A 72,089-nucleotide genomic window follows, 5' to 3' on the forward strand; every position below is an offset into this window, starting at 1 on the left:
ACCTTTTTCAAACAGGTCTGATGACAAGCTGGGCTCCACTTGGTGAGCTGAAGAGTTCCCCAGTCAAACTGAGGGGGCGTGACGCTGGAGCCAAGGTAATCCTAGAATCACTGGATGAATTCATTTTTCTAAGATGAGGAGTTCCATCTCCTCTTCGTGGAGAGCACCGGTGAGAAGACGAACTGGCTCTGTCATCAAGGAGATTCAGCTGGGAAATGGCTCACCATAGATGGTGGCAATGCATAGAGAAGTTTCCAAGGGGCGGGTAGAGATACCCAGGAGTTGCACTAAGTCCTTGAGAATAAAGTTCCCTCCTGCTCCGGAATCTATCAGAGCAAGGACAGGGAAGGAATGAGATTCCCAGGTTAATGTAACTGGTAAAGACAGTTGAGGGGTGTTTCCAAGATGGCCGCATGCTAGTACCAGGAGCTCCGGACATTCTTGGAGTCCCAATATAAAAATTACTTTGCTGTAGAAATTTCCTGAAAATATAATGGGAAAAAGAAAGGAGAAGGCTAGAACTTACCCCAGTGCTGGCGAGATGTTACCTGTGACTTGCCCTATGGACCAACATGTCGTCCGGAACCTGGAAAGTAGCTCTGAAGCGAAATCCTTGGAAGGAATAGCGTGTGGTGTCCCAACGCAGTCTGTTCTGGATTTGGAGTCATCGTTATTGCGGGAGCCGAGTCGGGCTCCTCCACAACCTGGCCCCCCTGTGGAGCGAGATGACGTGATCACTCAGCTCCCGTCGCAAGGAGAAGATCGAAGGCAGTCGGCTGCCTCTACCTCAGCGTCGGGTGGAGCCATAATGGAGGAGCAAACACAAGGAGTGGTGAGCCAGACAGTGAACGGAGATAGACCTGGACTTGACCAAGCATTGAATCATGTTACAGTGTCTCAGCAACCAAATACGGAGGTAACAACCTTTACATTATTAAGACCATCTCAAATAACTTTGGAAAATGTATGGGAAGCATTAACCAAGCTTACAAATCAACTCTCATGCTATGTATCCCAGCAACAAGAACTAACTCACCAGGTCAACGCCATAAAAACTCAAATTATTGAGATAAAGGAATAAAATGAGACTTTAGAAACTAAAGAATCAAGTATGCAGAAGTCAGTAGACACTGTAATAAAGGGACATTTATATTTACAAAATAAGATGGAAAACCTTGAGAGCAGCATATGATGCTGCATTCTCAGGATACTGAATTTCCCAAAGAAAAAAATGTCTCTCCTATTGAAATGCTCCGTAAATATTTTCTGGTGATATTATCTATAAAAGAAGAGATGATTCCACCAATTTCTAAAGCTTATTACCTGCCTGTTAAGTCTTCTCTGCAAGTGAACATAAGACCTGAATCATCACCTATAATAGATACCTCACATTTATCCTCTTTCCTGGAAAATTCAATTGAAGAAGAAGTGAAAACCTCGACTTTGATTTTAACACTAGCATTGGACTCAGATAATTTGTCCTTAAAATGTTTTTTAGGAAAAGAGATGCAGTATTTTTTGGGAAAAAAATACACATGTTCCCAGATGTAGCAAAAACCACACAAGCAAAAGAAAGCATTTCTTAATGATGTGCCCAGCTGTAATAGGCATGGGCGCATCTTTTTGGTTGTATTTTCCCTGTAAATGTGTGGTGAAACACACTGGGATAAAATATGTGTTTTTTGATCCCCTACAATTAAATTCTTTTGTGAATAGCAAAGTTAACCTAGATATCTCAGTAGCTAGAACCAGCTCTGAATAAAGTGTCCGACCATAGAAAGGAAATTTCACTAGCTATGTGACGGCCCATCCTATTATTTCTAGATAGATTTGGTTTCCTACAGATTTTCATTGGAACTCCCCCTTATAATGTGATCTGACAGGATAGTACAGGGAATGAATGTAAAAGTTTATTATTCCTGCCAAAAATTGTTTGTGATTTGTGAGACATTTTTGTCTCTGTATATCATTGCTTGTCAAGTTTATTCTTGTAAACTGATTAAAAAAGTAATAAATAAAAGATTTAAAAAAAAAAAAAAAGACATTTGAGGAGCCGGTGAAGGACCCTTACTGAACATAGGCCTGGAAGTTTCCTGGACGGACTGGACAATACTAGAGATGGTGACTGGGAGCTCCACAATAAAGGCATAGGCCCAAATGCCTCTGCTGGAGGTGCTCCTCCGGGGACAAGCACCCGCGACCCAACTGCTCCTTCACTTTCAAGATAGATGGAGCTCCACAGGGGGTGGAGCCAGTGGTAGGTGGTGAGCGGGAATGCTCCATAGGTGGGTCGTCTGGGCATCCGAGCCTCACGGTAGCACTCTTGAAAGCGATGGTCGATGCGGCCTACCAAGTCAATAAGATCCTCAAGCCACTAACTCATCTTTGAACTGGGAGGATAGCTCATCCTGGTATATAGCTCTGAGACAATCTTCTTGCCAGGACAATTCTGTAGCAAGAGTTCAGAATTCAATGGTGTAATCGTACAAGGCCTGTTGACCTTGCCGTAGGTGAAGAAGGTTGGTGCTTGCCACAGCCTGCCATCCTGGATCATCAAAGGTCCAACAGAAGACAGCCACAAAGCGAGAAAGCTCTTGTAAGAGTAAATCCGAGTGCTCCCACAGGGGGCAGGCCCATGCCAACGCCTTACCCTTGAGTAGAGACAAGATGAAGGTAACTTTCGTGAGTTCATCTTGGAAGATGGATGGCTGCAGAGCAAATTGCATGTAGCATTGGTTAATAAACCCTCTGCAGAACTTGGAGTCCCCATTGAAGTGTGCTGGAGCGGGTAGGGCCAATAGAGCCCTCAAAGGCAAGGGTGATGGCTGGTGGCTAGCTGGAGATGGCGACGGAACTGAAAGGCCCATTTGGGTGTTCCCGGGCCATCAGCTGTGTTAATATAAATAATATATTGTATCTATTAGGCTGACAACTCTATCACATTCTTAAGAACATGGACACAATTAATTGGTCAGACTGGATGGACCAATTGCTTTTTATTTCTGCTGTCATCTGCTATGTTACTATGTTACTGGGAGGTATGGTAATGACAGCAGAAAAAAACCCCAAATGGTCCGTCCAGTCTGCCAAGCAAGTTTCTTATGGTAGTGACTGCCGCTCCTGCAGGTTACCCCCAAGCCTTATGTTAAGAGTGGTAATATTTACAATCAAAATCAAGCAATTGTTATTATTTCTGAATATAGAGAAACATCCAGTCTATGTTTATATATATATATGTATATATATATATATATATATATGTATATATATATATATATATATATATATATATATATATATATATACATATATATATATATATATATATATATATACACACACACATAATGAATCACCTCACAAAAAAAGAATCAAACACCAAGAAGGCAAATTCAAAAGGAACAATGTAAAGCATTCAAGGTATCATATAATTTCTTCTACCCACTTATAACAATTTTCAAATGCACTTCACTTTATAATGTGGATAAGGACCATCATACTACCAGCCTCAGGCTAAAGAAATAGCAGCATCAAGCTGTGAGCTTCAAGCCTTATTTGGATAGCAAATGTATAATCTTAGGCCCACAGTACTATATTGAAAACATCAATGTCTAAGCTTTTTTTTTTTTTTTTTTTCATTTTTATCAGTTTCAAATGCTCGTAAGAACAGATGTTACTTTCCTAGATATTTTGTTTTATTACATGGTATTCCAATTGTCACAATGTATCTCTGAACAACTGTAAACTGACTGGGAAAATCAAAATACAGACCCCAATGAGATATCAACTTGCAGATATAAATACAGCTTCCAACTTAACAAATCTAAATTTAGTTCTTGAACGTGAACACTTGTATAATAACATGCAGGAACTATTTACTCATCATTTTAGTTTGAATAAATTAGTTTAATATTCTTCTTTTAGATGAAACAAGTGTGAGTGCTCTAGTCAAACCATTTTCATGGACTAAGGCAGGATAGCTCCTGAATTTATGTGTTTTATTTGTATGATTTGTTAACTCTTGGATGTACTTCCTGCTCAGAAAGGATAGTTTCTGAGACTAACTTTATATGGGCCCAAGATAGGGCTCATATATTTCACTAACAACATTAATGATTAGCATTTTATTACTTAGTATTAAGGTGGAGCCCAGTCCTGAAAAGACGCTCTGTTGCTCAGAATCTAAATCCCTCTTCCCCGCAGCATCCTCTCATCCACACACTGAGATTGTGGAGCTCATCCTGCCTCTGGGGTTCTGCACATGGCATGGGGTGAAAGGATTCCATTGCATGAATTTTGGGAAGGCTACTAGCCACAGTGTACTTGGTCAATACCACATTATTTTCCTTCTCCAGTGAAAATACCATAGCTCAATAAATGACACTCTAATGCCTAGATTCATCATTCTGTTATATTTATATATAGCAGAATGATAAGCCACACAAAAAAGGGGTGGGGTGGGGGTGAAATTGTGCAGTCGGCCACACAGTTTCACACCCATAGCACCACAGGAAAAGGTGTAGTTATTTCCCGCAGTGCTGCCGGCATTCATGTAGAAAACATTATCACCCTCAGTGCAGCTGGGACAAAACTTCACCCAAATCCTGGCTTCCATGGTTGGAACCCTTCTACTCTAACCACTAGGCTATTTTCTTATCAAATGCTTAAATCATCTCCTTTATTCAAGCACATCCATCAACCACCAACTAAGCTAATCCATTTTGACTCTCTGTATAAACAGCCTGTGAATACTTTTGGTTGTAACTGCATTCATGTGGAGTAGGTCATGTCTAAATGGAACAGAAGTGAATGTGATCCCCAGTCACTTTTACCCCATCAGCTCCCCTTTAAATATCACTAGCTTCAGGGCCAAATGGCTCCATATTGGATTACAGCCATAAAGTAATATAACAGTACTATAATAAGTAAAGCAGTATGGCTGTAAAGCAAGTTTTATGGCCATCAATCTTGTATGTCGTGTTGCGGTCCTGCCCGCGAGGAGCGCGGGCAGGCCCTTACCTCCATGCTGCCAGCCGGGCCACTGACACCGCTGCCACTGCGGCGGTCCCTCCGAGGTGTCCTGGCTCCTCCCCGGCCGCCCTCTGCTTCGTGCAGCGGGGCCGACCCTTCGCGAGCTCTCCCTCGCGGTCGGGACCCCCGCTGTCTCTCCTGGCTCTCCCCGGCTTGCTCGGCCGCTCCCGGGGTCCTCAGCCGGCAGGGAGGGCGTCCCTGCCGGTGCCCGTGCTGCAGTCCGGGTCCTCGCTCGGCAGGGAGGCCGTCCCTGCCGGTGCCTGCAGCTCTTCACACTGCTACAGCTTCCTCAGCTCCCTGCAGCCAGCCTCTGACTCCGGCTTGCTTCCGACTCCACTTCAGCCTACAGCCTGCTTCAGACTCCGGTTTGCTTCTGACTCCGCTTCACCCAGTGCCTGCCTCTGTCTCCGGTTGTTATTAACTCCGCAGCCGCCCGCTACCCTGCCTTCCTGCTTCATTGATGTATTAATAAATTAGCAGTAGAGTAATCTGTCAATCATGATAAACAACAGTGATCATCCCAGAAAAACATGTAAATCCAATTTGCTATTAAGACCTAAAGGATAGACAGTATTCAAACGATAGATCCAACGTTGTTCGGACTGTAATAGAAGGCATTCTCAATCTCCTCCACGCCAGTGTAACGGAACATGATCTATCGCACAAAATTGTAAGTCTTCAAACGTATGTCCCTTCTCAGTACAGTGTGAGACTAGTGATTCATTCACTCTACAATTTCTTATGTTAGATTGATGGCTGAACCGAATGACGGTATATAAAAATAAATAAATAAATAAATAGATAGATAAATAAATAAAAGCAAACATAGTCCATATGCCTATATGTAAAAAATCACCAAAGCTAATGATTTCTGAATTATCCCAAACAACTGAAAAGCAGGTTGTTAATACAAATAAAAAACACACTTTGAAATGTCTGTATGTCAATGCCAGAAGTCTAAGAAGTAAGATGGGAGAGTTAGAGTGTATAGCAGCAAATGATGACATTGACATAATTGGCATCACAGAGACTTGGTGGGAGGAGAATAACCAAAGGGACAGTGCTATATCAGGGTACAAATTATATCGCAATGATAGGGAGGATCAAATTGGTGGGGGCATGGCACTTTATGTCCGGGAGAGTATAGAGTCCAACAGGATAAAGATCATACAAGAGACTAAATGCTCAGTAGAATGTATATGGGTAGAAATCCCATGTGTGTTGGGTAAGAGTATAGTGATAGGAGATACTACCATCCACCTGGACAAAATGGTCAGACAGATGATGAAATGCTAAGAGAAATCATGGAAGCTAACCAATTTGGCAGTGCACTAATGATGGGAGATTTCAATTATCGAATAACCAAAAATGTGGAACCCAAATTAATAATTAAATAATAGCCTACGAAGGTGTCAGCAAGCCTTGATGTTATATGTCACTTTAAGTAGACACTAACTGGTCTTTTCAATCATCCACCTTCATCATTTTTTAATGCAACAAAATATTTTTTCTTTTTTCTTTTTTAAAATAGTCCTCCATCCATATTAGCAGAAGTGACTCTTTAACACCCGAATATTAACATTGCCCTACACAGGCCGGTGTTTCGCTGGATGAGCTTCCTCAGGGGCACGTAGAAGTAAATTCAGCAAGAGCCATATATCTAAAAGGATTAAATGGAGTTGCACATTTGTAGAAGCAAGTAGAAAATTGGAAATAAAATCAGTACTTATCTGAAAATATCGTGGCTACCTTCTTAGACGGGACCAGACGTCTCAACCATCTTGTCAGAGGAATGAATGGAGGAACCGAAACCGAGGCTAGCGTCCCTTTAAATTCGCCATTTTGATGTGACGTCAGCCATCATTGATGTATTAATAAATTAGCAGTAGAGTAATCTGTCAATCATGATAAACAACAGTGATCATCCCAGAAAAATATGTAAATCCAATTCGCTATTAAGACCTAAAGGATAGACAGTATTCAAACGATAGATCCAACGTTTTTTTGGACTGTAATAGAAGGTGTTCTCAATCTCCTCCACGCCAGTGTAACGGAACATGATCTATCGCACAAAATTGTAAGTCTTCAAATGTATGTCCCTTCTCAGTACAGTGTGAGACTAGTGATTCATTCACTCTACAATTTCTTATGTTAGATTGATGTTCGATCATTCTCATCTTCAGAAGACGTTTGGTTTTACCAATGTAGAGCAGTGAACATGGACATTCAATCAAAAAAACGACCATAGAAGAATTACAGGTAGTATCGTGTCTCAAAAATATTTTGTAGCCAGATGACACAGTCAAAATTCTCTTTAATAGACATTGAAGAATGACAGATTGAACAAGTATTGCAAGGGTAATGTGAGCCAGTCAAATGATTTGACATAATTGACATCATTGAACTGTCAGATCGTACCAAAAAATTCTTTAAATTCATGGCATGCGAAAAGGTAATCCGTGGAGGTAATTTAAAGATGTCATGTGTCTGTAGAATGTGCCAATACTTAAGAATAGATTGACGAATTTTGAAAGCCACTGAGGAGTATGGCAGAATGCAAGTATATCGCGAGGAATCATCTATAGGCCGTGGAAGAAACAACCATTCGTGATGGGAATACTTGGCTCGCAAATAAGCCTTCTGAATGCTTGAATGAGGGTACCCTCTGGCTGTAAAGCGTTCATGTAGGATTTTTGATTGAATTTCAAAATCCGCTGTGGTAGTACATAGACGTCTCAAATGTATAAATTGGCTCACAGGTAAATTTTGTTTAAAATTTCTCGGGTGTGCACTAGAATAGTGTAAGTAGGTATTAGAACTTACTGGTTTTCGAAAAAGAGACGTCACAAATTTCCCAGCAATAATGGTAATCTGTATGTCAAGAAATGTAATTGAATGAGAATCAATAGAGGCAGTGAATTTCAAATGTAAATTAAGAAAATTCAACCAACGTAAAAAAGATCTGAACATGTCCTCATCTCCTCTCCATAAAACAAAAACATCATCAATATATATTTTCCAAACAATCAGATGTTGCATATAGGGATGATTAGTTAACCATCGATCCTCAAAATAATGCATGTAAAGATTCGCTAGATCTGGGGCCATGGTAGCCCCAATGGCAGTTCCACACACCTGAAGAAAAAAATCTTGATTGAAAGCAAAAACATTTTTCTTTAAAGCAATTTGTAACAATTGTAACAAAAATTCACTAGGAATTCGATGAGGTCTTGGACGCTGATCAAAAAAGGTTTCTGCAATATCAATGGATAGATGTATATAAAGCTTCACCATCTAATGTAGCCATTTTTAAATCAGTGGTGTCAATCTCTAGATGTTCTAAAAGTACAATCATGTCTGACGAGTCTCTGATATATCAGAGTCTGACGAGTCTGACGAGTCTCCTATATCAGAGGTCAAGTTTGGTGAACACCTTGGCCCCTTGTAGCCTGTCCAGGAGTTCCGGTATCAAAGGCAGGAGGTACCGATCCCGCCGGGTAATGCTGTTCAAGCCACGGTAATCTATGCAGGGTCGGAGGGACCCGTCTTTCTTCGCTACGAAGAAAAAGCCTGCTCCAGCCGGAGACTTAGATGGTCAAATGAACCCTCGGTCCAGGTTCTCCCGGATGTATGCAGACATGGCTTGAGTTTCCAGAAGGGACAACAGGTAAACCCATCCTCGTGGCGGCGTGATACCTGGGAGCAGGTTGATCGCGCAGTCAAAGGGGCGGTGCTCCAGGAGGATCTCAGCCTTCTCCTTGGAAAACACGTCGAGATAATCCTGATAGTGGGATGGCAGACCCAGGGTCAAAGTCAGGAGAGGAATTGGTGGCCGAGTGACCGTGGCTAGGCAGGAATCAAAGCACGCTGGTCCCCAGGATGCCACCTGAAGGGAATCCCAAGCGATTACGGGCTAGTGCTTCCGAAGCCAAGGTCATCTCTGTGTACAACAGCAACGAGTACCGGCAGATCAGGAAAAGGCAGGGACAAGAAGGGAAAGGCATCTGCGAAGAGACAAGGCTTGCAGGCATGAGATCCATCAGCACCAGAAGGAAGTGCAGGGATCTTTTACCATCTCTGCATAAAGCAACAATGAGCAATGAGGTTTAGTAGAACCTGCATAAAAAAAAAAAATAGCAGAGCAATTTCTACAGAGTGTGCATACTCTGGGTTCCCAGAAGGGATTAGCTACTTGAGTATTTTAATAGTCCTACTCACGTGTTTAGAAGAGACAAGTGATGAAGGACAGCTGGCCAGGGAAAAAAAGATTTAGGAGAGTGGAGGCATCTGCAAGGAGACGAGGATTGCAGGTGAGAGAAATGTTGGCACCAGAGAGAAGTGCAAGAGCGTAATTGCCATCTCTGCCTACAGCAGTGATGAGGATTGGCAGGCTAGGCAAAGGCAGAGACAGAAAGGGGAAGGCATCTGAGAAGAGACAAGGTTTGCAGGTATGAGTTCCATCAGTGCCGGAAGTAAGAGCAGAGGTTCATTGACAATCTCCACGTTCAGCAGCGACGATGTTGATAGTCTTAATGGAACCATCATTGATTAAGGACTAGTTATCTAATGCTTGTTATCCTGGCCACCCCTCTGTCTCTTTCTCTGCTTGAGTCTCTGTGAAAGGGGTTCCTTTCGGTGGCAAGGCTTTCACCAGAGGAGTTTTGCTGGACCTTTCCCATACCCAGCAAAGTAGCATTCAACTCTCAAATTGCTCTACATAGCTCCTGGAAAGCAGCATTGATGCTATCAGCTAATCCTGTTTCTTGCTGTCTCGTCTGCCTTTGCATCCTTCTCATTTATTTGTGCACCTTCCTAATCTTTGAATGAATAACCTTCCATCCTGTTGTCACAGTGATCTTTAACTGCTCTTGCCTGGCGAAGAGTTCCTCCATCAGGTGTTCTGCAAAGACATCCATGGAGGTGCGTGGAGTTTCATTATTTTGCTCCTCCTCATGGCCAGCACTGGGTTCCTCAACAACAAGTGATACACCACCCCAAGAGTTGGGTGATGTCTCCACCCAAGTGAGATTGAGCTCAACATTCTCATTTTCCACATGTGAGGAATTCATCGGCTCACTGAGCAGCATTAGTGAAGCATCCCACAACCCTTCTGTTGTATTTGTTACATTTTCTGCTTCTGCGCCTGTCTCCTCTACCACATTCACCTCTGTGGCAGGGGCCTCCTGTATGGACCCCTGTGATGAAGTTCCTTTGGATGCTGGTCCTTGCCAGTTCCTCTACCTCTGTTAACTGCACCTCGCATGAGGAACATGTTGGCTCCCCTCCTGTTTGGCGCTTGCACCTTTCTATCTTGGCCACCTAGGCTTTTACAGCCAATCTGGTGATGTGCCACCAATGCTTCAGTTGTTCAACTGAACTGTTTGCCTCCACCAGGCTGCTGACATCCCACATCCTTCGCTTTACCATTGTGGAAGTCTTCTGTCCAAAAACTGCCTTGTACTTCTCACAGACCTTCCTCGCAAGCAGATCCTTCTCTTCCTCTGTAAAGAATGCCCCCCTCTGCCACCTTTTCTCCTTCTGGTTACTGGGACCATCCTGCTGTGGCTCCCTACTAGAGATGAGCTTTGTTTTTTTCTACCAGGTCGTTTTTTGAGTTGGACGCTTTGGGGTAAAGTTCATTTTTCCTCGGTTAGTTTTTTCGAAAAACAAACAAAAACTGAACGGGGAAAAATGAACGGGCCCAAAAAATGACACGGGAAAGCGAAGCTTTACAAAACCCATCTTGTGCTCCTACCATGTGACAGGGGCTGACCAATGGCACCAGTAGCCCCTGTGACACAGTGAGGGCAAAGGCTATTGGTGCCATTTTGATTACTGGCAGCCGACAGCGAGATCGCTCCCGGACCCCCGCTGGTCCCCCAAGACTTGCAAAAAGTCCTTGGTGGTCCAGCGGGGGTCTGGGAGCGATCTCCTGCACTCGGCTATCCGAAAAATACATTTTTCTCGTAGTTTGGGGAAAATCCGTTTCAGGGGGCGCGGCCCCCGAACCATGACAAATTAGGCAATTTCATTGAAATTTCCTAATTCGTCATAAATGAATGCACATCTCTACTCCCAACCTCCCTAGCCACTACACCCTCTCCCATCTCCCTCTCCCCTTCCCTTTGCTCTATCTCCTCCATCTGCCTTCTTTCCCCTGCACTCTCACCCCCATCTGCACATTCATAGTCTTGCACACCCGCTCCTCCTACCCCATCTGCCCTCCCTGACTACACTCAACTGACTCAGATGCCACACTACTCCTTACCATCCTGTCCCCACTGGCCCACCTGTCACATTCACCTTCACCCTCAGACAGCCCCCTCCCCCATCACACTGCATTCTCAGAGCAGTCACAGACTCTCACTCCACTTTATCTAATTAAGAGGATGAAAATATAGACAGGCAAAAAGACGAAAACACAATAATGTACTTCCAAGCTCCACTCACAGACCAGAGATGAAGGAAAGGGTAAACAGCAATGAGTAAACAATTAGCATAAAAAACTGCACTCAGCAATCACCTCCTCCTGCTCTAACTAACTCCTAACACCCACACAGGGCTACTGTAAGGATCTGCTTTTTAGCCGGAAAGGGGAGTATTCTGTAATTATTGACATATATGTACAGCAATCACAACTCTCTATAGATCATGTCACTGTACACAACCAATGGAACATGTGCAACAGGTTCGTGCTCTCAACTATGCACTTACTGATACAGTCAATACAAAAACTGCTGCTTTTCCCACACTTACCTTACCTGACATTATTGCTGCCACACAGTTTTAGTTATCACCCCCTAATTAAAAACATAGGTCTGCGGACTTTCCATCATATTTCTGGTCACTAAAATCATCCCAACAGTTGACCTTAGATGCGCTCACTATTTTCAACGTTTGCGCAGATTTTCTACGCAGATTCAAGCACAGCTTATTACATGGCACTGCTACCACGTTTGTGCATGGTTATTTCATTTCTGTGTGGATTTCTGCATGCAAATAATTTACATACATTTTTCTTTTTACATCTTGTGGGGGCACTAGCTTTCACCACACGCATGCTACAAAAACCCGCACAGACAATTGTTTCACTGCAGGTCTTATTAATTGGCCCCTATAATTGTCCAGAAATTCTGACTAAATTCACAAGTCCTCTTTTACTTCTGTGGATTTCTAATGAAGTGATGCTTTTGTTTATGCCTAGATACTGCTAACTTCCTGAGGAAAGCTCAACCCATTGGCATGACACAACACACAAAGTTTAGCTGTCCTATCAGGGACTGCAATTATCTGACATTTTGCACTTTCACCTGTCATGCTTTCGAAAGGGTACCTGCTAACTTGATTACCATAATCATCCAGATGCATGACAAGATTTGGGTTCAGTCCAGCTTGATCCTGAAGAAGGTATTAATCTTTGAGATTTCTTTTATGACAGACAGATTCCAAAACTGGGAAACCACTGTTTTGAAGGATCTGACTAGGGATGAAGATGCACTTGACATGATGGGACTTGCAACAAGAAAACATCCAAGTATTGTGCTAGTTTGTCATTTGTTCCCAATTGTACTGTAAGCCAGAAGATGTTTTCAAGATATTTGCAGGAAATTGCACAGCTTTTGGCATACATTTGTCAAAGCAGTAAGTGCCTAGGATTTTAAAATGTGAAAAATGGAAATAGTACGGTTGAGTGGGTAGCAGGTGGAATGCTTATTTAAGAACCTGATGTCCACAGACCATCACCAAAGTGATTGCTTGATCAAAGGATGTATAATGCATAGAGCACAGTAGTGAACTGAGAAAGTCATTCACTCTCACACTCATAGAATATGAATAGATTATGGAATAGATTGAATTTTCCTTTTTCATTTTTGGGTCCCATGCCTAACAAAGAGATCATAAAGCTAAGATTCAGTGGACTCCACTTTCTTAAAAAGCATTCTGCCCACTAGTGGATAGGATATTATCTGTGATCTGATATGGCAATGATGCTATCACCACAGTGCTACATAGTGGCCAAAATGAACATGCATGCTTGAATCTGTAAGAGCCTTGACAGGAAAATTGATTGGCGGAAGATGTCCTCTGAAAGTTCTGGCTCCTTTAGTTTGCAGTAAAATCACCAGTCCTAGGATGGATATGAGTGACGTTAAAGCTGCTGATGAAAGCAGAAAATGACAACAGCCTGAGATGTGTCATTTCATATAGCCATATGCCTATAGCCTTATGTAAAGCCCTTTAGCATAGCTATGGATACACAGAAAGCAGGCTAAACCAGCAGGTGCATATCTGGACCCCCTAGAAAGTTATTTTCAAGGAGAGGAGGAATGGAGTCCTTTCCGCTTGGAGGGGTACCTGAACTATAGAAATGTTGAGTAGAGAGCAGATCAATGCCACAGCATCTCCTGTAGCTGCAGTTAGTAGGGATGTGAATCGTTTTTTGACGATTTAAAATATCGTCCGATATATTTTAAATTGTCAAAATTGGTTAGAGGCAATATTTAATAGGAATTCCCCCGATTTATCGTCAAAAATCGTAAATCGGGGGAAGGGGGAAGGGGGAGGGGAAGGGGGAGGGCGGGAAAACCGGCACACTAAAACAACCCTAAAATCCACCCCGACCCTTTAAAATAAATCCCCCACCCTCCCGAACCCCCCCAAAATGCCTTAAATTACCTGGGGTCCAGGGGGGGGGGGGGGGGGGGGGTCCCAGTGTGATCTTTTACTCTCGGGCCTCCGGTGCGTTGTGGAAATGGCGCCGGCGCTACCTTTGCCCTGTCATATGACAGGGCAAAGGTAGCGCCGGTGCCATTTTGTTTTTTGTCCCCCAACGTCAGGAGCATAGGAGATCGCTCCCGGACCCCCGCTGGGCCGTATGGCCGGCGCCATTTTGTACGGCAAAACAATTTGAGTGCAAGGAGGTTGTTCCCGGACCCCCACTGGACTTTTGGCAAGTCTTGTGGGGGTCAGGAGGCCCCCCCCAAGCTGGCCAAAAGTCCCTAGGGGTCCAGCAGGGGTCCGGGAGCGATCTCCTATGCTCCTGACATCGGGGGACAAAAAACAAAATGGCGCCGGCGCTACCTTTGCCCTGTCATATGACAGGGCAAAGGTAGCGCCGGCGCCATTTCTACAATGCACCGGAGGACCGAGAGTAAAAGATCACACCGGGACCCCCCCTCTGGACCCCAGGTAATTTAAGGCATTTTGGGGGGGTTCAGGAGGGTGGGGGATTTATTTTAAAGGGTCGGGGTGGGTTTTAGGGATGTTTTAGTGTGCCGGTTTTCCCGCCCTCCCCCGATTTACGATTTACACGATATTTAAAGAAACAAAACCGCGACAATCCGATTCCCTCCCCCCCCAGCCGAAATCGATTGTTAAGACGATCGATCACACGATTCACATCTCTAGCAGTTAGTACACAAAGCAAAAATGAATAAAAAGGCACAGGATGTGGGAATGATTAGCTGCTCAATTATAGCATCTAAACTATTTTAAAATATTGAAGCATTGCTTCCCATTTCTCTTAATTTCCACTATATATTTTATGTCTGAAATACCTCACCTTGAATTGTGGAGAAATGCAGGAAATAAATATTTCAAATTAAAAATAAAATTAATAAGAAAGGGGGGCGAGAATATGTTTTTTTTTTTCTTAATCTTCTGTTGGCTTGATACACATATAAACCCAAGTCTGGCTTGAATTTCAGGGGCTAAGGACTCTGATTGCTAAGCACTCCCCACTCTCTCCCATTTCCCCATCAAGCTACAGAGAAAAAATTGGTAAGAGGTTTGATCTGAAAGCTGACCAGCAAACTGACCTTATTATATTGTACCTCTTCTTTGCATAGTTTGGGACCACTATTTTTTATAAAGGTTGTTTTATCAATTTTTTAAATTTATTTTTCTGTACGATTCTTCTATTACTCTTATAAATTTGAAAAGCACATTAATCTTCCTAATGTGTGCCTGTTGTTCAAAATCTCTAAAATCTTTACTTAATGAGCAGCATAATGGCGAATAATAGTCAATGCTATCATTTGTCTTGTAGACAAGAAGAAAATGACAAACCAATGTCATCTTCCTTAATTAGCATTTTACAAAACTTGATTTTAAGGTGAAATGGCATTTATTGATTAATGCAATAGAGGTAATCTGGATATCCTTATGGAACTGACCTCGGAAAATGATGAACGATAAAAAGGAAGTATAGGAAAAGTGGTGCCATCTGGGAATTCACCTCTGTGTTAGAAACATACTCCAGTGAACTACAATGTAATTTTGTCTGCAAGACCAATTCATTTTAGTTTATATCTTCCAGACAAATGTTATCCATTGTCTTATGTTAACTAGGACAAACCCAGGAAACACATTTCAAAGGACATATTATATGTCTCATGCACCTTTTCAGGTGGGTCACCAAAGTAAGATTGCATTGAGTAGGCAACAGTACTTCCACTATTAATCTACTAAACTAAGGACCTGATTTTCAAAAGTATTTACATGCTTAAAACTTGGTTTTACAAATGTAAATGCATTTTACCTATGTAAATGGGCTTTTGAAAATTGCTACAATGTACAATATATGCCATTCAATTGTCCATAGATTTTACCCTCAAAACACATTTTGCAGGTAAATGGCTTTTGAAAATTGCTAAAATAGTATGTTACATTTACATTTGTAACTCCTTTGAAATTTCACCTGCAAGGAAGTAATTTGAAAGACTTACATGTGTAAATGTAAATACAATCATAGCAAATCTAAAATGTCATTTATGCACAGGGATGGTACATTCCAAACTGGTGCATAGTAGGGATGTGCAGACCAAAAGTTTAAGTTCATAAGTCCATAAGTCGAAAGGGGGTCCCATTTGCGGTCAATATGGACATATGGAGAATTCCATAAGTTGAGTCTATGTCCATATGTGCAAATAAAAATTTAAACCCCTCACCCGCCTTAATCCCCCCCACCCCCCAAGACTTACCAAAACTCCCTGGTGGTCCAGCGGGGTCAGGACGCCATTCCTGAACTCCTTTGCAAGGAGCACGTGACGTCGGCGTCACGTCAAAGTGACGCGGCGTCACGTGATTCCCCTCGGGTTCGCTCCGGGACCCCTCGTTGGGCCCAAAAGGCACTTTTGGCCAGCTTGGGGGGGCCTCCTGACCCCCCCAAGCTGGCCAAAAGTGCATTTTGGGCCCAACGAGGGTTCCGGGAGCGAACCCGAGGGGAATCACGTGACGTCGGCGTCACGTCGGAGTGACGCGGCGTCACGTGATTCCCCTCGGGTTCGCTCCGGGACCCCTCGTTGGGCCCAAAAGGCACTTTTGGCCAGCTTGGGGGGGCCTCCTGACCCCCCCAAGCTGGCCAAAAGTGCCTTTTGGGCCCAACGAGGGTTCCGGGAGCGGACGTGTGGGGAATCACGTGACGTCCGCGTCACGTCGGAGTGACGCGGCGTCACGTGGTCCATCGCGGTTCCGCTCCCGGACCCCTCGTTGGACCCAAACACACTTTTGGCCAGCTTGGGGGGGCCTCCTGACCCCCCCAAGCTGGCCAAAAGTGCCTTTTGGGCCCAACGAGGGTTCCGGGAGCGAACCCGAGGGGAATCACGTGACGTCGGCGCCCCTCGGGTTCGCTCCGGGACCCCTCGTTGGGCTCAAAAGTGCCTTTTGGGCCCAACGAGGGGTCCGGGAGCGGAACCGCGATGGACCACGTGACGTCGGCGTTACGTCGGAGTGACGCGGACGTCACGTGATTCCCCACGCGTCCGCTCCCGGACCCTCACGGAACTTTTGGCCAGCTTGGGGAGTTTTGGTAAGTCTTGGGGGGGGGGGTATTAAGGAGGGTGAGGGGTTTAAATTTTTATTTAGATCAACAATCGCAATTTCCAACGTATTCAACATAGCTATGTTGAATACGTTGGAAATCCGATCGTTTACGCCTCATCATTTTTTTAAGTTAAAAAAAAAAAAAAGTTGCGTTTTCCATTTAAGTTCAAAACGAATGCACACCCCTAGTGCATAGGCACACATGTGTTACAACTGTCACTGCCCAACGTCTCCACTCCGCCCACTTTACCTTTTGCGACTCCTCCTTCGGTTGATGGACGTCTGGCTGCCGCGGCGTCTGCCTGCTGTGCTCTCCGGCGTCCACGGTCCGGCTTGGGTGCTGCATCCCGCCATGTTGTCCAGGTACCATAGGACGCGTGCGCCACGTGGCCCTGCTTCATATTCTCTCTTTGGCATAAACCCCCTGTGATGATGTCACGTATCCCGAATACAAAAGCCTACACTGTTTGCTAGCTAATCGAGTTAGCAAGGGAATCCTTACGGATGGGATTCACTCTCCGTACCTAGCTACTCTGCCTCTCCAACTTTTGGACTTTATCCTAACGGGGTACCCGCTCCTCGGGGGCCTCTCTCATTTCTTTCAGGTCGCTATCAGGAACCGGTACTTGCTCCTCGAGGGCCCATGTTCCCTGACTCGCTGTCTGAACCTATCACTTCTGCTTGGAAGAAACCGCTGCCTACATCATCAGTGAGTTACCAACTTTATTTCCTCAGAGCTGTTCCCTGGAACCAGGTACTTGTTCCTCGAGGGCCTGCCTCTATTCCAGCTTCTGTGTTAACTTCCGGGAGAATCCGCTGTGTATGCTCCACTGTACTCACTATCTCAAGTTTTTTCCACTACAGCACAGCCATGGAGGGAATCGCTGTTCCAGTATCCTGAGGAACCCTAAGCCCAGCCAAGCTTCATTTCTACTCACTACTGCCACCTCTGGTGGCGTCTCAACTCTGTCTAATAAAAGATATAACTCTGTGTTGTGTGTCCCAAAGCTGAGCCTGACCTGTGGCCCCTCAGGGAACTTCCCCCCATGGGCATGGTCAGCTGCCACAGTGTCCAAGGGTCCACCCAAAAGATTTCAAACAATAACAGATTGCTAAGTCCATGGATCCGGCACAGCTCAATGCCCTGAAGGCCATTCCAGGCCTGGCCCTGCACATTTCTGAACAGCAAGACGCATTGGAGAAACTCACTCCAGCGTTCCATCAGCTGCAGGCACAGAAGACCCAAGGCGCTACTTCCAGTAATGAAGATCAGTTACCTGAAGTAACTTTAAAGACTACTGTACCACTGGCTGCTCCAATTCGTTCTCGGGAGAGATTCAGAGAACCAGGGGCTTTCTAAACCAGTGCTGCATGCATTTTGCATTACAGCCTTCTCACTTCCCCGCAGCTTTTGCCAAGACTACTTAAATTCTATCTTATCTTGATGGAAGGGCCTTGTCTTGGGCCTCTACACTGTGGGAACACAAGGATCCTATTTTGCAGGATATTGATGGATTTTTGGACTTATTTAAATCCATTTTTGGTGATCCTGCCCGAGTGACCGTTGCTGGTTCTGCTCTGGTGAACCTGAAGAAAGGCATCTGACCACTGGCTGATTTTGCAATAGAGTTCAAGACTCTTGCTACAGAAATCCGCTGGGACCCCAGATGCCTGAAAACTCTCTTCTTCAGAAGCCTGGATACTCGCTTGAAAGACGAGCTGGCCGCTCATGAAACACCTGACTCGCTGGGTGAACTAGTGGCTCCAGCCTAATAGAGGACCAGGTCAGAAGGAGGCTAGTGCTAAACCTGCACCTCGGATGGTTCCAGTAATTCCTGTTGCCAGTGGAGATGAACTGATGCAACTTGGTCGAAGTCATTTGACTTCTAAAGAGAGAAGACTTCAGAAGAGGCAACCTGGAGAAACCTAAGCACTCTTGCAGGCAAGACACTGCTCCGCTTACATCACACTCCCATCCTGAATGCTTCGACACCACCACCAGAGTAACCCACCCATCAAGGAAAAATGCTCCGCAGTGGATGACCACCAATGAGTAGGGATGTGAATCGTTTTAGGACGATTAAAATTATCATCCGATAATTTTAATATCGTCTTAAACCGTTATGGAACACAATACAATAGAGATTCTAACAATTTATCGTTATAAATCGTTAGAATCGTGAGCCGGCACACTAAAACCCCCTAAAACCCACCCCCGACCCTTTAAATTAAATCCCCCACCCTCCCGAACCCCCCCCCAAATGACTTAAATAACCTGGGGGTCCAGCGGCGGTCCGGAACGGCAGCAGTCCGGAACGGGCTCCTGCTACTGAATCTTGTTGTCTTCAGCCGGCGCCATTTTCCAAAATGGCGCCGAAAAATGGCGGCGGCCATAGACGAACACGATTGGACGGCAGGAGGTCCTTCCGGACCCCTGCTGGACTTTTGGCAAGTCTTGTGGGGGTCAGGAGGCCCCCCCCAAGCTGGCCAAAAGTTCCTGGAGGTCCAGCGGGGGTCAGGGAGCGATTTCCCGCCGCGAATCGTTTTCCGTACGGAAAATGGCGCCGGCAGGAGATCGACTGCAGGAGGTCGTTCAGCGAGGGTTCCGGCGCCTCACTGAACGACCTCCTGCAGTCGATCTCCTGCCGGCGCCATTTTCCGTACGGAAAACGATTCGCGGCGGGAAATCGCTCCCTGACCCCCGCTGGACCTCCAGGAACTTTTGGCCAGCTTGGGGGGGCCTCCTGACCCCCACAAGACTTGCCAAAAGTCCAGCGGGGGTCCGGAAGGACCTCCTGCCGTCCAATCGTGTCGTCTATGGCCGCCGCCATTTTTCGGCGCCATTTTGGAAAATGGCGCCGGCTGAAGACAACAAGATTCAGTAGCAGGAGCCCGTTCCGGACCGCCGCTGGACCCCCAGGTTATTTAAGTCATTGGGGGTGGGGGATTTAATTTAAAGGGTCGGGGGTGGGTTTTAGGGGGTTTTAATGTGCCGGTTTTGCGATTTTACGATTTTTCGATTTTTCACGATTTTTCACGATTTTTCACGATATTTTACCCCCCCCAAACGGCAACAATACGATTCCCTCCCCCTCCCAGCCGAAATCGATCGTTAAGACGATCGAGGACACGATTCACATCTCTACCAATGAGTTGCCGAATATACCCCCAAGAAGTTCCAATGCTCGCTGCCACCTGCATTGACGCAAGCTCTGAACAATGGCACCCACACTGCAAATATGGCATCCAGGTTGGTGCCACTGGTCTTTAAATTCTTGCCCATATCATCACCGCGCACAGGCCACAGCCTCTTCTTTGCATCCCATATGTACGCAGGCAGCATAAAGCTCACCAGCCCAGTGCATGCACAGGATGAACACCACTAACACAGAAGCACAGAGGAGAATGAGAATGCAATGAAAGGGTGTCAGACTCTCTGTCTTTCTCCCTGTATAGATTGCAACCAGTAAGTAACCCCCTGACATGGAGGGGGGGGGGGGCAGCACAGGAGATGGGAGTGCCCACCTGGCGCAAAGTTATATGTCACATTGGGCAAGGGCGAGGTTCTTGGTATTTCTTTTGTGGTATTGTTTGTCTAGTATTTATGACTGTCCCAAGCCTTACATTCAAAGTGCATGATCAAATATTATTAAGAACTGGAATAGTGTGTGGCTATCATAATTTCAATTCTTATTGGATTTCATTGTTATGAAAAATAAAGTTGAACATAAGAACATAAGAAATTGCCATGCTGGGTTAGACCAAGGATCCATCAAGCCCAGCATCCTGCTTCCAACAGAGGCCAACCCAGGCCTCAAGAATCTGGCAAGTACCCAACACCAAGAAGATCCCATGCTACTGATGCAATTAATAGCTGTGGCTATTCTCTAAGTAAACTTGATTAATAGCAGTTAATGGACTTCTCTGCCAAGAACTTATCCAAACCTTTTTTTAACCCAGCTACACTAACTGTATTAACCACATCTTCTGGCAACAAATTCCAGAGCTTTATTGTGCGTTGAGTGAAAAAGGATTTTCTCCGATCAGTCTTAAATGTGCACTTGCTAACTTCATGGAATGTCTCCTAGTCTTTCTATTATCTGAAAGTGTAAATAACCGATTCACATCTACTCGTTCAAGACCTCTCATGATCTTAAAGACCTCTATCATATCCCTCCTCAACCGTCTCTTCTCCAAACTGAACAGCCTTAACCTCTTCAGTCTTTCCTCATAGGGGAGCTGTTCCATCCCCTTTATCATTTTGGTTGCCCTTCTCTGTACCCTCTCCATCACAACTATATCTTTTTTGAGATGCGGGGACCAGAGTTACACACAGTATTCAAGGTGCGGTCTCACCATGGTGCGATAGTGAGGCATAACAACATTTTCCATTTTATTAACCATTCCCTTCCTAATAATTCATAATTCATAACATTCTGTTTGCTTTTTTGACTGCTGCAGCACACTGAGCTGACAATTTCAAAGTATTATCCACTATGATGACTAGATCTTTTTCCTGGGTGGTAGCTCCTAATATGGAACCTAATATCGTGTAACTACAGGAAGGGTTAGTTTTCCCTATATGCACTTGTCTATATTAAATTTCATCTGCCATTTGGATGCCCAATCTTCCAGTCTTGCAAGATTCTCCTGTAATGTATCATAATCCACTTGTAATTTAACTACTCTGAATAATTTTGTATCATCCGCAAATTTGATAACTTCACTCATCGTATTCCTTTCCAGAGCATGTATAAATATTTTAAAAAGCACTGGTCCAAGTAGATATCTTTGAAGCACTCTGCAGTTATCCTTTTTCCATTGAGAAAATTGACCATTTAATCCTACTCAGTTTTCTGTCTTTTAACCAGTTTGCAATTCACAGAAGGACATCACCTCCTATCCCTTGACTTTTTAGTTTTCTTAGAAGCCTCTCATGAGGGACTTTGTCAAATGCCTTCTCAAAAACCATATACACACTGGGGCGGATTTTCAGAGCCCTGCTCGCGTAAATCCGCCCAAAACCGGGCGGATTTACGCGAGCAGGGCCCTGCGCGCCGGGAAGCCTATTTTACATAGGCCTCCCGGCGCGCGCAGAGCCCCGGGACTCGCGTAAGTCCCGGGGTTCTCGGAGGGGGGCGTGTCGGGGGCGTGTCGGGGGGCGGGCCCGGTCGTCGCGGCGTTCCGGGGGCGTGTCGGCAGCGTTTTGGGGGCGGGTACGGGGGCGTGGCTACGGCCCGGGGGCGTGGCCGCGCCCTCCGTACCCGCCCCCAGGTCGCGGCCCGGCGCGCAGCAGGCCCGCTGGCGCGCGGGGATTTACGTCTCCCTCCGGGAGGCGTAAATCCCCCGACAAAGGTAAGGGGGGGCTGTAGACAGGGCCGGGTGGGTGGGTTAGGTAGGGGAAGGGAGGGTAAGGTGAGGGGAGGGCAAAGGAAAGTTCCCTCCGAGGCCGCTCCGATTTCGGAGCGGCCTTGGAGGGAACGGGGGGAGGCAGCGCGGCTCGGCGCGCGCAGGCTATACAAAATCGATAGCCTTGCGCGCGCCGATCCAGGATTTTAGTGGATACGCGTGGCTCCGCGCGTATCTACTAAAATCCAGCGTACTTTTGCTTGAGTCTGATGCGCAAGCAAAAGTAGGCTGATCGCGCTTCTTTTAAAATCTACCCCACTACATCTACCAGTTCACCTTTATCCATATGTTTTTGAGCCCTATCAAAAAACTGTAACAGATTTGTGAGACAAGACTTCCCTTGGTAAATCCATGCTGGCTATGTCCAATTAAACCATGTCTATCTATATGTTCTAGCCCGAATTTTAAAAGCTCTGCGCACAGTAAAATCGGGGGTTATGCATGTGGCTGGGCCTTGTGCACCATGCACATTTTAGAACAGGTTCGGCCAAGTGCATAACCCCCGATATGCACACAAATGCCGGGGCTGAAGAAAGGGTGGGCTGGGGGGCAGGAAGGAGTGGAGCGGGGCACGGGCCGGGATAGCACCATTTGACACTGTCCTGGAGACGTGCGCACTGGCAGCTAGCTGGCACGCAAAGTTTACTTCTGCTCCAGAGGAGCAGCAAGTAGAAAAACAAACAATTTGGGGATAGCTAGTGAGGGTTTAAGGGTCAGGGAGGAGAGGGGAAGAGGGAGGAAGAAAAGGGTTAGGATTAAGGAAGTTCCCTGCGAGGGAACTGGTCTAGGCACGATCGCGTCGCTATGGGTATTTTTCTAAAATTCCCCCCAAGCAGCGGAGGAGGCCCCTTGCCCGCATATGGATGTGTAGCATGAAAATCCGGTGAGCATGTAAGCCCGGATACAGTATTTTATAACATGTGCGTGCCGATGTGCGCATGTTATAAAATCAGCATGTCATTATGCGCGCACCGGGAACTGCGTGCACAAGGACGTGTGTGTGGCCTTTTAAAATCGACTTCTCTGTAATTTTGATCTTAAGAAGACTTTCCCCAATTTTTCCTGTCCCTGAATTTAGGCTTACCTGTCTATAGCTTCCCAGTTCACCTGTGGAGCCCTTTTTAAATATCGGAGTTACATTTGTCACCCTCCATCTGATGGATGCCCTGGTCATTACTATGCCTTGTTTCTACTCACAACCTTACTGTCTTTTATTTTGTGTGAGCTTGGTCCCCTCATTATAGCCTTGCTCTTTATATACTACAGAAGAATTTCTATTCTTACTTTACCCTTCTATCAAACCCATCTTTACTTTCATCCTATGCCGATTCTCTTTACCTTTGACACCCCAATCCCATTATGCTTTGAGTTGTCTCTATCCTTAACTGTATTGGGGTCCACCTTATTTTGCCCCATGAACTCTTCTTTTGACCTAGATTTTCCTCTAGGATGTTTTCCAAAGGTTTCTTATCCTATAATTACAACTATGTTTAGATGTATCAATAATTACAGATGCAGCAATAATTATAGCTTATCTAGAAACAGAAATTAAAAGCTCTTCGAAAAAAGGCAGTATGGTAAAGTTGTCCTGCAAAACTGGAATTCCTGGAAATATTGTAAATTAATTGTTTCTTTCAACTGTCATTCTTACTTCACTGGCATATATGGTAGATTTCAAATCATTTCTGTATCACTGTAAAAATGAAACTTGGCTTGCTGAATAACTAAGCTCAAATGAATTTCTTGAATGTGATAGCTCAATGCATGCTTTTTTCTTCTACATGCCACTCTAGGCATTTTCTGCAAATGCAGTTGGAAACAGGCCCTTTACAGCTCATTTCTCATTGCTAAATCTGAATGAAATTCAATTATCAGAGAAGTAGTCAGTAGGCTTCAATTTTGTGTGTCCTGTAACTTTTCACATTTGGAAAGTCTCCTGATTGCTGTCACAGCTATTGCATTGTCTAAATCAATTGCTATGGCATACTGGCTGAATTGAGAAACACTGTTAGGAATGCATAAGAGATCTAAAGTATCAACAGGACACTTACAAACAATGAACGTGGAGGAAAAAGTATGGGAAATGTCCTTCTGATGAGACATGCTTAATTTCCTTGAAGGATTCATTAAAGGGATAATACTTCAACCTCACCTGTCACACACTGTTGAATGTTCTTTCCAAAATTATGAGAAAGGTTCCTACAAACAAGTAATTAAAACAAACACGACTTAAGGGATAACTCTATAGCTTTAGAGAATGGGGTACGTTATAACTACAACTATATAGACTTGCTGTACGAGTTATTTTCACATTCATTTAGCATTCTTTAACCAGGACCACCAAAAGCAGTCAGCCAGCAAGGTCAAGGTCATATTCTGTTACTGGATTGGTCAAACATTTCTATTTAGCATTCAAAACTTAATGAACTGGATACAGCTAGGGGTTTATTTGGCTCCTAATTGAAAAAGCCCTCATCATAACTATCATAAAATTGTTGGCTATAGTCTCCAAATCAAAGGAACTAAAGAAAATCAGCAGAGAAATAAATGGAAATAAAATAATAATGCTTTAAATTTCTTTTCTCTTCACTTGCATTATAGAAGGGAGCCTCTTTCTGCATTTCTAAAGAAGTACCAGTTTCTTTGCAGCTGCAGTGTTAATACTAACATTTATGAACTTTGAAACTTGTGGGATAAATACAGAGGATCATCGGGGCAAGAGAATGGTACTGAAGCACTGAGTAATAGAGATGTGAATCGTGTGCCCGATCGTCTTAACAATCGGGTTCGGCTGGACGGAGAAAAAAATCTGATCGCTGGAGATGTGAATTGGAATCGGTTCCGATTCACATCATTAATTTTTCTTTTAGTGAGGCCCGACCCTTTAAAATTGACCCCTTACCTTCCCCCACCCCCCCGAACCCCCCCAAAACTTTTTACGAGTCCCTGGCGGTCCAGTGGGGGCGTGGGGACCGATCTCCCGCTCTCGGGCCATCGGCACCATTTTGGCTGCCACTCAAAAATGGCGCCGATGGCCCGATTAAAAAAAAACCCACCTGACCCTTTAAAGATGACCTCTTAGCTTCTCCCACCCTCCCGATCCCCCCAAAACATTTTTAAATTACCTGGTGCTCTAGTGATGGTCCCGGGAGTGATCTCCCATTCTCGGACCATCGGCTGCCACTCATAAAGATGGTGCCGGCCAGCCAGTGCTCCTACCATGTGACAGGGGCCGGCCAATGGCACGGATTCCCTGTCACATGGTAAGGGCAAAGGGCCATTGCCGCCATCTTTATGAGTGGCAGCCGACGGCCCGAGAGCGGGAGATCGCTCCCGGGACCACCACTAGAGCACTAGGTAATTTAAAAATCTTTTGGGGGGATCGGGAGGGTGGGAGAAGTTAAGGGGTCATCTTTAAAGGGTCGGGTGGGTTTTTTTTAATCGGGCCATTGGCGCCATTTTTGAGTGGCAGTCAAAATGGCGTCGATGGCCCGAGAGTGGGAGATCGGTCCCCGCGCCCCCACTGGACCACCAGGTACTCGTAAAAAGTTTTGGGGGTGTTCGGGGGGGGGGGGGTGGGGGAAGGTAAGGGATTAGTTTTATTGGGTCAGGGTGGGTTTAAGGGTTTCTATTGTATCGCGCACTGTACCGATTTTTGACGATTTAAAAAATATTGGACGATTTTTTTAAATCGTCAAAAAACGATTCACATCCCTACTGAGTAACCTTCAGTGAGAGAGAGTTGCAGCCCAAGGCAGCAGTGATACAGAAGGCATGGGGTAACCTGCACAGAGCAGCAGCTGCAACCCTAAAGAGGACACAATGGGAATGGGAGTGGGTTCCATAAGGGAATTTGATCTCCTTTGGGTAGATTTGCTTAAAATCACTTCTCGGCAGAGCTAGTGTGCTTCAGGAGGGCTGTGAACAGGCAGAGCCAGGCTCTGCAAGATCTGAATGCCACAAATACAGAGGATATTATGATACTGGCCACAGCAGTAAATAGATAGATATATTTTTTATGATGTTTGAAACTTTTTAAATGGGATATATTTTAATAATTATGTAGTGAGATGCTGTTAGCTGGATGACATGGATTTGATTTTATGCAATATTTTAAAATGTTTACTTTTATGTTTGTTGTTATGTTAGGTTTTTTGTTTTGTTTGTGCTATGTTGTTATGCATATTTTATTATTTAACTTTAATTTTCTCTTTAAACCTGCCAAGAATACAATGTGAAAGGGTGGCATAGAAATAAATATTTGAATGAATGAATGAATGAATGAATGAATAAAACAAAAATGTGCATTATATAGAAAACAAAACAAAGAATGTAGCAAAACACCCTTCTAGTGTTTTGCTTAATTTTCAAATAAAACAAGAATAAGCCCACAAAATTTGCATTTTTTAAAAATTTATTTTACCAAATACTATGTCATATTTCCAAGGACTACACACTATTTAGAAACAGAGGACACTATTATAAAATAGTGCATGATCTTTGAAAACAGCATGAACTATTTGCTGAGATGAATAGAAAGGAAAATAAAATTAAATATTTTGTCTTGGAAATCCCTAATGTTTAGTTATAATTTAGTTGTCTTACAGTTGCTTGAGTCGTAGAATGAGTTAGGGCAGTTGTTCCCAAATCTGCACAATTGACCCCAATGCCAGTTTGGTATTCAGGATATCTAGCAATTAGTATATATATGAGCTAAATTTACATATACTGTACACATGTATATAGAAATTTATCTCATGTACATTCATTGTGGATATCTTGAAATATGACAAGATAGCTTCTCTCTGTTTTCAGGCCCCAGTATAATAAGATATACATAAAAAATATACGCTGAACTTCAGTGAACATTTTCTTTATTCAAGTGCTAAAAAAGAGATAACTCCTAATGCTGTAATAGATGAATTTTAAAAGCCTGGGGCATGCCAAAGTTGAGAGGTATGCGTGTATGTCCAGCTGGTGTGCTGTGCGGATTTTAAAAGGCTCCCGTGTACATGCATATCTCCCGATACATGCACAAGTGAGAAAGCCCAAAAAAGGGTGTTGAATGGGCATGATCTGGCAGGGCAATTGCAGGACATGGGCATTCCTGGAATTTAACAGGAAATGTGCATGCACGTGTTTTCGTGCACAAGTGCTTTCTGGCGTTCAATGTCATGAAGTTTACATGTAAGTAACAGAACGAAAAAAACTAGGCTAGTCAGCAGGTTTTTAAGGTGTGGGGCTAACAGAGTGAAAAGGAGGCTAATAACATAGGAGGTTTTGGAAGTCATATCCCTTAACTGGGTGAACTGGGAATGATCTGGGAAAAATAGTAATGGCATCGGCGCACGTTTCTTGTAAAATTCTGCCACAAGTGATAGAAGCGGCATTTGCGCACACTTGTGCGTCCATGTAAAATTTGTACTCATGTATGTGTGTTTAGCATATTTTATACCATGCATGCATAAATGTGCATATGTTCTAAAATGGCCGTGTCCTTTGGTGCAAGCCGGCAGACATGCATACATGTGCACCTGCACAACTATTTGATAGTTACCATCCCAGCTAATTGTATGCTACAGCATCAGGAGTTTTAAAATGTGTAGCTAACTCAAAAATGTGTACAGAAAGACAAGCTTAGCAAACAAATGATTTATGTGCATAAATCATATTTTCTATACAGAAAACATGTGTGCACAAATTGGTTCTCTCAAGCATATTTTATATTCATAAAACATGATTTGGATAAAAAGCAAATTATCTGAGCTTAAAATATGATTTGTATGAATAAAACACATTTTATGTGCTGAAAACAACATTTGTTCATAAGAGGTGATTTCTTTTTCTCTGCAATGATATTGTTTTGGCCTGAAAGAAGAGATACAGTAAATACCTATTTTTTTTTCATATCATACCTGACAAAGAATGTACACTATGCTAAGAGAATTCTTTCATTATTCTCAGAATGATAAAAAAATTCAGATGATAACTTTTAAGCAACTCTGCGCAGCCCCATATATGTACATAAATCGGTCAAATTTTAAAACAGCCACGCACGCAAATACCAGAAATTAGGCATGTGACTGGGCCCTGTGCGCATTTTCAAAAGGGACCAACCAAACGTGTAACTTCCGTTATGCGCACAAGGGGGCGGGAACTGGGCGGGCCAGGAAGCAGGTTGGGCAGGACAGCAGCCATTAGCCACTATTCCGGGGAGGCTCATGCTGGCAGCCGGCCAGTGCGCGCAAGTTGCTTTTGCTCCAATGGAGCAGTAAGTAAAAAAAAAAAAATTTTACTTAGGTAGGGGGTAGGGGCCAGCATGCACATGTTATTAAATCTGCACGGCCATGTGCACGTACCTTTTAAAATCTACTCCAATATGGGTGTGGAGATCTACTATTGTATTTTATAACTTGTGCATATCTGGTTCACACAGATTATAAAATATCCATATGTCCATCCCCAACATATGTGGGTATGTTTCATTATGCACTAATTTCAGCAGTGCAGTGAAAGTAGATACTTTTTCTACTTATTTCATAAACATTCTTGCACATCTAATTTCACGTGTGAAATAAAACAGAACTTGTTTGCATATAAACCCTGCTTTGTAGATAAAAGAAGGTATGAAGTACATTTTCAAAACAGTTATGCATAAAAAATTATCATATACACACACAAGCACTCATGTACGTGCTATTTTATAAACATTAGAAGGGCACATATTTTCCCTTTCACGCACACATTTACTTCCACAAAAAAAAAAAAAGGATGGTCTAGGGATATTTTGGGGTGGAACCAAGAGGCTAACACCTGTAAGTGGCTATTTTATAAAAGATTTTCATGAATACATTTGGCAACTTATTTGCACCATTTTACACTTGCTAGTTATGTAGAGAAATTGATATCAGACTTGATAAAGTTCTGATTTGCATTTGGTTTACTAAGAGAAATGCAGCAATGGGCACTCAAACTTTAATGAACAACATTTGCAGAAAGGATTGCTACAACTTTGTGGGTTTTTATCTTTTGTCATAATGATTACTTGCAGATTAAGTCCTAGTTTGTCTTTACTTTTAAGAAAAGCCTGAACATGCTGTCTGAGGGCTCCCCCCTGTATATACAGAGTATGATAATTATCTTGGTGAATTGTACTGTTCTTTATCTTATACCAAGCTGTGCAATATTGGGGTGAGAGAGTGTGAAGTAAGGGAATTTACTTCTTATGAATGTTTTTAAGAAATTTTTCTGATACACTGGACATGGAGTGTACGTGATAAATACAGGGTGAATGAGGGGTTGAGCAGTCACCCATATAGTACGTAGCCACTCTTCTTTTAAGAAGATATTTAGAATAGGAGGAACTGGAGGGGGAGGACAGGAGTGGGAGAGATGGGGGTTTAGTACAAAGGGATAACACAACATGATTTATTTTACAGTTCAAGAGGATATTTGAGGAAAGGCATTTTCTAGTGGATTGGGGATTTCCAGGCTGGGGAGTTTCCCATGCGGTTCTATTAAGAAAGCTATGTGGAAATATCTTTTCAATCCAGAATGATGGGTAATAGGGATGTGAGATGCATCTACTGGAACATTTATTGAACGTCAATAGGTCTTGAATGCATTAAAGAGGCTGAAATCAGTATCACCTCATTGCAAGAGACTCATCTAAATGATATTGTGCATGCCAAGCTTAAAAGTTGGTAGGGCGGGGAGGTTTTCTGGACCTTCTCTGGCACTAGGAACACTGGAGTTACTATTCTCATCAGTAAATTGGTAGCATTTACTGTGGATAAGTAGTGAAAGATTTTGGGGGTCATTTGTCATAGTCAAAGGCAAAATGTTTGGGACTATCATTGCACTGTTAGCACAAATGTGCCCAGAATCTGTTACCCTTCATTTTCTGCAGAGCTAATACAACAACTTTCAGAGATGGAAGCAGATCCTTTGCTAATTGTTGGAAAATTGAATTGTGTTCACGACTCACGGATGGATATATCCTTGAGAGAGATGGGAGAGAAGATCAATAGGAGCAAAGGGATATCTTTCATGTGTGATCTATTGGATGTGATAGATGCTTGGAGAATACTCCACCCACTGGAAATAAATTACATTTGCATCTCCTGCGCACATGCCACCCATACTAGAATAGATTATATATTGGTATCTAAGCAACTGTTTACCCATGTAATTGCACCTGAACTTGTCCCTTTGCAAATGTCAAGCCATATCTTTATCTGGATAGATCTGCATTGGACATGTTTTAATGGGAAAACTGGACAGTGGAGATTCCCTGCGTACTTGAATGAAGATCCAGTTTCAGGACTATTTGTTCAGAAAATAGGGTGAACTTCAGGAAACAAATTCTGTCTGTTTATGTAATCCAGCCTAATTCTGGGAGTCATTTAAGTTTGATTAACAATAGATACAAGCAATAGAAGAAATTTAGGTAACAAGCTTTTATGGCTTGAAAATAGCTTCAGAGAGATAGGAGAGTTTTGGCTAGGATGAAATTACTAGGTTTGCAAACAGCATTGAATACTCTCTTACATCAGAGGAAAAAAAAAATATTTGCTTCATTATAAGTTCAAATTTTTCTGTCTTGGCAATAAATCTGGAGAATGTTAGCATCTTTGGCCCATAAATGGAGTTTATGGAAGACCGTGAATGCTGTGAAAAACTCAGAAGTTATCTCACTAAATAAAGATGTGGGCACTATCTGGTTAAATTCTAATATGTTAGGGGGCTAGAATTTAGCCAGCTAATACAGTCATTCATCAAACTGAGTTAGGGCCTCAAGGCGCGATAAACGGGATCTAACTCACAATACATGCACAATGTTTATTGCATTGCGCATTAGTATGAAATGTGATAAGTATGCAACATCTAAAAAATTATGCAAATTAGGGACTCCTACCACATTTCACAGAAAAATAATGCAGAATAATGTGGGATTTAATGTGGGGTTTGCAGTAGAGTATTACAAAAGTTTTTATCGTGCCATGGTGGCTGATATCGCAGATAATGTCTATTATCATACACATTAAAATGAGGTCTTCTCTCAGACATACCTTCAAAGCCCTGCTAGGCCAATCAAAACAGCTTTTCTTTCTGGTCCTATCTTCCAAAAGCTACAAAGTTAGGAGAAAGTATATTAGCAGTGGGATACTGGCTGCTTCAGGCTGTTCAATAACAGTATCAACAACAACTGCTACAATAGGCAGGAGAGGTTCCAACTCCTGGGGAAGTATTGACTTCAGAGCCAGAGCTGCAAGACCACTGGTGGAGCGCAATGGCCCATGTCAGGGCTTGCCATGCAGGAGGGCATACAGCCGGTACAGGGAGTGCATCGCTCATTCATGCACCACATTGCTGAGGATGCCAGAGGACCATGTGGTTATGGGGAATCACCTCAGCTCTCAGGCTATTATGGAATTAGATCAAGAACTCAGAGCTGATCTGTATCTGGTCACAGAAAGGCCCCTCGCTATACTAGGCTTCACCAAACTATTGTTCCTCTTACATTTTTATGGCATCTGGCTCATTTCAAACAACAGTCAAACAACAGTCAGGGTCATCAGGGGAATGTCCCAAATATCTTTTTCCCAATGTCAGGACCAGGTCATAATAGCTGTTCGTAGCTGTATTAATCATTACATAAGATTCCCTCATGAAAGAAAGGACTTGCTGGACTTGAAGAGAGGTTTTTATACCACTTCCAACTTTCTAAATGTTCTGTGAGCTATTGACAACACTCGCATAGCCATCATCCCACCCCATGGTATGGAGAAGATCTACCGCAACAGAAAACTCTTCTACCATATCAATATGCACATGGTCTGTGATGCTTGATTGCGCATCCTCAACATGGTCACCAGGTACCCTGGAGCTGCACACAGTTCCTTTATACTTAGGCAATAAGGCCTGTTTCAACAATTTGAAGATGGCCTCTAAGGTGACATTTGGCTCATAGGTAAGAGTGGAGCTTCTTTCTATCATCCCTTTCCAACTATATGTTTACACAAATGTTAGTGACACAGCAGACTGTCAGGGATGTGACTCTATCAGTTATATGAAAAGTAGGGATGTGCATCGTTTTTTTGACGGATGAAAATATCGTAAGATGGGGGGCGCTCTAGCGCTGAGACAAAATGGCCGCCTAACCTCCTCGCTCCGACATGCCCTCTTAGCTTTCGCTATTCAGAGCTTTCTTTTTGGATCTCCGCTATCCTAGCTTGGGTGATTATTCCTGCTCAGAGATGGCTACACCAAAATCCGGAAAGATAGAAGCGGCATTTGCAGCTGGAAGCGGAACAAAAAGGGCTAAACAGGATCCGCCTTCTCCCGACAAGGCCTCAACTACGAAGTCCATGGCGTCTGCTGAATTGGTCCTAGCCGAAATAAAGCAGCTAAAGGATATGATTCAGCTTAATATAGATGCAACGGCAGCAATCCGTTCTGACCTTCAAGCGGTAACAACCCAAATGGGATCTTTTCAACTGAAATTGGAAGATCTGGAGTCCCATACCTCCACTTTATTGATTGCAACGGAGCCATTACCGCGCGTCATTAAAGACGTTGAGAAACTCCAACAAGATCTAGAGGACTTGGCTAATCGGAATCGCCGAAGTAACGTCCGTATTTTGGGGATCCCCGAGGGTTCTGAGGGTGCAGATATGATCCCTTTTCTCCAAAAGTGCATTCCGAATATGTTGCAATTGAAATTCGACCATCCTTTTGAAATAGAACGCGCTCATCGGGTGCCCTCTCGGATGCCCCGCAATGCTAAGTTTCCCAGGCCAATTATCTTTAAAACCCTCCGGTTTCCTCATGCCTTGGCTATTCTCACTACGGCCCGTACGAAGGCTCCACTTACTTTTCAAGGTAACTCAGTGCTTTTTGTTCCGGATCTCGCCAAGATGACAGCGGAGCGGCGCAAGGCTTTTTTAGCTATGAGACCCAGGCTGCAGGCCCTAGGAGCGAAATATGGAATTCTCTATCCGGCGCAACTTAAGGTAACCTTAAATAATCAAACTAAGCTTTTCCATCTGGCTGCCGAAGCTGAACTATTCCTCTCTCAGCAAGAAGATTCTGCTGGAATGATTACCTGATGGAGTGTGTGTAACCTTGTTGTTTACTAATACTTTACTGAGCCGGTTTAAGTTGGGTTACACATGGTGTGTGCTCTCTCTTAGGGAGTTTTTTTTTTCTCTTTTGCTCCCCTTTAATAGGATGGAGAGCACACCGGTTACCCAGCTCATCTACTTTTCATTTATTCTTCTCTTCTCTCCCTAGTGCTCCTCTATGTATTGGGAGGTATTGCTGAGAGGACCTCTTTGTGTACGAGACCGGCATCCTCATTTTTGGGGGTCTGACTCTTGCTAACTTTCTATGTCATTTGTTTTCTCCACGGTGCTGGACCCATTTATTTTACATCATGATTATTTCAAGTCGACCCTATTGGAACACATGGTTCATGGAAATTTTTTTTTCTTTACTTTTTGCTCTGTAATAGCGAATCAGATCATCTACGTAGACAAGATCAGCGATGGAAGGCTCGGTGCCATTGGTCCACCTAGAGGCTCACTACTGTTAGCATTGCCCGCAGGTTTTTTTTTCTCTGCTGGGCGAAATTTGTTTCCTTTTTCACGCACCTCTAATCTGCAATTTTCCATTTTTCTGGAATGTCTAGAGGCTCTTATCCTCTAGGGGATGTCTTGTTGTTTTTCCTGTTCTCTTTCTTTGTTCTTCGTGGAATGCCCTTTGTTTTATCTAATGGATATTCTGGAGTTAGGCAACTGCTTCGATTACTCATACAAAATGATTACTCATGGCGTCCACTACATCTAGCTTTAACATAACAACGTTGAACGTCAATGGTTTCACGAATCAGATCAAGCGGAAAAAAATCCTTTCCTACTTGCAGTCCTTCCATACAGACATAGCCCTATTGCAAGAGACCCATCTGAGCCCTGTGGAAGCGGCAAAGCTTCAGCAACAATGGGTGGGTCAAGTTTTTTTTAGTCCAGCTATCAAGAAAAAAAGGGGCACGACAATTCTATTGCATAAGCGTTTGGGAGCTCAAATTCTTTATCAAGCTGCTGATACTGATGGCCGTTGGAACATTATCCAGCTCCTGCTACAGAATGAGAAATATACGATCCTGAATCTCTACGCTCCTAATCAGGACGACCCGCTCTTTTTTCAAACAGTGTTTGCTCAATTGTTATTGCCAGACCCTGCGCATTATATTGTAGGGGGAGATTTTAATCAACCTATGGACTCCATCCTAGACAGACGAACTACTGCTAAACCAACAATTTCAAAATCCACCCGGACATTGCAACATCTAGCGCATACATATGGCCTCTCTGATCCCTGGCGCCTTCTTAATCCCACTGCATTGGATTATTCGTTTTACTCTAGTCCACACTCATCCTACTCAAGAATCGATTTCTTCTTGACTTCACATACTCTGGTCTCCAAGATTCGCTTGGCTAAAATACACCCCATCTTAATTTCGGATCATGCTGCGGTCACTCTCACTTGTGATTTTCAAATTCCAATCCAGGTGGATCGTCAGTGGCGTTTCAACTCATCCCTGCTCTCCGATTCCGCTTTCACTGCTACCCTCGCTACTAAAATGGAGGAGTTTTTTCTTCTAAATGACTCTTCTGATGTACCCGATACTACAGTATGGGCTGCTTTTAAGGCCACTATCAGGGGAGAAATCATCAGCCATTCCATTTATAAGAATAAACTGCAAAAAGCCAAACTTCGCCAATTGCTACAGGAGGTGGAGGACCTTGAACGCGCTCACATACACCACCCATCCACACATACGCTAACCCCACTATTGAAAGCTCGATTTCTCTATAATCAAGCCTTGAGTGATCAGGAAGAGCTATGTTTGTTCAACAATAAGGCGAGATATTACGCTGAAAGTAATAAATGTGGTCGACTTCTTTCATCTTTACTGAAGAAGAGGTCGGAAAAAAAGAAGATCGTCAAAATTCAATCTCCAACAAAGCAGCTTCTGACCTCGGACAAAGATATTCTACAGACTTTCCGTGACTTTTATGCCCATCTTTATTGCAGTGAAGTCTCTCCTTCTCCTACCAGTATTCAAGACTTTTTGTCCTCTTTACCTCATCCCACTTTGACGGACGATCAGAGGACCCAGTTGGATGCCCCTATTCAATTAGCAGAAGTCTCAACAGCCATCTCCTCCTTACAATCTGGCAAAGCTCCGGGACCAGACGGCTTTACATCTGATTTCTTTCAAGCATTTCAAGGTCCACTGAATGTACATTTACAAAAATATTTTTCCTCACTTCTGGCTAACCCATTGTCTTCCTCTGAGTTTACTGAGGCTTGTGTAGTGGTCATCCCTAAACCGGGTAGAGATGATTCTCTTCCTTCTAATTATCGCCCAATATCCCTCCTTAATACGGATTATAAAATCTTCGCAAAAATTTTGGCTACTCGATTATCACACCTCATGCCGTTACTTATACATCCAGATCAATCTGGCTTCATTAAAGGTCGCCTCATTACTAATAATTCCCGCTTGTTTTTACACCTCAGTAACCTCCAATTTAATTCTGCTGAACCGACTGTTGCCATTTCATTGGACGCGGAAAAAGCCTTTGATCGCGTCAAATGGCCTTTTCTCTTCCAAGTATTGAAATGGTTTGGAGTAGGTCCTGTTTTCCTAGCTTGGATTAAACACATTTATCATTCCCCTTTTGCTTATCTTTATATTAATAATCAGAAATCCTCCCGTTTCCCCTTGTACAGAGGTACTAGGCAAGGGTGCCCTCTATCCCCCTTACTTTTTAATATGGCCCTGGAACCACTCTTAACTGCTATTAGAGTTAACTCTGAGGTTTTTGGTGTAACAGTTGGAAAGGATACTTACAAGTTGTCTGCGTATGCTGACGATGTCCTGCTGTTTCTCACTCAGCCCTCCTCTTCTCTGTCCTCTCTTTTCTCTATTATCTCTCGCTACTCTCTGCTTTCTGGGTATAAAATTAACTGGAATAAAACGGAACTTCTCCCTCTCAACTATAGCGGTTCTCTCCTTGATCTCTCTCATCTTCAAATACAGAAACTGAAGAAAGGTCTCAAATATTTGGGTATATATTTTCATACTGACCCCAATGACACTGTAACCTACTGTGAGTCAATGATCTTGCAACAACTTAGAGATGCCACTCTTAGGTGGTCGCCTCTTTTTCTTACTTGGTGGGGAAGGTTAGAAACTATTAAAATGGTTTTAGCGCCGAAAGTCACCTATATCTTGGCAATGGTCCCTATATTTTTTTCAAGGGATTTTTACACTTATGTGGATCGAGTGTGGACATCCTTCCTTTGGAACCACAAAACCCCACGAATAGCCTTAGGTAAATTAAAAGCGACTAAGCGAGATGGTGGGGTCAATTTCCCGGACTTTTACAGGTACCACCAAGCCTTTATTTTGCAATCCGGCTATTATTATTTCTCTACGCAACTTACCATTCCACACTCTCCCAGATGGTTAGGGATAGAAGTTGCTATTCTTGCCCCATTACCTTTATACTTATTCCCTGGCATAAACATGTCCATTAGGATGTCTTCACACCCGATCCTTCGTTCTCTTCATAAAGCATTCGGGGAACTGGAGCGTATTCGCCCACCATCTACTTACTTGTGGAAAGCAGCGAAATTTGGCCCGATAGAAAGGAACTCCTTGCTTCCTATAGATGGGAACCCTATTGTATGGCCGATTTGGAGCAAAGCGAATATATGGTCTTTTGCTGATATTTTTGATGAGGAAGGTCTTTGTCCCTTCTCTTTGTTGCAGGATCGTTACTCACTCCCCAAGACGCAATTCTATGCATGGCTACAAATCAGAAATGTGTTGCTCAAATTTCGAGGGACAATAATATATCCGGATAAGACTCCGTTTTTGCTAGATGTTTATCAGGAATATGGTCCTAGAGGCCACTTAGCATCTCATATGTATAAATTGCTGTCGAGGCTCTCCTCTTCACATACTCTCTCCTCGCTATCTGCAGTATGGGCTGAGGATGTCTCCATGACAATTTCTCCTGAATGTTGGTCACATGTATGGACTGTTGTGACGCGTGTCTCCTTATCCTCTAGTCTTACTCAATCCATGTTTTTTGTAATGCATAGGGCGCTATGGACTCCTTGGAAGCTTCATAGGGCTGGAGTTCTCTCCTCCCATCAGTGTTGGTCCTGTCATAGTAGTAATGCCACGTTGCAACATATGTTGTTTTCATGCCCACCTACCTTTCTCTTTTGGACTAGAATATGGCAGGTAATATCTGAAATTTTTCAGTTTACGGTGCCACTATCCTACTCTGTCACCATTTTGAAAGGAGCCCATCCGAATATTAGTCTATCTGATCCCCACGGTAAATTATTGGATTTCCTTTTAACGATTGCGCATCACAACATTCTTTCCAATTGGAAGCGAAGTGACCTTTTGTCGGAACACCTTTGGTGGAACTCTGTCTGTTTATATGTGAAATATGAAAAAGCGATGGCGGTGAAGTTTAGGCGGCTGGCCGCCTGGTCTCAAGTGTGGAAACCATTTGACGTTTACCTACAGCTACATCCATAACCTAATTTTCAAGTTTCGTCTTTTTTGGCCTATCTCCCTCATCTCTTCTTTAAACTGAGGCATTCCACTGCTATCCTTTTCATTCTTTTATTTCTCCTGGACTTTTCTCTTTCCTACCCTTTCGCCTCTCCTCTTTATTTCTTCTCTCTCTTTTTCTCTCTTAGTCTCTTCTTTCTCTCTTTCTCATTTATCCTTTAGTTCCTTTCGCTCCTTTCGCTCCCTTCCTCTTCTATCTTTTCTTCCCTCTATTTGCTTGCTAGTTTACTGGAGTTCTTGAGTCCTGCCTAACTAATCTGCCTTGTGCTTATTGTAGATATACCTATTCTTTTTCTTTGGCGCTATGTCATGCTGACTCAGTGTTCTGACAGTCCTTTCTGTTATGTGAGCAATGTCTTTTGATCTGTGAGCATTGTAATCTTCTAATGTGATTATTTGTATTGTTCTTGACTCTGTTATGCTATTTCTTAAAACTTAATAAAAGATTTCAACACAAAAAAAAAAAAAGAAAATATCGTAAGATATTTTCTAATCCGTCATGTATCGGGGGTCCCTGAAAATGATAGGAAAACCCCACAAAATTTTCATGTGGTTTTCTTATCATTTTGGTGCGGGGGGGGGGGGGGGGGGAGGGGAGAAAGGGCACACAGAAAAAAAAAAAACCAAACCCACCCGACCCTTTAGATCTAATTACAATCCCCCACCCTCTCGACCCCCCAAAACCTTTCCTAAAGTACCTGGTGGTCCAGCGGGGGTCCCGCGAGTGATCTCCCGCTCTTGGGCCATTGGCTGCCACTAATCAAAATGGCAGTGATGGCCCTTTGCCCTTACGATGTGACAGGGGCTATCAGTGACGGGGGCCAGCCAATGGCACCGATAGCCCCTGTCACATGGTAAGGGCAAAGGGCCACCGGCACCATTTTGTTTACTGGCAGCCGACAGCCCGAGAGTGGGAGATCGCTCCTGGGACCCCCACTGGACCACCAGGTACTTTAGAAAAGTTTGGGGTGGGGGATTGTAAATAATTAGATTTAAAGGGTCGGGTGGGGGGGGGGGGGGGTTTCGGCTCGGGACCGCCGAAAAACAAAACCATCTGGACTGCGGGAAACAGAATTTCCCACGGGTTCACAATACCGAAACCAGAACTGATTCTGTCACTTGATTCACATCTCTAATGACAAGTGGCTTGCACAGTTAGTTCAACAAGCCATAGTGCCTGGGGTTCCTGGTTTCTCTCTCCATGCTTTGAGAACTACAGCTCTAAGATGCATCTATCTATCTATCTAACTATCATAGATACAAAAGTAGGAATACTATACACATTAACAGAATATTGAGGTACATTTTCTTTATTAATCAATACAAAAGTTAAATATGAAAAATCACAAAAGGAAAAATATTAGAAGAAATATATTATCGCTGCATGATAAAAGTGCTTCAAAATCTATGCTGGAAATGGAATCCATATAAAGCCCTCATAAAATCCTGTAGGAAATAAGGACCTTCTTCTGAAACTTAGGAGAATAGTTGCTTGTTGAACAGTTCATTGCAGTTATCCTTAAAGCTGACAGCTACAACAAGAATCTGTGGAGATGAAATATACATAGCCAAACGGGAATCTGTGTTTATAAGGTGATTCATAGATTTATAGCTGAGTATACTTTGGGGTATGTATGTGTCTATATATATATATATACATATACATATATATATACATATACACACTCACACACACATACACACAAAATTTGGTCTTAAAGTTTTGAAATTATATATGTGTCAACCAGTAGCTATACATATCAAGTGATGCTGATGCTGCTAAAGATATTTGTTTAATAATAAAATAAATGCAAGAGCAAAATCCTGTTTAAATGTCAAAAATAGAAGCTAAGCCTATAGGGCATACTGAATCTGTTTTTCAGATTGACATTGTCCATTCTCTTGGCTTGCTTATTGCACAGGTGCACAATGAAGAAGGGATTATTTAGGTCTAAAGGAACACAGCTCACAAAGAAACATTGTACTATGTAAACTATAGAAAAAATAAACTAAGAACATAATCAATATTGCTTTGTGGACTGAATGCTATACTTTAACAGCCATCTGTGTTTCAGTTAGTTACACAAGAGCCCATGTCTCACACATTAACCAGCTGTATCTGTGGTTTTGCTTATTGCTGTGTGAATTGAAGAAAACTACATTTTCTTATTACTTCACTGTCACTATCAAGTACTCATAACATAGTGTGCTGCTTTTGGATTAGATATCTTAAAACGAAAGGATCTTGAATGAAATCATCTTCAGTCAAAACTCAATGATGAAAAAAAGTAATGTATGATATAAAAAAGCTCTAATTCAAACTGGTTTACAATAAACAAAATTGAAATGTAAAGGGAGTGGGTACATATATTAATATATCACTGACTTTATTTCTCCCTAATTTGATAAAGGTAATCAATCATTCCTTGACTTTCAAAACTCAGCTCAGTTAGTAAAAACAGTAACATCCCACCATCATAAGCAGAGTAGAGGAGTAGCCTAGTGGTTAGAGCAGTGGCTTCAAACCAGGAAACCAGCATTCAAGTCCCACTATCGCTCCTTGTGACCTTGGGTAAGTCACTTTACCCTCCATTGCCTCAGGTACAAACTTAGAGGGTCATTTATCAAAATGTGCTAAGGTGTTTTTGCATGTGTTAAGGGCTTATTGCATGTGAAAAGCCTCGTTAACACATGTGAAAATGCCTTTAATAGCACCATATTGTATGGTGTGGTGCAAATCTGAAAAAGAGGAGGAGTTAGTCTTGCCAGTCTGCAAAGTGGTGTTAAGCTGTATGATAAGGTATTAGTGCATTTTGTGATGTCTCCTGAAAGGCCTATTTTAGTAGGTTTGAAGCTCCTGGAGAGAGAGAGAGAGAGAGAGAGAGAGAGAGAGAGAGAGAGAGAGAGAGAGAGAGACTAGCCATAATGTCCTCTCCCTAGATAGGTATTTGTATCCCTATGGGAGGCCCACCTAGTAACTAGAGGTGAGGTTTAGGTATTAGTGTAGGGGTTAGGGGCCACTTTGACATTCAACGTGAGATGTACGAACAGAACAGTGGTCTCTTGTGAAGATTTGATGAACTTCGGAGTGAGGAAACTCACTCCAAGATGATATTTGTGCAAGGTTCTCTCCACCTAGCTTGATAGTGTTAGCGATCACCCCGCCAGGAGGGCAGAGTTAGCAATCTGTTATCGATTTCCCCGCCATGAGGGCGGAGTTAGCAATCTGTTGTAATCTGACTCCTGTAGAAGAGAGGGGTTAGCAATCTGTTATGGCTTACCCCGCCAGGAGGCAGAATTATCAATCTGTTAGAGTGTCTGCTAGGAGTTAACAGTCTGTGTTAGGTTAGGACTGCTGCGTAGCAATCTGTAGTAGGAGCTGCTATGGAGATGCTCCCCAGAGAGGAGATGTCAGCAACCATCTAAGATCTGTTCTTCCAGAGAGGAGGAAATAGTATCTGTATGAATCTCCGCACAGAGTGGCAACCTGATAGACGAGAGTCTCCCTGAAGGGATGTGTAGGCCCTCTGTATGGTTCCTGCTAGAAGTAGCAATTGGTTATAATACAGTTCCTGTGGATGAAGATGTTAGCAACAGTTGAGGGTAGACTGCAAGGTAGCAGTTTGTTGTACTCAGCTCTTGAAGTGTGAGAGATGAGCACTCTAATGTAGAATGGTGAATCCTTGGGTCGATGGCAGATGGCAGCGCCCTCAAGAGGATATCATGAGAGGGACCACCAACTAGGCTGGAGTATGGAGACAGACACAGATAGTTCTTTATTAGACAGGTAGTAGAACCACCAGAGGTGGCAGTAGTTAGCTGATGTGCCCGGCAGGGCTGAAGTCCCTCAGATCCTGGAACTGCAATCTCCGGGTTAGCTGAGCTGTAGAAAGAGACTCATAGATAGCGAGTAGACAGGGTATGCTGGATACATAACCAGAAGTAGATGATACACTCACATAGATATTAATAAAGCTCAGTAGCTGGAGAGAGTTAGGCCCTCAAGGAGCGAGTACCTGGTTCCAGGAAAAGCTCTGAGAGAGTGATGGTAACTCACAGTTAATTATCTCTGTAATGGTTTCTAGGCAGACTGTAATAAGAACTCATAATATCTGTATATGAAATAATTTCTGAAATAGAAGGGAGTCTTCATAAGGTTTTAGGAATATAGGCCCTCGAAGAGCGAGTACCGGTTCCTATCTGCAATCTGTAATGACTCACGATCTCCGTACCTGCGATAGCGACTTAGAAGAGAGTCTTCAGAGTTCAAGGAACATGGGCCCTCGAGGAGTGAGTACAGGTTCCTATATGCAACTGGAAAGGAAACTCACAATGTTCACGTCTGTGATCATTTCCAGGCAGTAGGGAGTCTTCTGAGCATTCAGGGACGTAGGCCCTCGAGGAGCGAGTACCAGATCCTGTCTTAGCAATCTGAAAACAAGAGGAGAGAGCGGGGCCCCCGAGGAGCGGGTACCCCTGGTAAGTTCGAAGAGGCAGAGCAGCGGAGAATGAAGCAGTCGGAATGATCCCTGCAATCAATCCCTTGCTAACTCGATTCATAAGCGTAAGCAAAGACCTTTTATGTTGGAAGTAGATGATGTCACTATGGGGGGATGCCCCCGAGGTTCATGCCCTTGCTGGTACAAAAATCGGAGCACACGTGCATGCATGCCCTACGTTATCAGGAACATGGAGGATCCGCAGCATCAGGCCAGCCCGGGGACTCCGGGAAGAAACGGCAAGGAGAAGCCGCAGTAGCATCTGTCCATCAGACCCAAAGGGAGTCACCTCAGAGGTAGAGAGGGTGGAGTGAGGGCAAGAACAGGCACAAACGCAACAGATGGACACTCTACCTGGGTAACATCAAACTAGGTGGAGAGAACATTGCACAAATCTCATCTTTGGGTGAGTTTCCTCTCTCTGTAGGTCATCAAATCTTCACAAGACACCACTGTTCTGTTCGTACGTCTCATGTTGAATGTCAAAGTGGGTCCTAACCCCCTACATAATACCTCACCTCGAGTTACTAGGTGGGCCTCCCATAAGTATACAAATACCTATCTAGGGAGAGGACATTATGGGTAGTCTGTCTGTCTGTCTGTCTGTCTGTCTGTCTGTCTGTCTCATCCCCAGTGGTTGTATGCAGGAAATACAACAGGTCTGGCACTTATAACAGGTCTGAAAATGTTATCGCAATTTGCACTAACTTAGCTCTTTGCATAGTTAATTAGCACAAATTGCAATAAACTGTCTATTAGCATAAACCACACCCCTTTTGCTATCGTATGCGATACTTATCGCATTTTGATAAATCCAGGCCTTAGATTGTAAGCCCTCTGGGGATAGGGAAATAGCTACAGTACCTGAATGTAATCTACTTTGAAGTGCTGTAGTATTTAAATAAATACCATAACCATCCACGCACAATTCAAAACACACTCCAGTCTAGCTGTGTTTTGACATCAGTTTATTAAGGAGATTGTTTGTATTTTTTTTAAACATTTTGTAATGTGTATTAAAACTGTGGTCTTTAAAAAGTACATTATATCTTGCTTATGTTCTTATGTTCATACAACAGACCAGCCATCCAATGATTTTCTACAAGGTAAATTTCTTATTGTGTATGGAATAAACGCCTATCTTGTTTAGAACATTTGCTCATACTTCTTGCATTTTACATGAAACAAGTATCCTCCATTTCTAATAGAACATGATTTATTTCAGGCTACTTTAACACAGAGCAAATCACCTCTCCTGGAAGGTCCGTGTTAACTGCAAATACATCTCAAGTGCATAAATTGTCCTACTGAGAGATTAACAATTTTGAATGAAAGCTATCAAAATACAATAAGCTAGTTCTGTCTGTAGGCTTCCTAAAGAGAATCATATAATAAATGCACTATAATTTTCTCTGTCATACAAAAAAAAAAAATCTATCTGATTATAATCATATGAGCCCTTGAAGCATAAATGAGAAAAGCAAGCATTGATCCAGATAGAAATGAATCTTAACACGATGGTTAGATTTTTTCTTGGATAAAAAAGTGTTAGTCACCAATAGGTGCAATTTACGCAGCTGAAACTAATTTGCACTAGTAAAATTGATTTTAGAAGTAAGCAAAAACATTATTCATGCAGTTTCAAGAGAATGACTATCCTAACAAATGTTGCAGACTGTGTACAAGAAGGCAAAGAACTGTCATAGAAATACCCTAGTTTGTTTCATATCTGAAAATTGCAACTGATAAGTTGTTTGTGTTTGCCTTTGGTCAATTGTATCAGGTGTATCAGAACAGTACACCTTGCATCCAAAGTTACTTTAACCAAAAGCTCTCAAAATAATGGACTTCAGTCCATGTCCATTTCTCCAAAACATGTTTATTTGGGATAAAAAGGTGCTGAATAAATGTTGTATCTACTGCCTCCGTTTTACTTTGCTTTGCTTACAAGCCAGTTGTTTGCAGACACAGCTATGGCTGATCAGCAACAGGGTTCTAAAGCTCTTTTGAGTGATTCTGGCAATGATGATACTGACAGAAAGGGGGCCAAAAGATATTTAATTTATGCACAGAAATTACTGTTAGTATTGGGGCAACTGTCAGCATGAGTCTGTTATCCAAAAATATGCATAGTTCAATGGAAAGTGTTGGATAATCAACTCCATCAGTAAAATGGAAGATATATGTGCTCTCTCTTCAACAGAAATTGCAGATGATTAGAAAGCTTGATCATAGAGCAAGCATTGCTAAATTCTGGGGATGTTCATTTATTTAAAGTGAAAGTGTAAAGCATGATGAATGCACCTGATTTTGTTATGTTTCAAATAAACTAAAAATTTAAAAAATTACAAACTTTGTCAATTTTTCATTTTTGTGAAATAATGTGCACTATTAGCAAATCGTGTACTCCTTTTGCAGATAGTGCACTTTATTTCTTTATAGGGATGTTAATCGTTTTTCGACGATTAAAATTATCGTCCGATAATTTTAATATCGTCTTAAACCGTTATGGAACACAATACAATAGAGATTCTAACGATTTATCGTTATAAATCGTTAGAATCGTGAGCCGGCACACTAAAACCCCCTAAAACCCACCCCCGACCCTTTAAATTAAATCTCCCACCCTCCCGAACCCCCCCCCAATGACTTAAATAACCTGGGTGTCCAGCGGCGGTCCGGAACGGCAGCGGTCCGGAACGGGCTCCTGCTATTGAATCTTGTTGTCTTCAGCCGGCGCCATTTTCCAAAATGGCGCCGAAAAATGGCGGCGGCCATAGAACAACACGATTCCACGGCAGGAGGTCCTTCCGGACCCCCGCTGGACTTTTGGCAAGTCTTGTGGGGGTCAGGAGGCCCCCCCAAGCTGGCCAAAAGTTCCTGGAGGTCCAGCGGGGGTCAGGGAACGATTTCCCGCCGCGAATCGTTTCCTGTACGGAAAATGGCGCCGGCAGGAGATCGACTGCAGGAGGACGTTCAGCGAGGGTTCAATAGCAGGAGCCCGTTCCGGACCGCTGCCGTGCCGTTCCGGACCGCCGCTGGACACCCAGGTTATTTAAGTCATTTGGGGGGGGGTTCGGGAGGGTGGGAGATTTAATTTAAAGGGTCGGGGGTGGGTTTTAGGAGGTTTTAATGTGCCGGCTCACGATTTAACGATTTTTCACAATATTTACCCCCCCCCAAACGGCAACAATACGATTCCCTCCCCCTCCCAGCCGAAATCGATCGTTAAGACGATCGAGGACACGATTCACATCTCTATTTCTTTATAGTGTACCCTATTAGGTCAAACTATTAGCAAATAGGGCACACTGTTAGGAAATAGGCAGGGTCATTCATCAAAATGCATTAGGCCATTAGGGCCCTAACGCCCACGATAATGCATCAAGTGATGCAAATGCATTCAAAGGGGAGGAGTTTGGGTGGGGTCTATGAAAATCAGGGGCATTAACATAACACACATTTTAACTATACCTTTTTTCCTAGCATTAAGCTGTGCAATATGCCCCAAATGGAATTCATGACATTTATCATGGAGAGAGAGAGAGAGAGAGACTCTGGGGTAGCATACATAATTGTCATCTATATTTACCACTATAGAAGGGTGATCTAGTAACTCGAGGTGAGGTTTTGGTGGTGGACTAGGGTTTTTGGGGCTAATTTTACATATACAGTCAGACGTATGAACAGAACAGCACACATCAGTGAGGACTGGATGTGATTTGGAATTAGGAAAGATATACAAAGAGACGTGCCGGGCCCAAGAAAAAGGGTGGTCTGGGGTGGGGTGAGGGTGGGGAGGGGTGGGACTGGAGGCGGCCGGGATAGCGGCCATTTGCTGCTGTGCCGGGAGATTGTACAATTTATGCCAGTTCAAAAGCTGGCATGAGTTCTACAACAAGGAAACTAAAATAAGGTAGGGTCGGGGAAGATGGAAAGAGAGTAGGTAGGGGGAAGGTAAGTTCCCTCACAGTCCACTCCTTAATTGGATCAGACTGGGAGGGAACTGGGGGAGGCCCGATCTCATCACCGTGTAAAACATGCACATTTCTACCCCCCCTTGCATGTGCTGCCCTGGTTTTTATAACATGCACACACCGGCACATGAATGTTATAAAATCACACGTCCATGTGCATGCACCAGGTAGCTTGTGCACATGGACGCGCACACATATTATTTTAAAATCTACCCTTTAGTTTACTTTTTCTGTTTTTCAGCTTCCAGTATCTGATGCTTTCAAAACCCTTGTAACCTGGAATCCTTTTCCAGTAAGTATCAAATGCTTGTTGTTGTTGTGCCATACAGTGCTTTTTCTTGCATGATTTCTTCTTTCTAAATGTTTTGCTGACTTTTTCTCTTCTGCCGGCCTGTTTTCAGTTTAATGTATGTACACACTTATCTAGTCTCTTGATGTGCTGCTTTAGCTGTTAGTTTGCTTTTGAAGTTTAGGTTCTTCTTCATATCTGCTGCCATCTTCTCATCTGTGAATTTTCTCCCTACTTACCCTTACTTGATACTGTTGATACAACTCCATCATTGCTCTCTGCTTCAATGGCAAGGGGGAAGTGGGAATTGGATTCATACAGTGAATGATGTGAGCCCCAGCTTTTATAGTCTGGGGAAACAAGTATGGAGGTAACTTGCTGAGGCAGCAATCAGATACTACCCTTAACCAATATATCTGATGCTTTGTTGCAACTCAAACATTGCTCTCTGCTTCAACAGCTAGGCATAACAGTGAATTGGATTCAAACAGTAACTAACGAGGGCTCTGATTTTTACATTGAGGGAAACTGATAAGCATGGGATAACCTACACGGTGCAGCAAATACTACCATAAGCTTATTGGACAGACTGGATAGACCATTTCCTCCTTTTCTGCCATCATTTCTGTTATGCACCCCATCCGCAGCCGTCCCGTGCACGGGCCTGCTCACCTTCATGATTCCATGGCGGGTCCTGGGTCAGCCTCCCTTGTGGTGGTTGCCAGCTCCTCTAGGCCCCGGCGTCCCGGGGCGGCGGTTGCCGGGCCTTCCACTGCATGAAAGGCCCCACGCCGAGGTTTGGCATCCTCACCCATGCTGCGGACCGCCTAGCCTATTGTAGGGCCAAGGGCAGGCTTCAGCTCCGCGGCACGCCCTGATTGATCTCCCGATATAAGGAAGTTCCTGTTTGTGCTTCCTTGCCTTGGCAATCGGGTCGGCTTGTATGCGAGATTGCCTTTGCTTTTGTTCCTGCGCTTATCTTGTTCCTAGTCTCATTCCAGGATCCTTCTGTTCCAGTTCTGTTACTGCCTTGTTACTGCATCCTAGTTCCTGCTCGTCTTGATCCTGTGTTCGTCTGTACGTTTCCCCAGGTAGTACCTCCGGACTGTCTAACTGTCTAACTGGATTGTTCCTTGACCTACCTGCCTGCCTGCCTGAAGACCTCAGCTTGTTCCTTGACCTGCCTGCCTGCCTGCCACCTGCCTCAAGACCTCAGCTTGTTCCTTGACCTGCCTGCCTGCCACCTTCCTCAAGACCTCAGCTTGTTCCTTGTCTTGCCCGCCTGCCTGCTGCCTGCCTCCTAACTTCGGCCTGCCTATGACCTTGTCTGACCTCCAGTCTGCCTTGTTGACCACTCCACAGACTGATTTCTGGACTCTGACCTTTGCTCGTCTGACCTCATCCCTAGATTCTGGCTCTGTTTCTTGCCTTGTCATCATCTATGCTGTTCTGGTCCTCCTTAATCCAACAGACCTCTAGTCTCCATCCCGATCACGCTCTCCCTGTGTCTGTGGACACACCGGACTTCTACTCTCCCAGGAGACCCTGTGAGGCCCACCTAAGTCCAAGCAGCCCGGGTCCCTTCGGGCTCCTCCCGGGGGAACCTCGGGCTTCCAGTGGTGAAGCTCTTCACAGCCTCTGTCTCCTTCCCTGAGGGCAGTTGCCTCCTGATCCCTATCAGGAGGTGTTCCTCCACTGCCCCAGGACAAGGGTCCACCTCCGAGCACAACAATTTCTATGTTTCTATATTTCTATATGTAAATTAGTAAAATAATTGAATTCCCTTTATCAAATCTTTTCTGCAAAGTACTGAATGTATACTGCTCTCTGTATGTCCACAATGGCTTGTTGGAAACTTTTTATTAGCTAATAAAAAATAATTAAACATACCCAATGCTAACAAAATAACAGGGGGTTTTCACTCTAGTAAAGTTTCCTGCTCACTTTCATGTGCTTTCATTTTTTCAGATTGTAGTCAATGTTTTTTTTTCATTATTTCAGAGTAATATGGTGCTGATTTAATACAAATTTTCTATAGTTTCAATCAAGCAAGCTTAATTTCTAGCTATTATATTGTTTTTGAGACAGTTGCTTTGAAGCCTAGTTCAGTCATGCCTTAATCTCTGACTCCTTTCCCTCTGCCGTTGCATTTCAGAGGAAGGTTTCATCTTAGATATTCATTGTTAATGACCTGGCACAGGAGAGTTACTGTATCTACCACTTCTGTCAACATGAGATAGTTTTCGTAGTTGTTTCTTTTATACTCTGCCAGATTTCTGTTTATTCCTTTTAATCTGATCACACTCTCTCTTTCCTCCAAAGAGCTCGACTCTAAATATGCTCTATATTATAGGTTTGTGATACAGCAACTTTAATTACTATTCTATTCTATCAGCTTTTTATCTTGACAGGTATTCCTAATAAACTTAAACTCACTCACAGTCTCTCATTTATTCACAAACATTTTCAGATAGGCCTTAGAACTAAGCTTATGAGTAGCCCCTCTGCTCTGATGCTTTCCAGCTTAATTCTTTTCTTCATTCTAAAAATTTCAGCAGCTTTTCCTGAAAGGTAAAATCCCTATTCTGATGATATCATGTCTGTAGATAGTTCATAATGTTGCAGAATATATCCTAAACTTTTCTATATCTGACTCCCTCAATAGCCTGTTTCTGATGTAGATAGGATTAGCAAATCTTTTATGACAGTATGAATTTTTTAATTCTAAAAAAAAATAGTACTTTGACTTGTACCTGTTTCACTCCACTAGCCTGATCACTCGTTGCCTGGAAAGCCCGTCTCTATGTTTCCTAGGCAATGACTTCAGAATTTTATCAGTGCTGAAGTACTGGACTTACTTCTCTGGGGGAAAACCTGGATTGGATTACCTAGAATTAACCAGACTGCTAAAAACAGTCATAATTTATTCCTCAGATGACCCCTCATTTAAGTGGACGTGTGCTAGTTTTTTTTAAGTTAGTTTAGTCTTTTTAATAACCTTTAAATACCCTTTTGGTACTGGTATCCTTCTTTTAAACTTTAAAGCATCCCCAATCGAAATAAGCATTGAATAGGGCTCTCTAAACCTTGTTTAGTTGCTCTCATATCTGTGTCCATTTGCTTAATGGGGTTTTATTTGTTTTAAGTGCAAAATTGCTCTGTGGAAAATGAGGCTTTTTCTGTTTTTTAAATGAACTTTTTGACCAGACCAAAGGTCTTGTGCAGGTCTTCATGGTCTGTTCACCTGCCCCCTGCCTTTGTTTATCTTAAAAAGTGTGTGTTTTGGGGAGTTTTATTAAAAAAAAAAAAAAAGTGTCAGGTTCACTAGGGTTCACCCAGCACTTTAAAACTTTCATAGTGGTTTCCTCTGCCACACACCCCACCAGCCCACCTGGAATCAGGTTTTTTTTTCAATTTTATTGTGTTATTCTTTATTTCCATTTCAATATCGGCTCTTCCATGGTTACGGAAGTGATGTCAGTATGATGTCACCGCCAGACCAGGCCTGCTCTTCCTTGCATGAGGCTCCTGATGCTTAAATCAGCAGATTTTATTTTGAATTGCGGCAGGATGAATACTGTCAGGCTGCTCATAGCCATTGGGAGAGCAGCAGCAGCAGCAGCAACATGACTTCTCCTCTGGGACACTGGCTCCCCACTTTCTCTGGGAGCCTTCAATTGTACTCCTACAGCTACCCTACTATCAGATGCTTCTAGTTCCTCTTAACACTGTTTTTCAGTGTTGTGGGAATGGATGATGTAGCCTCCTGTAACCCTCTCTCTCTCTCTCATAACAGGCAATTTTTAAAAAATGATGAGCGCCTACTAACCAACTTGTTCTAGTTTTCAGCAGCCACGCCATCAGCCAATCATGTAGGGAATGCTCCCGACCCTTATATATATTTTTAACACTTTATTACTTTGCTTCTCTTGCCACTTTTAACCATGGCTTCACTGAAAGAATGAATAAAATACTTACACAAAAGCTTGTTGCAGAGCTGGGCATAGCTCATAGAAATACAAACAAATGTTTTTGCAATTGGAAGCGGTCATGAAGAAAGCTTATCCTATCCTTAATTTGTTACCTTCAGAGAGATTTGAAGGAAATAGAGGGATGCATCAGTGCCAGCTACATTTCCAACTTTACTCTGATTTCTTTGCTGATGAAGCAAAACAAGTATGCTGGGTAGTTACACTACTCACCAGAGATGCCCTAAAATGGGCTACCCACTAAACAAGAAGGGAGGCAATCTATGAAAGCCGTAATGATATCAACAAACAAGGTAGATGCCAAATATCCTTTGTCAACATTTATTGAAGTGGAGACGAAAAAGTGCCCGACTCAGGCCGGGTTTCGCCACTACCCAAGTGGCTGCCTCAGGTGCTGACTTGTTCAAGGATCTGAACCTACATATATCGTTCAGTTTGCAGTTTTGAACAGCATCAATCAAATCCTATCCATTCGATAATGCTCAGCAGTGTAGTCTCCACTCTTATCGTATATGTATTCGTCTCCTCTCAAGGAACTCCACAATAACAACTGAGGAGCAATATTGCGCAGAACCAATGCAAGTTTGCATGACTCATTATTGGGACCCAATTTCAGGAAATTAAATCTGATGACTACTGCGACCCTGCTCCCTCTGCCTGGACTGTGGTAGTTTGGGCCATTTTTTAGCTCAATGTTCCCAAAGAGAGGTTACCCCTGAACCAAAATCCACCCCTTTGTGGAGAGGGTTTTTGAAAACTGGGAACCCAGTGAATCAAAGAACACCCTCAAGAAAGCAGAGCCAGAAATAGAATAGAGCAAATTGCTGGTGCCATGCATGCACAAATAGAGGGGATAGGCAAAAAGATCACTTTAAAAGGACTGAGTTTTTAGAATGGACCTGCAGAGCAGAGTCTGGATCAAAGAAATGGCGAAGGTTGAATAAACTGTACCAGCTGGATGCTATGCTTCTCCCTGCCATAGTCTACCTAGACAAAACAGTTCATTACATGCAAAAAGACCTATGGGCTGTGTCAAAGGTTTGCATGAAAGTCTGACCTTGGAGACAGAGGAGATGAGAGCAGAGGCAGGAATTATTTCAGAAAATCTTCAGAACCCTGTGTTTGAACATTTGTCCAAACACAGAAAAAGAAATCTTGACCAGGGAAAAGTTGGGCAAAGAAAAAGACCCCATCCTTGAAAAAGTGAATGTTGAATATGGAGTCATGACAGGACTCCTCTGACTTCAGAGATGTGGCACTAAAGAATACTAAAATTGGATCAGATGAGATGTTCTTAGACTCCATACTGAGGGTCAACTGTGCCTTATGAACAGCTGGGCTGCTGACACATTCGACTGGGGGGGGGGGGGAGGGGGCAATTGGCTATAAGAAGACAGACTAAACTTGTAATTTATTTCCTTTCCTATTTATCTTCTCTGAAACCAAAATTATAAAACATGCTACTCCCTGAAATTGAAAGAGTGTGTTGGGGGGTGGGTAAGAAGTACAGTTATTATAGTGAAAGAATTGGATGACCCATGGGGCCTGGAGGGTCAATGGTGATGGATGGGGTCTTGAACTATGGGCCCTTGTGGTGAGAGGCTAAAGTGCTGGAGAAAGAGACATTTGTACTTCTGAGAAATTGGTGAAGCTGTAATGTTGGTATCTTCTCCAGTATGCAGGATTGACCTATACCCAGTCCAGTTTCATTCGCTGCAGTTAAACCCTCTCTGTTTTGAAGCTGCTATTAAGACATGACCAGCAATAGGCCCTTTGCAAGTACAATGTGTCTTAGGGAGCAGTGCTTTACAGGGGTCTGAACAGGCTACAACATTTCAAGCTGGTTTCAGGTCTCCTCTGCAGATTCCTGGTAAGGGGAAACTGTATTGTTACTTATTTGGGCTACAGTATCATGCAATAGGGGTGTGCATTCGGATTGACCGCATTAGTAAAACGCAACTCATATTTTTTTTTTACTTAAAAAATTGATTCGACATAAACGATCGGATTTCCCACATATCGAACATAGATATGTTCGATATGTGGGAAATCGCGATTGTTGAGCCAAAATAAAAATATAAATCCCCTCACCCTCCTTAATCCCCCCCCCCCCGACTTACCACAACTCCCTGGTGATGGAGCGAGGAGTGAGGACGCCATTTCTGCAATCCTTGGCGAGAAGCATGTGACGTCGGCGGCACGTCGAGTGACGCCGGCGTCACGTGATTCCCGGCTCGTTCGCGCCGGACGGCTCGTTCGGCCCAAAAAGAACTTTTGGCCAGCTTGGGGGGGCCTCCTGACCCCCCCAAGCTGGCCAAAAGTTCTTTTTGGGCCGAACGAGCCGTCCGGCGCGAACGAGCCGGGAATCACGTGGCGCCGCGTCACTCAGACGCGACGTCACGTGATTCCCGGCAAGTTCGCGCCGGACGGCTCGTTCGGCGCGAACAAGCCGGGAATCACGTGACGCCGACGTCACGTGATTCCCGGCAAGTTCGCGCCGGACGGCTCGTTCGGCCCAAAAAGAACTTTTGGCCAGCTTGAGGGGGTCAGGAGGCCCCCCCAAGCTGGCCAAAAGTTCTTTTTGGGCCGAACGAGCCGTCCGGCGCGAACTTGCCGGGAATCACGTGACGTCGCGTCTGAGTGACGCGGCGCCACGTGATTCCCGGCTCGTTCGCGCCGGACGGCTCGTTCGGCCCAAAAAGAACTTTTGGCCAGCTTGGGGGGGCCTCCTGACCCCCTCAAGCTGGCCAAAAGTTCTTTTTGGGCCGAACGAGCCGTCCAGCGCGAACTTGCCGGGAATCACGTGACGTCGGCGTCACGTGATTCCCGGCTTGTTCGCGCCGAACGAGCCGTCCGGCGCGAACTTGCCGGGAATCACGTGACGTCGCGTCTGAGTGACGCGGCGCCACGTGATTCCCGGCTCGTTCGCGCCGGACGGCTCGTTCGGCCCAAAACGAACTTTTGGCCAGCTTGGGGGGGTCAGGAGGCCCCCCCAAGCTGGCCAAAAGTTCTTTTTGGGCCGAACGAGCCGTCCGGCGCGAACGAGCCGGGAATCACGTGACGCCGCGTCACTCGACGTGCCACCGACGTCACATGCTTCTCGCCAAGGATTGCAGAAATGACGTCCTCACTCCTCGCTCGATCACCAGGGAGTTGTGGTAAGTCTGGGGGGGGGATTAAGGAGGGTGAGGGGGTTTAATTTTTTTTTTTTGCACATATGTACATATACCCAACTCATTGGATTTTTTTTATGTCCATATTGGCCGCAAGTGGGACCCCCTTTCGGACATAAAAAATATGAACATAAAATTTTGCTCTGCACATCCCTATCATGCAAGAGTAAGCCAGGAAGGATTTACATTTGTGAACTTATTGTTTTTCTTTCATTAAACTCTCTGTTGGCAAAGAAATGTGCAGACATTGTGTTGTTTAATAAGAGACCCTGCCACAAGGAGACCCAACACAGTTTACATCATATAAGATAAAACATATCAATACAGCATAATATATCACATACAAATGAATGTAAACAATTCCAAATGTAGCTTTTCCCATCTATCACAGTTACCAGAAACTGGAGAAAGGGATGGGGCATATCACACAACTATAAAATAACACCCCCTCCAAATTCTATTATAATAAATATAAACATCAGCATATACTGTAAATGCAAAGCATAACAACAAACATTCATAATAAAACAATGTCACAATCCTGCCTGCTACACAGCCCTCCCACCAGCAGAGGTCATTAGTGAGCATTGCTCAAAGTTATTCCAGTCACCTTCTTGCTGATTGCATGACACAGCAGTTCCAGACCTATTTAGACCATCCTCTCCATGCACTCCTTGCATATTCATTGAGTCACACTCCTGTATTAGCCCTCCTTGACTCTTTGCCCTGTGGCCTTTTCTTCCTTCCTGCCTTGCTCTCTGGCTTTCCAGATCTTCCTGCCTTTTTCTGTGACCTTCTCAGCCTTCCTGCCTTGATTAGAGGCCTCCTTGGCCTTCCTGTCCTGTGTCCTTTGGACCTTCTAGGTTCAGTTAGCCCTGCCTTGTGACCTGTTTGGGGTTTTTTTTGTTTATTGTTTGCTTGTTCTAGTCCTGTTCTTGTCCAGTCCTAGTCTAATCCTTACCCTGTCCTGTCCAGTCCAGTCCAGTCATTGTCCAGTCCATTCCAGGCCAGTTCCTATTTCCAGTCCAGGTCTTCTCTTCCATTCAAACCCTTGTTTGCATTGCCTTGAATACCAGCCCTGTCTCTAGTTCTAGGTTCTCCCTCCTGTTCAGGCCCTTGTCTTCAGTACCTGTCTGTATCCAGCCCCTGCCTGCCTTCAGTTCCCATCTTGTCTCCAGCTCAATCCTAGCCCTTGGTTCTAGCCTGTGTCACCAGCCTGTCTGAATCCAGCTTTTGCCTGCCTTCAGTACCAACCTTGTCTCCAGGCTTGCTTTCTTCCAAGACCACTGTGTCTCCAGCTCCAGGCCTTGTCTCCAGCCCAAGCCTTGCCCTTCATTCCAAGCCCATGTATCCAGCCCTGCTTTTATCCAGCCTTGCCTGGATACACATGTTTTTCCCACTTACTTGTCACCCACGTATACTCATCTTATTCTGTCTGTTGATCAAGGAATCATCTGGAACATGAAATGCCAGTAATCTAGAGAAATGGAAAATCTTGTGAACTTTGAATGTCCTGATATCTATGAAAGCTAAAATAATAATAAAAAAATCCTTCACCATAAAATATGCATTGCTTGTGTCTGGGACACTGTCATGCTTGAAACTAAGAAGAATGCATGGCACAATCTGTGACCTACTACTACGTCTTTAAAGGAAGAAGAACATGACATTAATTTTGTCATATGGCCACATGTTTGTCAGCTGTAGAAGAAAATGGCATCAGCCAGTCCTGAGAATGTGCCATTTTAACATCACTCTGGGCCAATCTTAGGGCCAACTGGCACTATTTGAAGCAGGTATTCCAGGGGCAGGAGGTGAGTGGGCATTTTTTCTGTCCCTCAGCACACTCATGGATGGAGGAAGTGGGGACCAGGGCTGATGTTGGTGAACTAATGTGATATGCCCAAGAATTGTTCTAGGCCTCAGTAAGGATGACTTTGAGAAGTTGATTGGGTGCAAAATTAATATTTCTGTGAATCAGTCTCTTACTGACTCTGAAATTATTAATAGGGTTTTGAACCTGAAGACTGCAGAAAGTGACAGTAAAGAACATGAGAATGTTAGATCAGATATGCAGAAAAATGACAATAGATGAGGCGATGAACTTTTCAAAACAGAACAAAAGAAAAACCAACAAAATTTTGTTGTTTTTACTTTCATTTCATTAAAAAAAAAAAAAAGGAGAAAACAACACATGATGCCAACTCAAGGCTTTCTGGGGTCTCCCTGGACAGATGTGAGGCATCCACGGAAATTTCCTGGGACTCACCCAAGGCTTCACTGGGACTTCCCCGGAGACAATCTAAGGCTTCCGGGACCTTCCAGGGTCTACCCGAGGCCAACTTGATGTGTCCTCTGGACCTCTTCAGGCCAAACCCGAGACTTCATAAGCCACCAGAAAGGTACCTGGATGCTGAGTACTGCCCTGGGCTCCACTTACCTCCATCCATGAGTGTGCTGAGGGACATATAAAATGCCCACTCACCTCCTGCCCGTGGAATACCTGCTTCAAATAGTGCCAGTTGGCCCTAAGATTGGCCCAGAGTGATGTTAAAATGGCACATTCTCAGGGCTGGCTGATGCCATTTTCTTCTACAGCTGACAAACATGTGGCCATATGACAAAATGGTGCAGGCCAGGCCAGGCCTGGAGACTTCTCATTTTGATGTCACTATGGTACTGATCTCAGGACCGACCAGCACCATTAGAAGTGAATGACCCAGGGCAGGAGGTGAGTGGATATCGCTTAGGACTCTCATATATAGGCTAAGTGGAGGCTGGAGTGATTTCTGGCCCTGGCACTTTTTTGGAGTGGGTGAGAGGGGACCTGGGGACGCCTATTTTGTTTTTTGTAATTGTTGTTCTTGGAGGTTTTAAAATATTTTGTTTCTGCAAAGGAACAGAAATGAAATAAATATTAAACAAAATGATACCTGAGAGACCCTCCCCAAAAATAAAATGAATTTTTTTGGGCTCCACACCCTTAATATCCACTATGAGCCGACTGATAAACTTGCTAGAGCAGAAATATTTTATAATCAAATAGGAAATCATGTAAGATACATGATAAGCTTATAAAAAGACAACAGATTGTATGAAACAGATGGCACTGATGGGATTATTCAAGAAGGCTTCAAATGAATATGTGTAGTAGTCTACTATAAACCTTAACCGATCTGTCAGTGACATTCTAGTGACCACCTAATATACTGAATTTCTTTACTCCTTTGATACCTAAGTCAGATGAATGACATCTGAATACAAGCTAGACTATCCATGAAACATATGATTTATTTTATGTAAACCGTTTTGATGTACTTCGTACGACGGTACACAAAACTGTTTAAATAAATAAATAAATAAATAAATAAATAAAGTGTATTCCGTTTAGTATGGCAGGTTTGATATAGGTAGAATATAAAAATTTAACAATAAATAAATATATACATGTTTATTATGTACAAGAAAAACTATTGTTTATTAAATACTATACAATAAGCATTTTTTTAAGATATGGAGGAACATACAATATCCATAAATACCCATTTCCAGAAATAAGCATGATCTTAGCTTTTTTTTTTTTTTTTTTAAGATATAAGGCAGGGGGATATTTTGAGTTAGGGGGATATTTTGATTCGCTACACAGTTTTCAAAGAGAAGTAACTTATAACTTTTGTTTGGGGGGGGGGGGGGTATTAATGAACTGATAAGATTTTTATTCCCTAGGGAACTAACAAAAGGTTTAGATAAAACATTTTTGGTTATCAACTTATAGACATTGCTTTGTCTGTCCAGAAGTTAGCAAGATGTCAAGATTCATCTCTCTGACAAGGAACTCATCTCCATTATCAACTGCTCTTGAATTTCAAAATTTTCTTCTCCTTATCCTGCCATTTCCATTATCCCTGGCAGCATTTCATCCTTATCGCTGCCAGCACACCTCTACCCATCTTCTTCATATTCTCCTGCACTTCCTCCTCTCAGCCAAGGATATCAATCCCAATCTAGGACCATTAAGGCAACTTTCACTCCATCATTGTATTTCAAGCCTTTACTCCACTAACTTATTACAATTCCCCTTCTCTCCATTTCTTTTCTTATGTTCCCTGTAGAATGCAAACTATCTCCAAAAAGCTTGCCTATATTCATGATCTTTTTATTTCTTGTTCTCTTCATCTCCTTGCCTGAACTGAGGCCTGGCTTTTCCCTGAGGACTCTGCTTCAGTTGCTGCTTTCTGTAGGTTTCAACCCCTCCTTCGACCTCAATCCCACTCTTGTTTTTCCTTTAAAGCCCACTCCATCTGCCTATTCACTACTACCTTTACATTCTTCTCTCCTATCCTCTACTACATTGTCTGAATCAGTTATGAAGCAGTTCTTTCATACAGCACTATGCTCTCTTCATCCTTAAACACTATTGCATCTCTCCTTACCCATTCTTTAAAGGTACACAAAACCCCATCCTTGGCTCATTCCTAGAATTTGCTACCTATGTTTCTACACACACACTCTGCAGAATGTCTCTAGCTAAAACTCCCATGCCAATACAGATTTAATATATTTCATATTCATGCTGACCACCTTTCAGTCTGCTATTGCACTTGCCAAACAAGATTCCTACATCCTTCAGATGAACTGTTTTGCATCTGTCCTCACATCTAGTGTTTCTCTTTCCCTCCCACCAACCCCTAGCTCAACCCTTGATTTTTAGGCAAGAGAAACTTTCTTATTAAAAATCAATCAGGATCTTATTTAAAACATACTATTGCACCAACCCTTATTGATAGTTTAATCATCCCCTTGTAGGAAAATAGCCGATTAATTAGTCAATACACCTATAAATTTAAAGTCTGAGGCAGACAGAGAGGTATATGGATGAGACCTTCAGGGACATAGAAGCCAAGTCCCAACTCCAGTCTGGCATTCCTGGTGCTGCCTTGGAGGAGGAAAATCTCATGAGCAGAAAGTATCAACCTGGTGAGCAGAAAATTATCCTGTAGCAAGGACCTGCCCGCCAGGTAGTGTATTGTCCTCTCATACCACGGATGTCTCCCAGTATTTCTGCCAAGGAGGGAAGGGTCAGGTCGGCTGTCATAGTTGGTGATTCAATTATTAGGACTGTAGACAGCTGGGTGGCTTTTGGGCATGAGGATCACCTGGTAACATGCCTTCCTGGTGAGAAGGTGGTGGACCTCATGCATCAGCTAGATAGGATTTTAGACAGTACTGCAGAGGAGTCGGCTGTCATGGTACATGTGGGCACCGACATAGGAAAATGTGAAGGGAGGTTCTGGAAGCCAAATTTAGGCTCTTAGGTAGAAAGCTGAAATCCAGAACTTCCAGTGTAGAATTCTCTGAAAAGCTCCCTGTTCCATGAGCAGGTCCCCTCTGGAGTCTCAATATGTGGATGAGATGATGGTGCAAGGAAGAGAGATTCAGTTTTGTAAGGAACTGGGGAACCTTTTAGAGAAGGGGGGAGTCTTTTCCAAAGGGATGGGCTCCACCTTAACAAGGGTGGAACCAGGCTGCTGGAGCTAACCTTTAAAAAGGAGATAGAGCGGAGAGAGCATAAAGCTCGCAAAACTCTGAAAATTGCAAAATCTGCCCTTCAGACGTTAAGAGATGCCCCAACCTTGTTATACCTTGGCATCCCCAATGGCGAAAGGCACTCGTTTGGGAGCCCGGACCAAAGTCCATATTCCCTTGTACTGGCAAAAGATATGCACAAATTCGCTCCGTCTTTAATAGTTGCACAAGCTTAAGCCAAGACTGATGAAAGGATTTAGTAATAACATTTTTTTTTAATTTGTATTTTATTGAAATGTAGCATTAAGCATTTTACACCATCCTTATTAACATAAAGGCATATGAATTATCAGTAAAACATGGAACAATAAACATTATTAATGGAACCTCTATTACATAGTATCCATGAACTAATATTGAGAAATGTCTACATTGGTTAAACCAAAAATCAATCGCACTCACTACTTTAAAGAGATTTATACTATATATTCTCAATCGAAAAACCAATCTCTTCTTGTTACTTTAATCAGATCTCAATATATCAACCCCGCTAATGGGTAGTGCATTCTTCTGAAATATCTCAAACGCTCCAGAGTGGTCAAACTACAGAAGCCACCATTTTTGAAAAAACAAAAATTTGTATATGGAAAGAGGACAGGTTTCATATATTTGAGTCATAAACCCCCATCGGGTGAACTCACTGTGTGCATAATCATCAACCCTCCTCCCCCATCCAAATGTTTATGTGTATAACGTACACCCAAGGTGAACGGTCTGTATTATGTAAACTTTTTTTCTTTTCTTATATTTTTTAAAAAAGCATGCTTGTAATTAAACAATAATACAAATGCTTAATGTCCCGACTTATCTTGATGTAAATAGGATAATCCAACGCAGCCGCGTTTCAGGTCCGTCAGCGGACCTTTCTTCAGGGGATGTTTCCTTGTAGAATTCTCCATCAGTGCATATACATTACTCCAGGTAATCGTTCCCAATAGCTACCAGGTACCAACACAGGTTAGGGACTCCCAAACCACCCCTTAGTTTTGGCCTATACATGACTGCTTGAGATATTCTAGGGGGCTTCTCTTCCAGATATATGAAAAAATCCGGTGTTGCCACTTCTTGAGCATAATCGAGGGAATAACTATAGGAAGTGACTGAAACAGGTACCCTAAATGGGGCAAGACGTTCATTTTTATGGAGGAGATTCTCCCAAACCATGAAAGGTAGAGCTCATCCCATCAATCCAAATCCTTAAATATTTTTTGAATGAGTGGGAGGTAGTTCAATTTGAATAAATCATCAATTTTATTACTGATATATACTCCCAAACATTTGAGTTTCTTAGGAGCCCATTTAAAAGGGAAGGACGATTTTAGTATGGAGAGATCTTCCTCCGCAACGTTCACATTTAAAATTTCTGATTTCTCTACATTGAGCTTAAATCCTGAAACTTTCCCAAATGCCAACAGCATATCTAAAGCTGATTGGAGGGACTTGGCAGGGTTTGTTAGTGTGAAAAGGATGTTGTCCGTGAACATAGACATCTTATACTCTGATCCGCCGATGGTTAGCCCCCTGATCTGTCCACTCTGACGAACCTGAATCGCTAGTGGTTCTAAAAAAAGCGCAAAAAGTAGTGGGGAGAGAGGGCATCCCTGCCTCATGCCCTTTTTGATTGAGAATGGCTCAGTGTAGGTCCCGTTTACTTTAACCCTTGCCTGCGGGTCAGTATATAGTTATTTTAACCAATTAAGTAAATGAGGGCCAAACTGCATGGCCTGCATAGTGCAGAAAAGGAACTGCCAGTGCACCATGTTGAATGCTTTTTCAGCATCGGCAGACATTAAGACTGTTAGTGTGCTCTTTGTATTGACCACTTCAACCAGGTTAACTATTTTCCAAATATTATCAGCAGCCATTCTCCCTGGGATAAAACCGGCATGATCGGTATGAATCAATCGTGTTATAAACCTATTTAGATGGGTCGTCATGATTTTGGCTAACAATTTGAGATCAACATTAATGAAGGAAATAGGACGGTAAGAACCGTACTTCTTTAAATCTCAGCCCGCACTTCTTTAAATCTCAAAATGGTGATACCGGCTATATTTGCCCCCGCTCCCAGAGGGTGACCGTCTCTTAATGAATTAAATAGACATTTTAATGGGGGCACCACTGAAGATACCATTTTCTTATAGAATTGGGGTGTGAAGCTGTCCAGACCCGGTGCCTTGTTGGCCCTCAAGTCCTTAATGATGAATTTTCAGAAGTGAGATCTCCTCATCCAAGAAGTCCTGTTCCTCTGTTGTGAGAGAAGGGAGGTGAATATCATCTAAATATTGGCCAATTATATCCTCTGATATACCAGTGGCTTCAGAATAAAGTTCCCCATAAAATTGTTGGAATCTCTGCCGAATGTCCGGTGTGGAATTAATTGTTTGTCCCTCGGGTCCCTCTATTTCTGTAATTTGATTTTGCATCATCCTTTGCTTCAAATATCTGGCAAAGAAGCACCCTGAGTGATTACCCCACTCACATTTTTCCTGTGTGACCAGGGAGACTCTAGCAGCTAGCTCTGAGTCAGCCAAGCTCCGAAGGTATCCCTTGCTTTCTGCAATTTGGCATAAGTGGATTTAGGTAAAGTTTGTTTATGGGACTCTGATAGGGCTGCTATGTCTTCTACTACTTTTTGTTTAGCCTTTGACTTTCTTACAGTATGTACCCCAAGAGGTTAAGTGGCCCCTCATAACAGCCTTCAGACATTCCCATATTACTGTCGGTTTACCGTCGTTGATTTTCAAGTATTCAGTAATCTATTTTTGCATGGTATTACAAAACTCCTCATCAGTAAGAAGGCTGTCATTCAATTTCCATGGGTGGAATCCCAACTCCGCTCTGGATAAGCCCACCGACAGGCTAACAGGCACATGGTCTGACCACGTAATTGCACCTATACTCATCTGGGTAACTCTATCTGCCAGGATCTTATCAACTAGAAAGTAGTCTATCCTAGTGTAGGTTTGATGTGGGGTAGAATAGAATGTATAATTTTTACTAACTAAGTTTCTTTGGCGCCAGGCATCTGATAAATTCCATTTCTTCATAAGGGATTTCAATCTCCTTCTCGCTGGGCAAGTCCCTTTTCCACTACCTCCCAAGTTGTCTAGATCTGGATTGATGGTCAGATTGTAATCTCCTGTTATTAAATTCCCATCCCCTTCTTTTCCTAAGAGATGGTCAATCTGATCAAAGAAATGCTGTTGGTCAGTATTTGGTGCATACAGGTTTACTAAGATATATTGTTCTCCCCTCAATTCAGATTTAACCAGTAGGTATCTTCCATTTTCATCTTCTATTTGTTTGCTTATTTTGTAATCCATACCCTGTTTAAAGAGTATGCTCACCCCAGCATATTTGCTGATCTTGTTCGTGGCTGAAAATAATCTATATGTAAAACATGGCCACGACAATAGGTGTTCATTGTGACGTCTTAGATGTGTCTCTTGTAAGCAGATAATGTTGGCCAAATGTACATGTATGTCTTGTTTGAGAAGTTGTCGTTTATGAGGGATATTGATATCTTTAACATTCAAGGATAAGATTTGTAATGCCATAGTTTAAAAACCATGTTGAAGTGCAGCACCCCCTGTTACACCTAACCTCCAAGTAGTAAACATACAACATCCCTCCATTAGTTCCTCTACCAAAGATTTCCCCTCTTACCTTGGTCTCTCTTGTAAAAGTAAATGGACATGCTCTGAAATGTCTATCCCACTAGTCTATCCCACTAGTATTATAGGCCACTGCAATCTGATTCTCCCCCCTCCCCACGTCCCTTTCCCCATCCTCACTCTTTACACTCATTCTTTCACTCACATCTTCTTCCCTACCCCCCACCCTCGCCCTCCCCCCTATTTCGAGCACCATATATCTATGGCATTCCTGCATAGCAGGAGTAGTTGGTATGTGACTGGGATCAGAAGTCAACCCTCAAACAACCCCCAGGCATTTGATTAACCACCCCCCAGACCCCTTTCTTAAACTCTTATGGGTAGATTTTACAAATGTGAGCACACGTGTACTTTTGTTTGTGCACCAGGCGCAAACAAGAGTATGCAGGATTTTAATAGATTCGCACGTAGCCGCACATATCTGTTAAAATCCGGGATTGGTGCGCGCAAGGCTGTGCAAAATTGTCAGCTTGCATGCGCCGAGCCGCGCAGCCTGCCTCCGTTCCCTCTGAGGCCGCTCCGAAATCAGAACGGCCTCGGAGGGAACTTTACTTCCACCCCTCGCACCTTCCCCTCCCTTCCCCTACCTAACCCACCCACTCAGCCCTACCTAAACCCCCCCCTACCTTTGTTGCACAAGTTACGCCTGCCCGAATCAGAAGTAACTTGTGTGTGCCGGGCCGGCCGCCGGCACGCAATTCCCAGGCCCAGGAGCCATTTAGGAGGCCTCAACCTCGCCCCCGAAACACCCCCGGACCGGAACAATGCCCGCGGCCCAAATGACGTGCCACCGCGACACGCCCCCCCCCCCCCCCCCGACATACCCCCCCCCCCCAGGAAATCCCCGGGACTTACGCGTGTCCCGGGGCTTGCGTGCGCCGCCGAGCCTACTCAACATAGGCTCAGCGCGTGCAGAGGGAACTTCGGGCAGGTTTTCAGGGGGTACGAGTGTATCTTACGTGCGTACCCCTTTGAAAATCTGACACTTAGTGTGCTATGAACTCAGAGACAAGTAACAGAGATTTTGTACTGTACAAAAGTAGAATACTCTATAAAAGCAGCTACAAAAATAGAGTACTCTACAAAAGCAGTTACAAGTGCAAGGTGATGCATATAGGGAAAAATAACCCATGCTATAATTACACAATGTTAGGTTCCATATTAGGTGCTTCTACCCAAAAAAGAGATCTAGGCATTATAATGGATAACACATTGAAATTGTCAGTTCAGTGTGCTGCGACAGTCAAAAAAGCAAACAGAATGTTGGGAATTTTTAGAAAGGGAATGGTGAATAAAACAGAAAATGTCATAATGCCTCTGTATCACTCCATGGTGATACTGCACCTTGAATACTGTGTACAATTCTGGTCACCGCATCTCAAAAAAGATATAATTGCGATGGAGAAGGTACAGAGAAGGACTACCAAAATGATAAAGAGCATGGAACAGCTCCCCTATGAGGAAAGACTAAAGAGGTTAGGACTTTTCAGCTTGGAGAAGAGATGGGGGGATATGATAGAGGTGTTGAAAATCATGAGAGGTCTAGAACAGGTAGATGTGAATTGGTATTTTTACTCTTTCGGATAATAGAACGACTAGGGGGCACTCCATGAAGTTAGCATGTGGCATATTTAAAACTAATTGGAGAAAGTTCTTTTTCACTTAACGCACAATTAAACTCTGGAATTTGTTGCTAGAAGATGTGGTTAGTGCAGTTAGTATAGCTGTGTTTAAAAAAGGATTGGATAAGTTCTTGGGGGAGAAGTCCATTACCTGCTATTAATTAAGTTGACTTAGATAATAACCACCGCTATTACTAGCAATGATAACATGGAATGGACTTAGTTTTTGGGTACTTGCCAGGTTCTTATGGCCTGGATTGGCCACTGTTGGAAACAGGATGCTGGGCTTGATGGATCCTTGTCTAACCCTGTATGGCATGTTCTTATGTTCTTATGTGTCTTTATCAAACACGTAATCCAATTGCCGTAATGGCGGTAGTGTTACCAGAGCATCGCCTAAGTATTCTGGCTGTTATGTCTCTCTTCCGGTGACCAACTATTCAGCCCTGTTCCTCCATTGATAGCAGCGTTGATGCCTCAGAGTGCCTTCGGAGGCGACGGCCACCTTTCTCCACCCCTTTTCTCCACGCCTTTCCCGCGGCTCCGCTGGTGCCATTTGCTTTATGGAGAAGCCTGCTGCTTGCAAAATGGTGGTCGCTTCAGACGGCGCCGCAGCTTTGGAAGTGGCACCCTTGATTGTTATAGAAATCCCCGTGGGGAAAAGCCAGCGATACCAAAGATGTTCTTGGCAAAGCAACGAGGTAATTTGCCTGATTCTTGTCGGCGTTTGAGGGTTCCCAGGGAGAGGTCGGTGAACACTGAGATCGTGTGTGACTCCCATGTCCAAGATTTCTGCTTCCTGGGTGCTTGGAAAATTTTGTCTTTTACTGGGTACCGCAGGAAACAGGTAATTATATCCCTCGGCAGGTTCCCTTGCCTTGGCCCTATGGTCAGATGCACCCTCTCAATTTTGATCACTGGGGTTAAGGCTTGTGAATCCCCCTCTTCCAGTTGTGAGAGGAAGAAGTTGCTTAGAGATTTAACCACCTTGTGGCAGTCTGTATAGGCCTCAGTTTCAGGAATGCCATGGAATTGCAGGTTCCTGTTTTCCAAGTCCTCGAGTTTAATTAGCAATTTGGCTTCGGAGGCCGAAAACATGTCGCACTGGGACTGTATCTTTGCTATCTTGTCTTCCTGTGTGTCCAGGCATAAGTCGCAATCATCAACTCGGTGTCCTATCTCCACCATTTCTTCCCTCATTTCCGCCAATTTCTCCAACATTCCCATTTTGTTAGCTTTCATATTGGCTCTTAAGTCTGTAAACCATTGTCAGAACTCGCTTCTAGTCGGTATGGAGGAGGGTTGCGAGTCTGTGTCCACTGTAGAAATCTCCTCCTCATCCGTTAGGCCCGCCATGGCCATGTCTTCTCCCGTTTCTGCTCCGGCTTTAAGATATGAGTATCAGCTCAGATCCGTGCCTTTTTTCCTGGAAGTCATGCGTAGGGACGTCCAGGATATTCTCTCCGCTCTTTATTTCCACCAAAATTGCACTATGGAGGGTGATGCACTCGGATTATTGCTCGGGGTGCCCTGGAGCTCCCTGTTCAGGCTGCCATTCCTCCCTCTGACATCACCTGACTCTAGTAATAACATTTTGTGCCAGAAACTTATGCAGTTTAGGAGTCTCAGATTGCAAAACAAAGGTGAGCACTATAGGAGCAGTTAATGCTTTATCAGCCATGACAGATATAACAGTAGACATATCAAGAAGCCAATCCCGGACAAGTCTAAGGTTGCTGGCCAAATTGTATAACGCCAAATCCGGCACCCCCAGACCTCTGCAATCCCAGCGCTCTCTCAACCAGATCAAGGGTACCCTCGCCTTCCCTCCCCGCCAAAAAAATCCACCTCTGAGCATTATCCAATTGCAACAAATCCACTTGGCGCATTGAAAGAGGTAAAGTCTGAAACAAATAAAGCCATTTAGGCAGGATATTCATCTTGAAAAGATTAACCCAGCCCCCCAACGACAATGAGGTCCAAGTGCTTAACTTATCTTGAGTAACTAAGTAGGGGATGCACATTCAATTTGAAGAGTTGGGAGAGCATACGGGGAATAACAATCCCTAGGTAAGTAAACAATTTTGCCACCCATTGAAGCGGGAAATCTGTTCCCCAGTTCTTCTGTATATCAGGTGGGGATGCCAATGCTGTGCATTTAAGCATATTTAGGAATAAACCCCAAAACACCCCAAAAGCCCAAAATAATTGAAGAAGGAGATGAAGAGATCTTTGGGGATCTGTGAGAAAAACAAGTATGTCGTCCGCAAAGGCCGCGTACCAGTTTAAGAATAATTGTCGAGGAGTGTAGTGTGAAGTCTCCAGAATCCAATCACAGATTATTCTTGACATGCATGCTAAATTGTATAGTTTTAAATTGGGACAACCAAAGCCTCCCTTTGCTACTGGAATGGCTAGGGTTTGGAGGGATAGGCAGGTATTTTTCCATTCCATAGTTTCTCAAACTCTTTATGAACTTTTTTCTTAATCCAAAAAGGAAGTATCTGAAGTGTGTATAATCAGCAGGGAAGTATCATCATTTTTATGAGGTAGATTTTCCCCATCAAAGAGAATGGGAGAGGTTGCCATCGAGACTAGGATTTAGATGTGGAGTTGAGGAATGGACGGACATTACCATTCTATAAGGATTGTAAATTGCAAGGATTTTTTATTCCCAAGTATTTCATTTCTTGAGATACCCACTTTAGGGGGAAAGGACCTGGCCAGGCAGATTGTAGGGTACCAGTGACATCTAGCGCTTCTGATTTGTCTTGATTTATTTTTAGACCTGCAAGTGGCCATACACAGATTGGAGAGTGAGTAGGGGGTTTAGAGGGCAACTTGGGTTGGTAAGAAATATTAAAATATCGTCAGCAAATGCCGCTATTTTAAATATATGAGAGCCTCTGCTGTAACCCGAAACGGTAGGGTCCCCTCTATTTTCCTTAGAAGGGGATAAATCACTAATATGTATAATAAGGGAGAGAGTGGGCATCCCTGTCTCACCCCCCTGTGTATTGGAATGCTCTTTGATTTGTGCTCATTAGCAATTATTATAGAGGTTGGGTTTTTATAGAGTAATAAAATGTAGGAAACAAGGGGCCCATGAAGTCCAAAACTATTGAGAACAGAGAAGAGATAAGGACATGAAACCCTATCGAAGGCTTTCTCAGGGTCAAGTCGTATGGCCAAAGAGGGAATGTTATATCATTGATAAAAGGAAATAGCAGATATGAGATTCGTAATGTGTATTTGCAGCTCGACCTTTCACGAATCTCATTTGATGTTCTGAGATAAGATGGGGGAGCACTGTGCTTATTGTCTGCTAAAACTTTTGCCAATATTTTTAGATCGCAGGTGAGAAGTGATATGGGCCTATAGGAAGAGGGAAGAAGGGTTTTTTTCTCTGGTTTAGGCAAAACGATAATGTGCGCAAGATTAAAATTCTGTGGGAAAGAGTTGGCTTTCAGAGCTACCACGTAGAAAGAGGCTAATATGTTGGATACTTGGGATTTAACAATTTGTAAAAATCAATCAATCATAGGCAAAGCCATCTGGTCCTGGGTTCTTGCAGATTTACTTTATTTAATTACCCGTGAGATTTCACAGCTTTGTAGGGGTTTGTTTAAGAAAGAAAGTTGAAGATCTGACAAGGTTGGCAGGGTAATATTTTTTTAAAAGTCTACTTTGTCAGAGGAACTGCCAGGGGCATCATCTGAGTAAAGAGTGCTATAAAAATGTTGGAAGACCTCGCAGATATCCGCTTGGTTAGTAACCGACTGACTCTTATTGGTTTGCATGGATGAGATCAGTGTTTTTTGGTTGCAGGAACAAACTAGATTAGCTAAATGATTCCCAGCTTTATTGCCATAGCGGAAAGAATTAAACTCAAAGGTCTGCATAGCTTTAAGCACTATTTGATGCAAGTAAAGATTCAATTCTTGCAGGATACTGAAGTAGAGCTGGCTGTTCTCCTTTGTGGGGGAAGTTTTCATAGCTCTTTTGGCCTCTTTCAAGCGATCCTCTAGTTTTAAAATAGCTTTATTAATTATTTTATTGTGACTGATGACATAGGCCATAATGTCCCTTTGGAGCACTGCTTTGCCTGCTTCCCAGAAAAGGAGAGGGGAATTGATATGTTGCACATTGAAAGTGACATAGTTGTCCCACTTCTTCCACAAGAAGTATTGAAAATCAATATCTTTTTTGAGATGGCTAGGGAATTTCCATATAAACTCCCTAGTGTTCTCTACCCCAAGATGCAGATTTAACCAGATTAATGAGTGATCTGAGATTGCTTGGGAGCCAATTTCAGCTTGGATTACCAGCCTGAAATCAGCCTTGTTTATAAGCAGATAATCTATTTGTGACAGAGATGCATGAGCTCGCAAAATATGTGTGAAGTCCTTCTCCACACAGTCCAGAACTCTCCAGGGGTCGAGCAGATTGTGCTTTTTGCATAAATAAGCTATTCCTTTTTCACGTTTTGCATTTAGTAGGGAGCCCGGGAGACTCTTATCTAGAGAGGGGTCCACCACATTGTTAAAGTCACCTGCTACCAATTGTGTATCTTGGGCATTCAATACCAGTTGATCGAGAACAATTTTGAAAAAGGGATGGGAATAAGAATTAGGCACGTAAAGGGTACAGATAGAGATAGCTTTCCCATACAGCGAGCCTGTGATTAGCAGAAATCGACCACTAGTATCCCTATAGATATTATATAATTGAAAATGAAGGGCCTTGTGAAACAGAATGGCCATTCCTTCCTTTTTCCCTTTTGCCTGTGTATAGTAACATGTTCCCACCCAATCTCTTTGTAATTTTTTTGATTCAGTATCCGAAAGATGTATTTCTTGGATGCATGCTATGTGGGCTTTAGATTTGTTAAAATGTTGTAAGACCTTCTTTCTCTTTACTGGGGAGCCCAACTGATTAACATTCCAAGAAGTTACCCGGATAGTGTCTTTCTGCATAGAGATATGGTATTGGGCTTACCCTTGCAAAATGAGAAAAGGTCAGTTATACATAATATAATCAGCAGATGTGAGGCCCCCAGCCAATGCACAACAATATAGTACAAACATATTGCCATGGTTTATAGATGATATAGTGAATCACACAGCCCCATATTTGAGATTTCCTCTTTATCAAAACTAACATATAAAAGGAACAGTGACTATATTAATGTGGCCCACATCAAAACAACTTGCCCCACAAAACCCTCTGACTGCCACTCCCCCCTTTCCATCTCCGCCCCAACCCTTCGCAAAAAAACAGAACATTTCCCATGCATTAGGGGTGTAATCAGATGCATGCGGGTGCCCTATCCCTATAGCAAAAAAGAAAGTTAAAGAAAGTAAAAAGAATTCAGCATCAGCGATTAGCAATTCGGTCAGAAGAAGTCCAAAGGGCAAACTGTAGTAACAATCCGTATGCAGCCATAGTAGGAAGAAAAAAAGAAAGGTAAAGTAAAAAATAAAGTCCCATTGTCTGCCCTCACCTAAAAAGCCAGCCTGGTTGGAGGGCTCCAAGTAAGAGGAGGTAGAACTCACCTGAAATTGAGAGAACCAGCCAATCAAAACCAATCCCTCACGTCGAAGGTCAGGAGGGTGCCCGATCCAAGTTGCAATTAACCTTTCTATTCATCTCAAATTGAGACAGATGGCTGAGGCGGCTAGTGTGGTTAGGAGTTGTCACTGGTCAGATGTTAGGTGCAGGAGGTTGATGTGAAGAAGGGCATGTTGATGTAAAGCTCATCAGTTTCCATAACAGCCCACCATTCCCATTAAGCACCTGAAGGTAAAGGCTTAACGACGGGATCTTAAAAACTTATGGATCTGGCGAAAGCGCACCTCCAGTGACAAGGGCCTTAAGCTGGAGTAGGGATTGCTCCAGAAAAGAAAAAGAAAAGAACGGTGGCTGGTATTGATTTGAGGTAAGAGTCAGTACGCCATTCACGAGACTGGCATAAAAATTGAGAGACAGGCATTCAGAGTTATCCAGAGTTATAAAATGAAGGGGGTTTCACTTTGTGGTTAAATGTTGACCTTAGTTAGAATAAATGTAGATAATTTTTTAGAGCATTCTAGGCAGCCATATGGAAGACCGTGATCAGAGTTCCCAGTGCCACAGGGTCAGCAGGGAAGAGTGTCAATGTATTTTTGCACTTTTTGGACTGAGTTGATGAGTTTAATTTGACCCTCATTCCAAATCTTCAGCTTGGCTGTAAAAAGAAGCATGAATTTGATTTGCCATTTTGCAAGCTGATCGCAGATGTTGCATCCATCAGTCACAGAAGGCTGCAACCTCTCTGCTTACCTCTTTTTCTCCTCTTTCAGTCTCCTTGGGCAAGATGGCTATCGCTGGTGCCGAGTGTCAAGGGTCTTGGCATTTCCAAACTAGCATGGGTGTCCCAGTCCGCCATGCTCATTCTCGTGGCCTCCTAGGGTGCGAGCGCGCACATTTCTTACGCTCAAATACACAACATGGTGGGAACCTCGGAGGCAGCCCCACCGCATGACGTCAGTACCTCCGGGTATAACAAACCTCCGCTTCTGCTACCACCTTGAGTTAGCAAGGACTTTGGTTTAGCTACTCTGACCTCTCTAAGCTGCATGCTTAGACGCCGCTTCTATAGAAGCTCTAGACACCCGCTCCTCGGGGGTCTCTCGCTTCCAGTTCCCCTTCAGGGCCCTCACTAAGACAACCGCTATTCAGGGGTCTTTCTCTCTCTACATTTTAGGATATCGGACTATCGGGTACTCGCTCCTTGAGGGCCTACCAGCCATTACATCCTGCACCGGGGACCTTCGGTCCCACCATTCTACCATCAGGAAGACTCCTTAATTTCTGTGAGTACCTCTATGATCCAGTGCTCCAGCTCCACTCACCAGCCATGGCGTTACCTGCACAGCAGACTCCCACCTATCGTGAACATCTGGGTGAGACTATACATCTGAGCCTGTTGAACGTATTGGCACTTCATGGATCAGTGCCTTACCTTCCTGCTTTTACCATCTATCTACAGCAGTACAATAAAGCCTCTATCCATACTGTGTCTGCTGAGTTCAGCCTATCACAGTGGTTCCCCACAGGGTCCCTCCCTATGGGCGGAGTCATCTCCATTGTGACTTAGGGTCCACAATGCCACAATTTCAACAGCAGAGAGGGGAAACGTTTCTGCAAATGGCAGTCACACAAGCAGAGTAATCTTGGAAAATGCATATCTTCTGCGAGTTATAAGTGAGATTGGGGAATTTACGGCAAGCTTGTAAAATTGCTTGCTTGTGGGCAAAATTTGAGGATTTTAGCTATAATTATTCGGGGTCTCAGCTCTGATTGTTG

This window comes from Rhinatrema bivittatum, chromosome 3, assembly GCF_901001135.1.
Source record: "Rhinatrema bivittatum chromosome 3, aRhiBiv1.1, whole genome shotgun sequence".
Taxonomy (NCBI): domain Eukaryota; kingdom Metazoa; phylum Chordata; class Amphibia; order Gymnophiona; family Rhinatrematidae; genus Rhinatrema; species Rhinatrema bivittatum.